This window comes from Trichomycterus rosablanca, chromosome 1 (genome assembly GCF_030014385.1).
Source record: "Trichomycterus rosablanca isolate fTriRos1 chromosome 1, fTriRos1.hap1, whole genome shotgun sequence".
In the NCBI taxonomy this organism is placed as follows: Eukaryota; Metazoa; Chordata; class Actinopteri; order Siluriformes; family Trichomycteridae; genus Trichomycterus; species Trichomycterus rosablanca.
The window spans coordinates 54,554,828-54,626,916 of record NC_085988.1 but is presented as its reverse complement, the minus strand read 5'-3'; the positions used below and the strand labels follow the sequence as shown (position 1 = coordinate 54,626,916).

The 72,089-nt window shown below is 38.5% G+C and overlaps 2 protein-coding genes across 7 annotated transcripts in view; one reads left to right on the top strand and one right to left on the bottom strand.

Moving 5' to 3' along the window:
* Nucleotides 1–10,177, top strand: part of prrt4b (proline rich transmembrane protein 4b) — a 23,772-nt gene extending 13,595 nt beyond the window's left edge. Inside the window, exons 3-4 of one of the 2 annotated variants that reach the window (XM_063004282.1) lie at nucleotides 8,067–8,156; nucleotides 8,913–10,177. In XM_063004282.1, the coding sequence (XP_062860352.1) occupies nucleotides 8,067–8,156; nucleotides 8,913–10,078 (1,256 nt within the window). In that variant the 3' untranslated portion in view covers nucleotides 10,079–10,177. Of the gene's footprint in view, nucleotides 1–8,066; nucleotides 8,193–8,912 lie in introns of both variants that reach the window. The other variant, XM_063004274.1, reaches the window with a different exon arrangement.
* Nucleotides 10,178–20,487: 10,310 nt separating this feature from the next.
* On the bottom strand, nucleotides 20,488–62,062 carry impdh1b (IMP (inosine 5'-monophosphate) dehydrogenase 1b). Of its 5 annotated transcripts, none has more exons than XM_062994651.1 (16): nucleotides 61,979–62,062; nucleotides 53,250–53,348; nucleotides 53,093–53,170; nucleotides 40,023–40,071; nucleotides 31,336–31,437; nucleotides 31,173–31,247; nucleotides 30,066–30,272; nucleotides 29,666–29,753; nucleotides 27,030–27,229; nucleotides 26,679–26,769; nucleotides 26,503–26,598; nucleotides 26,043–26,186; nucleotides 24,446–24,590; nucleotides 22,843–22,986; nucleotides 22,441–22,524; nucleotides 20,488–21,643 (listed from the first exon to the last, which is right to left on the bottom strand). In XM_062994651.1, the coding sequence occupies exons 2-16, from the start codon at nucleotides 53,345–53,347 to the stop codon at nucleotides 21,622–21,624; spliced, it is 1,623 nt and encodes a 540-aa protein (XP_062850721.1). In that variant the 5' UTR covers nucleotide 53,348; nucleotides 61,979–62,062; the 3' UTR covers nucleotides 20,488–21,621. The 5 variants fall into 5 exon arrangements, with proteins under 5 accessions (XP_062850721.1, XP_062850720.1, XP_062850722.1 ...); XM_062994650.1 differs by lacking the exon at nucleotides 61,979–62,062 and adding an exon at nucleotides 61,820–61,844; XM_062994652.1 differs by lacking the exon at nucleotides 61,979–62,062 and adding an exon at nucleotides 61,820–61,844 and having other exon boundaries at nucleotides 53,093–53,167.
* Between the last annotated feature and the right edge of the window lie 10,027 nt (nucleotides 62,063–72,089).

The following is a 72,089-nucleotide window of genomic DNA, read 5'->3' as shown; positions in this document are numbered from 1 at the left end:
TTATTCTATATTTTATTCTATTTTATTTTCTTCATGTCACACACACCGAGACCTGGGAAACTGTATTTTGTTCTATCATGTACGTGGTTGAATGACAATAAAGCTGAGTCTGAGTCTGAGTCATTAGTAAGGTCAAGCAGTGATTTTGGCATTGTTCAAAAGGTTGCCAACATATTGGGAAAGATTATTTAAACGTCATTGTATGCTGTAGCATTAAAACTCTATTTACTTGGCCAAATTGACCCAGCTCAAAACATCAAAACTAGCCCAAGATTATAATTTTAAAGCCACGACTATCCATATCCAAATGTCATGGCATGATTCAACACTGAAAAGAAATAGTCTACTGCTCCAGAGTCCACAAGTGGTTTGCTTTACACAATCCAGCTCATGATTGACATTGTATATGGACATCCTTTGTTTGTTTGCAGCTTTTTAATCATGAAAACCATTACTTTATAATTAAGTTATTGCCTTTACAGAATATATTTTACCATAAAATAACTTTCAATAAGACAGAAATTTGAATAAGCACCTTGTTGAAAAAGTCTCGACATATTTTAATTCATGTTGTGTAAGGCTTATAGTTCAAAGATTTGTATACTAGTAAACACTGATCTTGGTACATGAGATGTATACAGAAATAATATTTTATAATTTACTCTCCTTTGTGGTCCTCTTAGAAAAAAAAAACTTACCTTAAAACCATACATCCAGCAAATTTGGGACATTTTGTAAAATGCAATAAAAACAATAATATATAATTTCACTATCTTTACTGACCATCTTAATCATAGCTTGTAATTATAAAAGATACATAATAATATTATATATCTGATGCTTGCAACACACTCAAAGAAACTGGGCCTGGCAAAATAAGAGTAAAATGTTTATAGAATATTCAAGGGACACATAACCAGTTGAACTGGTTACAGGACAAGGGTATTAGGATTGGTAAAAAGACAAGGTTGTGATTCATCACTTTGTGCCAAACACCATAAAACAACTGTCAGTCACAACCGTTTTGCAGTCTGGGTTTATATATTTTTTCATAAATTTATATTACTGCAATTATTAAAAAGTCACAACAAAAAACATTTTCATGAACTATTTCACATTTGTTTATAACAACACTTAACTCTGCTTAAACAATTTGTAAAAGTACACTGTGACCTCATGTATGCATACAACATAAAACACCTACAGAGTTTTGAACCAATGTGAGTAGAAAACGCCTTAAATCCAAGTGATAATATTAGAAACATGAAGCAATATCAAGAACTGAGTACAATATACTATTATTATTACTCCTTCTCTCATCCCCAATGACTCTGAGGTCACCACTCATTCCCTTGCCACCTATTCACCACTACACAGCGTATAAGTTTATTTTGGCCAGGTGAGAAGAGCTGAAAACACTTCGCACAGCCAGTGCTGTTGGGACTGATGGAATGTCCCATGGTACTAAAGAAACATGAGTCTATTCTACCATATTCTCTTTTTGAAATGTGTCAGAAATTGTGGTCAGCAGCACTTGAGCACCCCATGGAAATGTACAGTTCACTTTCTTTTCCTTCAGACTCCAAGTACAGCACTAACTCCAGTACAACAATAATGCCTGCATTAGCTCTCTGACAATGCTATGGGGTGCATGCACAAAGGAGTCAGAGTATAGCTGGTGGAGAAATTTGTTTCATAGTGCAGGGAGAAAAGCCTGCAGCTTAACATTGGCAAGACAAATGAGCTGGTGGTGGATTTCCGGTGTACCATGAAGCCTCTAGGGCTAGTGTCTATTTATGCAGAAGGGGTTGAGATGGTGCAATCCTATAAGTACCTAGGGATGCATTTGAATTACAGACTGAAATAGACATTGGACATTACCAATGTACTGTACAGAAACTGACCTAAGCAGACTTTTCTTTTTAATGAAGCTTAGGTGCTTAGCTTAGCTTAATGTGTGCAACATTGTTTTCTAAATCTGTAACCAGTCCACTGTGGCCAATGTCTTCTTCAATGCAGTGGTCTGTTGGTAGAGCAGCGCCACACCAGGAGATGCTAAGCGCCTAAATAATCTTATCAAAAAGGCCAGCTTCATCACATGACTGACACTAAACTCTCTGAAGACAGTAAATGAAAAGAGGATATTAGCAAAATTAGTGGATTTTGTGAACAATTCTGTGTATCCTCCTCATGGAGCTTTATCCAAAAGCACACTTTCAACCACAGCCTCATTACTTCAATGGTCAGGACCCCTACAGGACCACTACAGAGTAGGTATTATTTGGGTGGTGGATCATTCTCAGCACTGCAGTGACACTGACATGGTGGTGGTGTGTTAGTGTGTGTTGTGCTGGTATGAGTGGATAAGACACAGCAGCACTGATGGAGTTTTTAAACACCTCACTGTCACTGCTGGACTGAGAATAGTACACCAACCAAAAATATCCAGCCAACAGCACCCTGTGGGCAGCGTGGGAAGGTCTAGAAGATGACCAACTCAAACAGCAGCAATAGATGAGCGATCGTCTCTGACTTTACATCTACAAAGAGAAGCAACTAGGTAAGAGTGTCTAATAGAGTGGACAGTGAGTGGACACAATATTTAAAAACTACAGCAGCGCTGCTGTGTCTGATCCACTCATACCAGCACAACACACACTAACACACCACCACCATGTCATTGTCACTTTAGTGCTGAGAATGATCCACCACCCAAATAATACCTGCTCTGTGGGGGTCCTGACCATTGAAGAACAGCATGAAAGGGGGCTAACAAAGCATGCAGAGAAATAGATGGACTACAGTCAGTAATTGTAGAACTAAAAAGTGCTTCTATATGGTAAGTGGAGCTGATAAAATGGACAGTGAGTGTAGAAACAAGGAGGTGGTTTTAATGTTATGGCTGATCAGTGTATACCTTTGTAAGGTAAAAATAGACCCAAGTTTGTAGTGTAAATGGCAACATAGGACATACACTTACTCACTTTTATCCAGTGAACTAAGATTTGTTCATGCAATTTTAAGTTAAATATTTTTATGTGAATAAAGTGAGGATGATGAAGTGGGCCAGTGATAGCTCAGTGGTAAAGGTACTGGACTAGTAAACAGAAGGTTGCCGGTTCAAGCCCCGCCACCACCAAGTTGCCACTGTTGGGTCCCTGAGCAAGGCCCTTAACCCTCAATTGCTCATTGTGTTCCGCTCACTGTGTAAGTCGCTTTGGATAAAAGCGTCTGCTAAATGCTGTAAATGTAAGTGAATTACAGAGCTACACAGCCAACAATTGTATCTTTTTATACATTACAGTGCAAAGCCTATAGAATCTCTGTGCTGGGTTGAGGACAACTTCTCATTTAGTTTCCTGTCCACTCCCTCACAATATCCAGTCAACACTGGAACTGCAAAGTCATCTAATAATATTGGTAGAGGAAAAGAAAACATGGTTAAGCCCTGATAATAGTTCATATGATACTGACTATGACCTAATGGTACTTCTAAAATGTTCTAGTAATTCTAGTAATACAGATGTTTTTTTTTCACATGTATTGTAATATGTTTAAACTGGCTGCTAACCAGACCATACTAATAAGCACATGGTAATAATATTTAATAACAAGTCACAACATTTGGTCTCAGCCCAGAAGCTGGTAATGTTTTCCACATGGATGAGATGAGATCACAACAATCCCTCTTATCAGTGCCAGACCTCTTTGCCACCCACAGCCTGACAGTGCCTGATTTACAATCTCTAACCTCACACATGGTGCCCCAGGGTTATGTATTCCAGTCATTTAAAAAGTGTTAAGTAATTACTATCTAAACCTTTGAACAAGGCAGTTTTATACACAACCAGTATCTGGCAGAGGAACTACAGTATGGAACTGGTGGTCACTAAATTGGTGAGAATAGAGGAAAATTCTTATTTATTAATATTATGCTGTATTGTACACCGATCAACCATAACATTAAAACATTAGCCCCCTTTCACCCTGTTCTTCAATGGTCAGGACTCTCCCAGGACCACTACAGAGCAGGTATTATTTGGGTGGTGGGTCATTCTCAGCACTACAGTGACACTGACATGGTGGTGGTGTGTTAGTGTGTGTTGTGCTGGTATGAGTGGATTAGACAAAGCAGCGCTGCTGGAGTTTTTAAACACCTCACTGTCACTGCTGAACTGAGAATAGTCCATCAACCAAAAATATATCCAGCCAACAGTGCCCCGTGGGCAGCGTCCTGTGACCACTGATGAAGGTCTAGAAGATGACCAACTCAAACAGCAGCAATAGATGAGCAATCGTCTCTGACTTTACATCTACAAGGTGGACCAACTAGGTAGGAGTGTCTTATAGAGAGGACAGTGAGTGGACACGGTATTTAAAAACTCCAGCAGCGCTGCTGTGTCTGATCCACTCATACCAGCACAACACACACTAACACACCACCACCATGTCATTGTCACTGCAGTGCTAAGAATGATCCACCACCCAAATAATACCTGCTCTGTGGGGGTCCTGACCATTGAAGAACAGCATGAAAGGGAGCTAACAAAACATGCAGAGAAACAGATGGACTACACTCAGTAATTGTAGAACTACAAAGTGCTTCTATATGGTAAGTGGAGCTGATAAAATGGACAGTGAGTGTAGAAACTAGGAGGTGGTTTTAATGTTATGGCTGATTGGTGTATGTAATTATTCAGTATGTTGTGTGACTGCCCACATGACATTTACATGCCTTATAGGATGAACAGGTGATTTCCCCCTAAATACAGTACACTGAATATCCATGTGAAAACATGTTACTTTCAATTTATGGAAGTTTAAATGTACTTAGACCAGGGGTGGCCAATCTTGTCCAATCTGATTTCACCTACACATTATTTGTTCCTCAAAAAGTTATTTGTATTAAGTAAAGATAATGCTTGTTGGAAATTGGCCCAAGTTTTAAAAGGAGATGCAATGTATTTAGATCTTTTATTAGACCTTTGAGATCTAATAAAACCCCGCTCTGTACCACGCAACCTCTAAGCCACAGGTCTTGCTCGACTTCACCCTCCACCCAGAACTCAAGGAAGACACGCATCAAGGCTCTTCTCTGTACTTGCACCCAAGTGGTCTCTCACTGTCTTCAAAAGATGAAAAACCCACCTCTTTACTAAGCACTTAAGCTGACATGTAATTACTTACGTGCGTATTCATTTCTTGCACAAAAAAAAAACCCACTTTGGTTCTAACAGCGTTTTAACAGATTCATTCTTGGACTGTTGTCTACTTAAACTAGAGTAAGCTAAGTGCTATGGAAGCACTTCTTGTAAATTTGTTTCTAATTTGAAGTGTGTTTTTTTATTTGTTAAGGCAAATAAAATTCAGCAGTAAGTCAATAAAAAACAATAACACACTTATCCACAACATACAGCACTGCACTTCTGGAAAGACATATAGCTTAATCAAGCGTCAGAGTTTATCTAGTGGAGTTGAACAGAAATAATTGACTGTGAGATTAACTAGTGATAACAAGGACAACAGACAAGTATGCTGGTGTGGTGACCTCTGGTGGTAAACTGAGGAATACTCCTGCATTTGTAACAGTATACAGCACCAAAATATTTATTTATCTTCAGTGAAGCTGGCCACTCTAGCCCTGAAGTGTATCTGAGGTGTATTTTTGTTGCCCTGCATTGGATTGGTGTCCAGTTCAAGGAGTTTTCCCACCTTTTGCCCAGGGTTTGTGAGAGTCTCTCATTCCACAGCAACTTTTTAGTCCACACTAGCACATTATCAGATAGATCACACTAAAGAAGAACAGGTTAGTGAAGATGAACCCCTTTATCTTGTCATGATCAAGGTGGGTCATAGCCAATACCAAGAACAGTGTGCAGGAATAAATTTGAAAAGTGCTCTAAAACATTGCAGAGAATTACACATTTAAACTTTCACATTCACCAAAAGCAATTAGAGAGACTAATCCATCTACCGGCACTCCCACAAACTTGGCATTAATCATATAAAATGGCCAACTTGATTATCCCTCCTTTCCCCTTCGAACATGGTACATGATTTTCTTGGAGCAAATTACATTCCATGCAAACCACATGGATGCCACAGTACACCACTGACTGGGCACACTGTGTATTTAAGGAAAGTAGTGGTCATTAGCAAGGGAGTGTTTCATTTTTTTAAATGTCATAAACAAAACAATCCATGTAGCTTTGGGTGAGGCAGGAAGACCACTAATAGATGTATAAAAAGCACAAAAAAAACAGCTTTTAATGAGAAGTTGTCTCACCAATGCACAAAAACTCCAGGCATGATGTATTTACCATTTATGAATGTCTTTACCATTCATTATGGCATGCTGTGTTTTTTAAATGCTGGTCTGATTTTCCTCTTATTAAAGTATGTTTTTTATTATTATTATGGCTGTTCATTAGAGCGGAATAGCAGTGCAAAGTGAGCATGAGTGGATCTTCTCCAAATGTAGTAATTGTGGTCAACAAATGAAAATTATTAGCTTCATTATGTTATAGTTATTCTTAGGTATTTATTATATTCCATATAAATAGCTGTTTAGCCTGTTAGCCAGTGTGGCCAGTGTGGTCTGTATGCCAACCAAATAGGAGCTGCACCTATTATGACAAATTAGTAGTTAAAAAAATAAACCTGGAGCCACACTGACTCTTTGTGGTTAAGACTGGTCCAGATGAAAGGACTTAATACTAAGATACAGAAGTCTCATGTGAGCCTTACTACATGTGACACTCCTCAGTGACTGTGCCAAAACCAGTCACTTTTTAATTTTTTTTTTTAAATCTATTTTACTTTTTTTCTCGCAACTCTGTAACAGATATGATCAAAATGAGGTTTATATGGAAAGAGCAGATGTTATGCCTTCTTTCCTTATTCTGAGTTCATGTGGTTTTCTACCCACAGACTTGCACTTGTCTGTTTGCTGCTGGCCCTTCTCACAAAATATTTAAAAAGCGTTTGACTGAAAGCAGATGTACAAGATTTTACATTAAATTACACTCAGTTTTACATTTTTGAAAATCTTACATTATATAGAAAGACATAGTAACATCATAATTATACACTGATCATCCGTATTATTAAAACCACCTCCTTGTTTCTACACTCACTGTTCATTTTATCAGCTACACTTATCATATAGGAGCACTTTGTAGTTCTACAATTACTGACTGTAGTCTATCTGTTTCTCTACATATCTTTTTAGCCTGCATTCACCCTGTTCTTTAATGGTCAGGACCCCCACAGAGCAGGTATTATTTAGTGGTGGATCGTTCTCAGCACTGCAGTGACAATGACATGGTGGTGGTGTGTTAGTGTGTGTTGTGCTGGTCTGAGTGGATCAGACACAGCAGCGCTGCTGGAGTTTTTAAATACCGTGTCCACTCACTGTCCTCTCTATTAGACACTCCTACCTAGTTGGTCCACCTTGTAGATGTAAAGTCAGAGACGATCGCTCATCGATTGCTGCTGTTTGAGTTGGTCATCTTCTAGACCTTCATCAGTGGTCACAGGATGCTGCCCACAGGGCACCGTTGACTGGATATTTTTGGTTGGTGGACTATTCTCAGTCCAGCAGTATCAGTGAGGTGTTTAAAAACTCCATTAGCGCTGCTGTGTCTGATCCACTCATACCAGCACAACACACACTAACACACCACCACCATGTCAGTGTTACTGCAGTGCTGAGAATGATCCACCACCCAAATAATACCTACTCTGTGGTGGTCCTGTGGGGGTCCTGACCTTTGAAGAACCGGGTGAAAGTAGGCTAACAAAGCATGAAGTGAAACAGATGGACTAAAGTCAGTAATTGTAGAACTATAAAGTGCTTCTATATGGTAAGTGGAGTTAATAACATGGACAGTGAGTGTAGAAACAAGGAGGTGGTCATAATGTTATGCCTCATTGGTGTGTGTATATATACCTGTATATATATATATATATATATATGTGTGTGTGTGTGTGTGTGTGTGTGTGTGTGTGTGTGTGTGTGGTCAATGTTCAAAATGTTTATGTAACAGTATCTTTTTTTATTCTAGGCATGCCTACAACAGAGGACTGGCCAGATATGACTCAAGAATCTCCTCTGCCAGACTGCAATGCAGAATATTCTGAAGTCTGCAACTCCAGTGGGTTATGGGATCCTGCTTACCCAAGAGAGAACAGTAACAATTACACAATAGCCACCACCTCCAGCAACCAATCACAGACCCCAGTCTTTTTTCCATTCCCACCCATGTTTGTAACACTGTATTCAGATTGGAACAGTGCCATGGCAACATGGGGTTTGGCATGGGATGCACATGTTTATGGTCTAGGTACTGTGTTCTGCCTGATCTCTCTGGCCTCCACCCTTAACCTTTTCTGTTTGCCTCTGTGCTGCCCTTCAGGATGTGGCTACTTTGCTTTGGTCAGCCTCTTCCTGCTGGCTGCTGGATGCACCAGAGCCTTTGCCTTGCTTTATGATGCTTATGGATACCAAGACCGTATGTTGTCCACCAAAGCAATGCTACTTCTGTATGAGGCCCCGTTTCCATGCATGACTGCAGCCTTTGGTCTGGTTTTCCTCCTCCTTTCCATGCGCTCCCGCATGCAATTATCATACTCTGCCTTCCAGAGGCCCTGCTTCCTTGCCTGTCTTGTTCTGCTTCACTTTGCTGCCTCCTTTGGTCTAGTTTCAGTACTTCGGATTGATCAGCAGGGGACTCCACTCTGTCTGTTCCTTTCATTGATTTCCAGAGGTGCCTTTGTGGCTTTGGCAACATTCTTATCTATTGCTTACTTTGTGTTTTTTTGCTATGTGCGTGCTGACTCCAAACATATATACCATTTGAACAACACTTCACCAACACCGGCTGAACGCTATAACCGCTGCCCCTTTGCAGAGAGTCAAGACTGGGAACGAGCAGCAGCTGCAGTGTTCCTTGCTGCCATCTTTTCTCTAGCCTGTGGTGGACTCCAGCTATTTGCCATGCTGCATGCAGTGGGGCTCGCAGGGAGACCTGAGGTCTTTCAGCCCTGGCCATGGTGGGCTTTCCAGCTAAGTTGCAGAGTGTGTGAGGCTATTGTTTGCCTTACACTGGCTTTGGTGGTGTCCCAACCGATTTACTGCTCTGATCACCTGCCACTACCCAGTAGCTGTTGGATGGAACTCTTAGCTACCAAATCACCTATCATTCCTGGAAGCTACCAATGGACTCTGAACCAGCAGGAGAAATTGGCTATCTGTGACCCAGTTGGCCATGGTGAAACAGAATGTCTGCCCCTGTACACACTGGTGGATGACCGTATGGGCAGCCTGAATGGACTGGACCTCTTGTATCACAGTAATCGAGCCCTTGCATACCGGGATCTGGACCTGCATCTGCCTGAAATTCTGCCAAACACCAGTGCTCTATCAGTGGGATCCTCCTGCCCCAGTGACTCCACAGCAGACCTGCAGCCCCCATCACCAATCAACTTAAGTAGAAGCATTGATGAGGCACTTTTCAGTGAATCACTGTTTCCAGTAAGCCTTTTCAGTCCAATAAGGCCCTTGACGTCTAGTGAGCACTCCCTGGATGGCAAAGACAAGGCTTTAGGCAGTGCACAAACTCTGAAAGACACTCACCCATCAGATCCTGGCTTGTATCGGACATCTTCTTGTGTTGAGATGCCACCCCAAGCCTCTCTCACTGCTCTAGATCAGAAAAATGCAACTTTTTCTCCGTGTCCCTCAATGACATCCTCCTGTTGCTCATCTCCAGAACACTGGAGAGGCAGTTCCAGCTCTTGCTCCCTCTACAGGCCATCCGTAGCAGGTTCATCTCTACTGCTGTGCTCTAGCCCGGAGGAACACAACCCACTACCTTCTACAACAAGTGCAATCTCTGTGAGCACTGATGCAACTGGGGCCGATAGTGTCAACCAGCAAAGACATTCCAGGACTCAGAGCACTCAGGAAAGTCTGGAGCTGCCGCCTGTACTTGATCAGTCAGTGCAGGAAGAGTTTCTGAGTGTGTGCAGACAGATAGATACTGTCAGTATTTGTAGTGAGACTATTGACCTGTAATAAAAGCCTTTTTGGTCAGCAATGAATGAATAACAAAATATATTAGGTTTGAGTGAGCACTTGGATGTTTTTAAAAACTGTCCAGTAAAATGTGCCAAATGTTGGACATGTAATAACTGATAGATAAGCTACCTTTATAAAACTGTTTCAATCTGACAATGAAGTGCCAACTGCCAGTTGCTATGAGAAGTTTTGTAAAATAATTTAAGATTATTGGTCATGAAAATGTTCAATTTAAAAGTGCCGTTTCTACAGATTTGTACAATAACCTTTTTTAATGCTGCTGTGAGTAAAAATACTACTGATTATCCTAATGTAATATGTTATTTAAACAATATTAGCACTATTAAAAAGAACATTAACAGTTAAATATGTATTTTACTGTTGCCAGGGTGGCTTTAGGTCTTGACTTGTAAAGTTTACGTATAGTTCTGAAGCAAATTCCTGTTACCTATTTTGGTTTAGGCTTCAGCCGGAGAGCATTAGATACACCAGACACCACGTTAGTTAATTTAGTTCCCCCTGCTGGTGGCTTTAGCTGAAACTCATTTTCAGCTTTTCTGTAGCACTGATTTGACCATTTTTACTTGTATAACTGTCATTTATTTATCTGAACATAATAAAATTATTAAAATTTTATTACATTTTAATAGAATATTTCTGTTGTGTTAAAACAATAATGTGTTTTGAAAATAAAGGCAAATAATTTTTTGTACATTTTTAGTGCAAATGTTTGTTAATACTAAGGGGATAAAAAATAAAAAGGGAGACCATAAAATGCACTTTACTTTATTTTATTCTATTCTCTCAAACCATTCTCAAAAAATCTAAGTATGTATCATCTTTCTGGAATAAATGAACATAAAAGAAGTGTGCAGCGTGCATAAAAGTGGGTGCATAGGTTTGTAGGTTATTCAACCTTGCCTATAATGTTTAGGCAATTGGATCCAATCCTTAAGCTTGAGAGCACAGACTGATGACTGAACATCAGTCTTTAGAGGAGCAGAATTTATGGTTTTAATAACAATGTCAAATCCCCCAGACCTAAAGCAGCAAAATGTCAACACATTAGCACACAATATTTTACAGTTGGTTATTTGTAACAAATCAGACTTTCTGTCAATTTATTTATTAGGATTTTAACATCATGTTGTACACACTTTGATTACATTCATGACATGACAGCTATTTACTGTTTACACAAGATTTATCAGTTCACAAGTTTAATGTCAAACACAGTCATGAACAATTTTGTATCTCCAATTCACCTCATTTGCACGTCCTTGGACTGTGGGAGAAAACCAGAGCTCCCTGAGGAAACCCACGCAGACACAGGAAGAACATGGGACCGCTCCAGCTGGAGCCCCAGGACCTTCTTGCTGTGTGTTGACAGTGTTACACACCGAGCCACCTGAATTTGTGTCAATTAATTGTGACTGGTTGAATAATAAATCAAAGAGGCTAATGTCTAAAGTCTAAAGAATACCACCCAACACCAGTTGGTGCAGGATCATTTATTTCTTTTAAAAACAAAAACAATGAATGTGGTTTAGTAATTTAGTACAATATAAAACTATTACTATTATTATTAGAAAATTGGGGCAAAATTGTAAAAATAAAAACAACTTTTTACAGCCATGAAAACCTTTAAAAAGAACTTGTCTTTTACATTGCTTAAGTGCCTAATTTTCTGTGACTCTTACTACGACTTTTAATAATTAACCAATTGACCTACATGTGACAGAATGTAATTGTTTTATCAATGCTGTTGATTTAAAAGGGTCTTTAAATTTATTTTCTATAGCAAACTGCTGATTTTTAAATCAAGCACAGAGCTGTGGATGCCCACATAAACAGACTTTATGTGTAATGAATTTAAAATATACGACAGATTACCCTTTGGAATAAAATTATGAACAAAAACAAACTTTTTTGAGGTGCACTTGTAGTTTTTAGATTCAGATCTTTAGTAGATGTGCCATTAATAAATGTGCTGCTAGCTACCAACTATTCTGTTGAACATCCTAAAGGCTAAAACATGTCTATACACACACACACACACACACACACAGTTTAAGTCATAACTTTACATACACTTAAGTCTTTGAAACTCATTTTAACCTCTCCACAGACTCCATGTTAACAAATCTTTTCTAAAGTGTTTAGGCTATTTTGTACATGACAAGCAATATTTTCAACATTTGTTCACAAACAGCTCACCATATCGAAATTCCAGTGCATCAGAAGTTTACGTACACCAAGTTGACTGTGCCTTTAAATAGCTTGGAAAATTCCAGAAAACAATACCATGGCTTTAGAAGCTTCTGATAGGCTAATTGACATTATTTGAGTTCATTGGAGGTGTACCTGTGGCAGTATTTAAGGCCTACCCTCAAGGGCCTACTTGCTTCTTTGTTTGACATCATGGGAAAATCAAAATAAATCAGCCAAGACAGCAGGAAAAGAACTGTTTAGCTCAACAACTCTGGTACATCCTTGGGAGCAATTTCGAAACACCTGAAGGTAGCATGTTCATCTGTTCAAACAATTATATGCAAAGTTAACACCATGAGACCACACGGTCATCATACCGTTCAGAAAGGCGACACATTTCTTCTCCTAGAGATGAACATACTTTGGTAAGAAAAATAAAATGTAAAATGTAAAGATGCTGGACAAAATCTAACTGTTTAGCCATATCGACCATTATTTTGTATGGTCGAAAAAGGGTCAGCTTGCAAGCCAAAGGACACTATCCCAACCGTGAAGCACAGGGGTGGCAGATTCATGTTGTGAGGGTGTTTTGCTGTAGGAGGAACTGGTGGTTTCATTCAGCAGTAGCCAGTTGCATTTTTCCTTTTGTAACCTACACTGTTTGTGAAGATGAGTGTGCAACCAAGCACACAGAAACCAAAAACGTTTCTATTCGGGCAGGACCACTGCAAAGATAGCAGTTTCGTTCATATGTGGAAGAAGCTGACAGAGAGATTTTTAACCCTACAATCTGACATTCATATGAAGTCAAGGGCCTCTGCTGGACAATTTTGGAACTTGCTGGCTGAGGTAAATATCCAAACATATAAAAATGTGCCACATATTTGACTTTTTGAATAACCTACTTGTGAGAGTCAGCCTTTTCCCACATAAAATTAAGTCTAAATATCGGTCCACCCTTACTGATGAACACTTAAAAAAACTGCTTGAGAATTGGCATCAGCAGCTATTTTCCAGACTGAAACCATTCAGTGCAAATCATCAGAATAAGGTTAGTGTGGTTTTTCAGTTGCTTGCCATGTAAAGCTGAATATCAATATAGGCAACTGAAGTGCATTTTAAAAAGCTACAAAGCTTCTTTGATAAATGATGAGGCCAACCTTAAAAAGTACATTGCAATGACTTGTCGACTGAAATAGTAGATCTCAAGCCACGAAAGTGTGGGCACCCCTGTTTTAGATTGTGCCCAATATTGCTCCTAAATTGGTATGTTCCTCTCAACATTGATGGTGTCCTTAACGGTGTAACCCTGTAACTCACACCAACACTCCACACACCATGACAGACGCTGGCTTTAAAGCTTTGCAGTGATAAATATCAGAAGTCATTTTACTTTCTAAGCTGGAGAATATGACATCCATATTTTTAAAAGGTGGACTCGTCATCACATGTTTCCACTTAGATTCAATCCATCTTAGATTAGCTTAACCCCAAAGAAAACATTGGTGTGTCTGGATATTGCTGATATACGACTTTTGCTTTGCATTTGCTGCAACTAAATGTGTTTACTTTAAAGTATTCCTCAGCCTATATGATTAAATTCAATACAGAAGTTTGCTGTATTTTATGCAGTGCCATTTGAGGCATAAAAGATCACAAGCCAATATTATTTTTTGCCTTTTGACCACCTTCCTCATATTGTGTTGGTCCCCCTTTTGCTGCCAAAACAGCCCTGCAACTGTGATGCACTGTGTATTCTGACACCTTTCTATCAGAACCAGCATTAACTTCTTCAGCAATTTGAGCTACAGTCTGTTGGATCGGACCACACGGGCCAGCCTTCGCACCCCCCATGCATCAATGAGCCTTGGCCGCCCATGATCCTGTTGCCAGTTTACCACTGCTCCTTCCTTGGACCACTCTTGATAGATACTGACCACTGCAGATCGGGAACACCCAGTCATCTAACCATCACAATTTGGGCCTTGTCAAACTCGCTCAAATCCTTAAGCTTGCCCATTTTTCCTGCTTCTAACACATCAACGTTGAGGATACAACGTTCACTTGCTGCCTAATATATCCCACCCACTAACAGGTGCCATGATGAAGAGATATTTACTTGTCACTTCACCTGTTAGTGGTCATAATGTTATGCCTAGTTGATGTATATGTTATGAACTGTAGATGGTAAAATTCATGAATCTATTCCAAACATGCACTGAGAAACTTTGTACTTAACCTCCTGTACTATTTGCTTACTCGTTTTCCCCACAAAGTGTAAAATATGACTCATTCTTGCTTTCAGACAACAGCTTTCACATCCAGTAATGAAAACATCACCCGTTTTAAATGTTTAGTTTTACATTTACATTTGTGGCATTTAGCAGACGCTTTTATTCAAAGCGACTTACAATTGACTGAATACAATTTGAGCAATTGAGGGTTAAGGGCCTTACTCTGGGGCCCAACAGTGGCAACTTGGCTGTGGTGGGGCATGAACCCACTACCTTCGGATTACTCTTCCAGTACCTAAACCGCTGAGCTACAACTGCTTTCAACTGATTTTATTTTGGCTCATCCAAACTGTTTGAGTGTGTTGCAGGCATTAAATTAGAAATCATCATACAGTATGTTTGCAAAATACAATTTCTGTGCTGTTACAGACAGTTAAAAAATACTGCTGTTTTTGTTTGTTAGTTTATTAGGATTTTAACGTCATGTTTTACACTTTGGTTACATTCATGACAGGAACGGTAGTTACTCATTACACAAGATTCATCAGTTCACAAGGTTATATCAAACACAGTCTTGGACAATTTAGTGTCTCCAGTTCACCTCACTTGCATGTCTTTGGACTGTGGAAGGAAACCGGAGCACCACGAGGAAACCCACGCAGACACGGGGAGAACATGCAAACTCCACACAGAAAGAACCCAGACCACCCCACCTGGGGATCGAACCCAGGACCGAACCCAGGACCTTCTTGCTGTGAGGCAACAGTGCTAACTCTGGGGAGCTTAAGAAGGGGCAGAACACCAGACAAAGAGACACACAACTGTTCCTCAACCATCCAGATGTGCTGAGTTGAAGCTTATCATCGCCTGTTTCATCCGGAATTAAAGCCGTTCTTCTGTGACTACCAGCAGAAGCGCCGGTGAATCCAACATAAACATCATCTTGTAAAGCTAAGTACATTTCTCTGTTATTATGGCCCCAGCAGGAGCATTATATCCATGTTCCGAGTGTAACATGTTCAGTTATTCCTTCTCCGTGTTTAGTGATAACTTTACATGTGATAAGTGTAGATTAGTTGTTAGTCTGACGGAGAAGATCTCAGTGTTAGAAGGGCGCATTCGGGCGTTAGAACAGACTACTACTAGTGAGGGCTTAGTTTCAGCTGTAGCAGTCCCGAATGCCAGCAGTTCAGGTATAGAACCCCAGACTCCGGCATTAGAGCCCTCACAGCGGGGCGACTGGGTGACGTCTCGGCGACATAGTCGTAGGGCAAAGCACCGACCATCTCAGTTGCACGTGTCCAACAGGTTTTCCCCACTCAGTGAGCCACCCGCTGAGCAGCCTGTTAATGTAAGTGCTCTGGTTATAGGAGATTCTCAGCTCCGACACGTGCGTATTGCAACCCCCATAGAGACACCAGCAACCATAGTCACTTGTATTCCGGGGGCCAGGGCGCCTGACATCAGAGCAAACCTGAAAGTGCTGGCTAATGCTAATCGTAGATTTTCGAAGATTGTTATCCACGTCGGCACTAATGATGTTCGTTTACGGCAGTCTGAGGTTACTAAGAGTAATGTTAAAGAGGTGTGTGAGTTAGCTAGGTCGATGTCTGAGGCAGTAGTGTGCTCTGGCCCCTTACCGATTTGACCCAGTGGCGAAACCTACAGCAGGTTGTTGTCGCTGAACCGCTGGATGTCTAAATGGTGCTCAGAAAACTGCATTGATTTTGTAGATAATTGGTCCACCTTTGAGGGAAGGCCTGGTCTTTTGAAGCGGGATGGTGTCCACCCCACGTGGGAGGGTGCTGCTCGCATTTCTTGCAGCATAGGTGACAGGCTTTACCACCGCGTTAGTGTAGCGGCAGATAGTGTTAAATGACTATCCAGAGCCAAGACCAGGCAGCAGACTAACAGGCCTAACCAACTGTCTGCGAGTCGCCATCGGACGTCACCCGGAATCCTTAGGTCACAAACCATTGAGACTGTGTCTGTTTACCGTGGCAGGTGTAAGCCAAAACAAAATCAAAAAGTATGTCATAATAACTTAATTAAAATTCATCTAAATGAGCATCATGAAAACCATAGTAAAGCTAAACTAAAGTTAGGACTTCTAAACATCAGGTCACTTGCATGCAAAACAGTAATTGTAAATGAAATAATTACAGATAATTGTCTTAGTGCACTTTGTTTAACTGAGACCTGGGCTAGACCTGATGAGTATCTAGGTTTAAATGAAGCATCTCCTCCGGGTTACAGTTATGAACATAAGCCACGTCTTAGTGGTCGTGGTGGAGGAATAGCCGCAATTTATGACAAGGACATACAGTAGGTCTCACTGTAAAATCAACTCCCATAACAAACTCGTTTGAAGTTCTTATCTCTGACATAACCAATAAATGTTCATCTGATAAAACTAGTATGTTTAAGCTGGTTACTGTTTATCGACCCCCTGGTCCTTACTCAGAATTTCTTAACGAATTTGCCGATTTTCTTTCTAAATTAGTTTTATCAACTAAGAAAGCTTTAATTGTTGGTGACTTTAATATCCATTATGAGGATAAATGTAATCCACTCAAAACTGCGTTTGACTCTATTTTAGAATCTTTAGGCATCACCCAAAATGTAACAGGACCCACTCACCGCTGTAAACATACCTTAGATTTAATACTTACTTATGGTATAAACATAGACAACCTGGAAATTGTACCACAGAATGACTTAATCTCTGATCACTCTCTACTAATTTATGAAGTGTCCCTGTCCAATAAGGTACAGCAACCAAATCGTTTTAAATGCACTATTACATCTGCAACTGCAGCAGCGTTCATAAACTGCCTACCAGAATTACCAAATATACCAGCATCAGAACCTAAAGAACTAGATCAGGCAACTCAAAACCTAGAGACTGTATTGCGCACAACCTTAGATAACGTAGCCCCACTCAAAACTAAACTGATTAGGGAGAAAAAACTTGCTCCTTGGTACAATGACCACACATGCGCACTTAAACAAGCAGCACGGAAATTAGAACGCAAGTGGCGTCACACTACACTGGAAGTGTATAAGATTGCTTGGAAAGATGCTCTAACTGAGTATAAACATGCACTTATAAAAGCTAAATCTTTATATTATTCGTCCCTAATAGAGAAAAATAAAAACAATCCCAGATTCCTTTTTGAGACAGTGTCCAAATTAACTAAAAACGTCAATGAAACTGAATCTAATATACCGCCTGACTGTACCAGCGATGATTTTTTAAAATTCTTTAATGACAAGATAGAAAAAATACGACTTCAGAGTCAGTGTGTCACCTGCCAATGTTAAGTATGGACTCACTCTGAGCAGCATTGGTGAGAACAGTGATGATAACAGTAACGAGTTAATCCAACTAAATTCCTTTAATCCAATCTCCCAAAATGAACTAACTGTGTTGATTAAATCATCGAAGTCATCATCGTGTATACTCGATCCTGTTCCAACTCGTCTACTTAAAGATTTACTCCCAGCTATTGTAGAGCCCCTGCTTACATTAATCAATGCATCCCTTAGCCTTGGATATGTACCTAAATTGTTTAAAAGTGCTGTTATTAAACCCCTGATTAAAAAACCTAATCTTGATCCACATGTACTAGCTAATTATAGGCCAATTTCAAACCTTCCTTTTGTCTCAAAGATATTAGAAAAAGTCGTTTCCAAACAGCTATGTTCTTATTTGAATGAAAATTGTATTCATGAAAAATTTCAATCAGGATTTAGACCCAACCATAGTACCGAAACCGCATTAATTAGAGTAGTTAACAAGTTGTTAATGTCTTCTGATAATGGATGTGTCTCTTTTCTTGTTCTATTAGATCTTAGCGCAGCGTTTGATACGGTCGATCATAACATTTTACTGGAGAGGCTAGAAAATACAGTAGGTGTTAAAGGACTCGCACTCTCTTGGTTTAAATCATATCTGACTGACCGCTCTCAATTCGTTTATGTAAATAATAAATGCTCGGAAACTACAAAAGTAAAGTATGGTGTTCCACAGGGGTCGGTACTGGGACCGCTATTATTTACACTCTATATGCTTCCACTAGGTGAAATTATTCATAAACATGGCATAAACTTTCACTGCTATGCAGATGACACACAGCTGTATATATCAGCCAAACCAAATGATACTGACACAATCAGTAAGATAGAAGATTGTGTAAACGACATAAAAAACTGGATGTCGTGTAATTTTCTTTTACTTAATTCAGATAAAACTGAGGTTTTACTTGTTGGCTCTAAAGCTGCAAGAGACAAGTTGTCTAACCTGGTGCTAAACTTAAACACGTTCTCTGTTACTCCCAGCCCAGATGTAAAAAACTTAGGTGTCACAATAGATTCAGATCTCTCATTTGATACACACGTTAATAATATTACTAGAGTTGCTTTCTATCATTTGCGTAACATTTCTAAAATAAGAAATATACTATCTGTTAATGACGCCGAAAAACTGATCCATGCGTTTATAACTTCTCGGTTAGATTATTGTAATGCTCTTCTAACTGGATGCTCTGGTAGATCCTTAAACAAACTCCAATTAGTTCAAAATGCAGCAGCTCGAGTGCTAACTAGAACTAAAAAATTTGACCATATTACTCCTGTTCTATCATCTCTACACTGGCTGCCAGTTAAATTTCGCATTGATTACAAAATACTTTTACTAACTTATAAAGCGCTACATGGTCTGGCTCCACAGTATCTGAGTGAACTTATTAATCACTACAGCCCAGCGCGTCCACTTCGTTCACAAGATGCAGGGTTACTTATAGTTCCTAAAATTAAAAAGATCACGGCTGGTGGAAGAGCGTTTTCTTACAAAGCTCCACAACTCTGGAATAATCTTCCTGCCTCTATTTGGGATTCGGACACAGTCTCAATGTTTAAGTCTAGACTGAAAACATATTTATTTTCTCAGGCTTTTGATTAGTATAGACAAAGGCGCAGAGCTTGGGGGTTCTTGGTCATAGAAACTTGTGGTGATCAGGGATGTTGGGTTGCTGTCGTTCTGCCTCTCTTGTCCGATCACTCCGGTTTGATGACGGTGGGGAGATGGGCGCTGATGTCCTGTGAAAGTCTTCATGACCTTGTTACCTGCTTGCTCTCCCTTTTAGTTATGCTGTAATAATTAGGGCTGCCGGAGTCTAAAACTCTCTGTAAAACTGTTTGTCAACTAGCGTTGTACATTATTAACTACATTCTCTGTTGTTTTACCCCGAGGGCATTCTGATGGAAACCTGTTTACCCGCCGAGGTTAAGGATTAAAGTCGAGACTGCCGGGACAACGATGCTGCTCCTGTCAGATGTGACGGGTCTGGAGTAATTGCAACGACAAGAAATCACTAGACTTTATTGAAGACTAGAGTGGATAACAACTCTATTATTATTTAATTGTTTATTTATCTATTTATTACCAGTTATGACTTTTAGATCATTTAATTCTGTGTTTGTATGATTTGTGTAAATCGTGTATTTATTTAAAGTATCCTCCAGGCCACCCAAGAAGGATGGGCCCTGCTGAGTCTGGTTCCTCTCAAGGTTTCTTCCTGTAATTTTCAGGGAGTTTTTCCTTGCCACAGTCGCCCTCGGCTTGCTCAACAGGGGTTTTTGTATCTGTTGGTCCTGGATTTTGTAAAGTTGCTTTGAGACAATGTATATTGTAAAAAGCGCTATATAAATAAAGTTGACTTGACTACCCACTTAGCCACCGTGCTGCCCACTGCTGTTTTTATTTGCATTTTACTCACTGTCCTAACTTTATTTGGAATTGGGTTTGTATAGACTGTTAATTGCTAATAAACTCACTTTAAAGAGAAAACTGTTTAATTGGGGTTTTATTGTGGTCAATTCGATGTTTGTGGTGTTTTCGTCCAGCCATGTAAACCTCAATGGTTTAAATCCAAGCACAAAAAAACAGAACACTTTGTTTATTACTAATCATTACAATTTATTTCAGTGATGATATATTCTTTGATGAATAGCAATTAAGATGCACAGCAAAGCAGACTTGAGCTGTAAATGCTCCAACAGTGGGCAAGAGATTAGACACTATGTAGCAACATTGTTTAACCCAAAAATGCAGATTATCTTTGCACATCGAACATGTCTAATGACTTGTTTGGTTGCGTACAAAACTGATTGTAGCTTACAGTAAAGCATATGAAAAACAAGTGACCATACAGTATATTGCTAACACAAAGAACAAAAAAGTATGCCAGGCCCATGGTGCTGATTTATAAAGCCTTCTTACAATTTTCTTCAGCTTCATATTCATTTTACTGGGTTTCCTGACAGCCCAAGATTGCCATAAACCCCTAACGGTTTGGCTTTAGTAAACCGATACCATCAAAACCCAAATCACTTGGCAGAATGTAGAGTAAAAAGTGTAGTATAAATACAGCCAAATTACAGCTTAAAAAAAGGATACAAATCTTAAATCCTTTATGTAACTTCAGCACATATATTTGCACTTGCAATCTGCACAAATAAATCATGTTATTTTGAATTCAAGTCAAAATACACCAGATTGACCGAAACTTAAATGACCGTATTACTTCAATTCCAGTTTTGGTCAAAATTATGTTGAAGTAAAATGCAAACCGAAAATAGTAATATATACAATACTAAGTTAAAGCTGGCAGTTGAGACACCCACACAAGTGAGACATCATTTACAGATCTGGATTTGGAGTACTCACTGGTGGAGAAAGACAACCAGTACATTTTCAATATGTATTTTACAATAATAAAACTACTACACAAAATATTGGCTTTAATTCTATAGATATAGTCAGATATAGATCAGATATAGATCTTTAGCTTAGGGTTATTAAAATTACTACAGCCACATATTAGTCAGTAACGTGTTGCTAATAACTTCATGTGAGTACAGCCATCATGTCCTGCTTTTAGGACCAGGTACTTCCACTTCCCCTTCTTTCTCATATCTACTAGGGTGGGGCAGCATAAGGTGGCAGAACAGTTAGGCATCAGTTTAGGGTTGTCAGTAAGGTCTGAAGTGTTTGGTCACTGTTGAACTCCGCCTCAACATCAACATTTTTCTTCAATAAAGCCGCTTCTCATAACTATAAAAAAACAAACATAACAATTAATGTGCATTATTGATAAATTTATGTAGCTAGTCACAAAAGAAGGATCATTAGTATGTACTTTGCTGTAAAACAGTATTTGCCCCCTTCCAAACTCCTATTTTGTATATTTGTCATACTTACGTTTCAGACCACCAAACTACTTTTATTTTAGACAAATATAACCCAAATAAGCCACTCAGGTGGCACAGCGGTAAAAACACATGCTAGCGAACCAGAGCTGGGATTTCGAATACATCGTATCGAATCTCAGCTCTGCCATCCGGCTGGGCTGAGCGGCCACATGAACAATGATTGGCCTGTTGTTCATATAGGGGTGGGGTATTAAGCCGGATAGGGACTCCCCGTAACCGATGCACTACAACCTCTGCTGGCTGATTGATGGCGCCTGCACAGAGGCAGGGAAAGAGTGCAGATCAAGGTGTGATTCGCATATATGCAAAGCATGGAAAATGCAAATACTAAAAAAGTGTTTCTTACATTTACTTTGACTTTTATTTCATTACAGACAGGATGAACCTGAGATTTCATGTTTTGTTTGCTCAACTTCATTTCATTTGTTAATATACCTTCATTCCTGCATTTTTTGGAATGTGCTGAAGGCCTGAAATGCAGGAATGGATGTTTATTAATAAATTAAATGAAAGTGGTTCTGTTACCCTGGGTAATATCATATCCAGTTATGACCAAGTTTTCAGTTAATCCTTCAAAGTCAGCCAGTAATATTAACCACTAAATGACATGTGGCAAGAAGTTACGTTTGTTTTACTTACGAATGAAGACCATGTACTCCTCCCTCCACTTGTGCAGATATGGTCCTCTTCTCAAATTTTAGCTCTCCAGAGTACATCATCGAGCTAAAAAAAAAATAAAAAAAAAAAAAAAAAATAAAATAAATAAATTAATTAATTTACAATACAGACAAAACAAAATGTTTACTTGCTACACAAAGATTTGTACTGGCAGTCATCCTAAGTTTCTTTGGCTATTTCCCGTTTTCTTAAAACATACCACTTCAAGTTCATTTTAAGACTTCAAATGTTCAATCTTGGTCTTATATGACCATAAAACCTGGCATTAGAATCTTACAAGAATCTTCCAAACACCCGTCCTGTCTCCCCAATCAGTCATATTACCATGTAATCTGAACATTTTTAAATGCTGGTAACACTTACCGTAGCATAGAAAGGCTCTTAGCACCAATATCCTGACAGCCATGTTGGATTCCAGCAATAAGGTAAGGCACAAATTTATGAATGGAGCCTTTGTCCTGTATCGAGCCGGACACTCCCTGAGCCACCTTCACTTTATCACCCTCACTGTCAAGCAGCCAATCAGAGCAGACACAGCAATCAAATTCAGACATAAAGACCCATTCATACACATTGATTTGATTATTGAATTTTCCAATACATGCAATTCAAGCTTAAAAGAGAAGATTTAAATATAAATGGTTGAAGTAGTATTTAAAGAGCAAGGGTCATAATTTGTCCTAATAAATGAACTATATGACCAAAATAATGTCAACACCTAATTTTTGAGTTCAGGTATTTAAGCCACAACGGTTGCTATTGGGTGTATTAAAACTACTGTAATTTTGTTTGTGCTAAAACTGTTTTAAAACTTTGTTCAGCATATATGTGCCTCACATTACATGATTTGATGATTTTTGATGTACAGAAATTCAAGTGGTCTGCATAGAGCCCAGACCTAAATTCCTCTGTAACCCTACTCACCAGGCTATGTGACTATAATGATGATGATGTTCTATTTTTATTTTTTTATTTAGGCATTTATCTCCCATTTTCTCCCAATTTTATGTAGTCAATTTGTCTTTCGCTGCTGGGTTTGTCCCTGATTGCAGTCAAGGTGGGTATATTGCTCCTCACGCCTCCTCCAACCCACGTGCAACCCTTAGCAGAACCCCTTTTCACCTACGCACTCTGCACAGGCGCCTCTCTATCTGCCAATCAGGGTCCTTACACAGCGTTTGAAGACCACAGCCACGTAGTCCGGTCATCCCGCCCTAGCAGAAACATGTCTGCTGCAGGCACTGCCAATTATGCCTGCTAGATGGCGCAGCCGACCAGTGGATAATGTTCCATTATCATTCTAACTAGATAGTGCCTGTCCTCACAACTGCTCTTTTAGCTGAGGTACAACTTACTATAGATGTTCCTTACAATCTTGTAAAAACCTTCTGAGAAGTGTGAAGGCCATATTTATGCAGGTAATTTTGGAATGGTACATCCAACCAGCTTATGGTCATGTGTACACATACTTTTGGTCATATGTTATACTGTCATTTACATTTATCAATGACAGCATGTTTATAGAAACACATTATAGAGAGGTTAAGTTGGCAACTCATTATTAACAAATTAAGTTTTTACTTTATAAAAGATAAAAACTGTTTTATTGCAAAATTACTTACTCAGCAAAACAGTCAATGTGTCAGTACAATACTATTATGCATTGGTATTGTTGTAAGCTGGCAACAAATCAATAAGAAAAACATGGTGTCTTGAAACTGTCTGGTTCTAAGTTTGGTTCTGAAGGCACCAAAATCAGCATAAAATAATTGAGTACACATGCTTTGGACTAAAGTGCCTAACTGGTAAGGCTGACATTCTTTTTCTTTTTTTCTTTTGTAATAGCTTGTAAAGATGCCAAAACCAGCTGTGTGTTGCAAAACAGAGACTTTCATGCTGTATGAAGCTTATGTTGAAAATTACCAGTACTTTAGCTATTAATCAACCGTATAACACACACACGCACCTGAAGTAGCGCTTTTGGCTGCTGGTACTCTTTTCCATTGCATCCAAAGAGCCCATTCCTCTGTACTTTTTAAGCCTTACACCATCAGAGAAGAAATACTCGCCCGGCGCCTCTGTAGTTGCTGCGAGCAATGATCCCATCATGACTGTGGGAGGAGAATTGTAAAATGTCAAAAGGTCATGTTAAATTACATGGGATAAGAAATTCTAAACAAAATACAAAACAGAGATTTCAGCCACAATGGTTGCTATCAGATGTATTACAATTACAAATAAAGACATTATTCAGTAGCTGTCAACCAATAAAAAAGTCAATGTTCAATTAATGCTGTCGGTTGAAATGGTAATTTCAATTTCAATTTAAAGTGGAGCTGAAGTAAAATGTAATTTACATTGTGTTCAACTCTTTACTCTGCCTTCAGATGTACACATTAAAACCATGAACAGAAAAACTTTTAACTGGGAGCTCAGTTGACGCAGCGGTGAAACACGCTAGCACACCAGAGCTGACATATCTTTGCTACTAGCAAACCAGACACATATACTGACAATAATCTCATCTGAAATGTGGAAATGCCAGCTGGGATTCCTCACAACTGCTGCTGTTATGACCTCTGCAAGCTGGTTGATGGTGACCAATAATAGTTCACATGAATGTGTCAAGAGAACTAGATGTTTTATTTAAACTTAAAACTGTTAACTTATGTTATTAAAATTGCTTGTATGTTTCAATAAATATTCTCTCTTTACTGACATTTCTTGTTTTGCTGTAAACATGAATTTGCCTCGGACCTGGAGCATTTCTTGACGAACTCCAAAATAAGTGGAAAATCAGGGGTAAAATCGTGTAGCGTAAACTTGGCATAACTTGGGATAAGTTATAAAACTTGTAAAAGTTCATTGTATTTTTCTTAATGATTTATACAACCATATTTGAATACCTCTTTAAGGTAAATCAGGGTACAAAGATATAGATTTTTTTTGTTTATGCATTTTCTCCCTTTTTTTTCCCTTTTAGCACGTCCAATTGCCCGATTGCATCACGCTTCCTCTCCACCAATGCCGACCCCCACTCTGATTAAAGAGAACAAAGCTAACCCACGCCCCCTCCGACACGTGGGAAGCATGTTGTATGCATCTCGTCACCTACACTTTGACAAGTGCAATACGGATTCAGCACTGTATACGGAGAGACACACCCTGACAGCACTCTTTTCCCATCTCTGTGCAGGCGCAATCAATCAGCCAGCAGAAGTCGTAATTGCATTAGTTATGAGAGAGACCCTATACAGCTTTTTAATATCCCACCCCTATCTAAACAACAGGTCAATCGCTGTTCATGTGGTTGCTCAGCCCAGCCGGCAGGCAGAGCCGAGACTCAATACGATGTATTCAAGATCCCAGCTCTGGTGTTCCAGCGTGTATTTTTACCGCTGCGCCACCTAAGCAGCACCACAAAGGTAAAGATTTGGTGGTTGCTACAATTAGTGTAAAGTCAAGAAGATAATTATTCATGTGATTACTTAAGGCTTTACACAACTTTTGTTACTTACACAATTCTCAGACTTTAAGAATGTATGCATTAACAAACCACAAACCTGTGGACGCTCCCAGTGACAGAGCTTTCACTACGTGGCCCACTGTCTGAATGCCACCATCTGCAATGACTGGCACTCCAAACCTACGGGCATACTCTGCTACCTTATACACTGCAGTACCCTGCGGCCTTCCACATGCCATGACTGCAAATACAAAAAAGGGGGGGAAACACATAGAAAGATTTAGACTTTGTAACTGGTAAGTAATCCTGTTAAGTAATCATACATTGCCTGTATATAAAAATGGCTTTTCTTTTATTAATAAATGGTATATACATTTAAACATCAATAACTTAAAGTTGCAGGCATAAACTTCATATAAACATCAGGGTTAGATTTACTCACTGGAAAAACACATGAATTTACATAGTAACTGGTTGCGTTGTCACTAGCTAGTGTAAATATAGGTTAAAAATAACATTAAAGCATATCATAATTAATAAAATAATTTACACTTCACCTTCCTGAGTAATGCAGATGGAGCCACAGCCCATTCCCACCCGAAGAGCATCCACTCCAGCATCGATCAGGTTCTTCGCCTGTGCTGCAGTCACCACTGTGCATTTACAGACACAATAAATACCAATTCCAATAGCAGGGCTTATGTGAACAGCTGTAGCAGGAGGAGTAACTTACCATTTCCTCCCACTACCTGTAGCTCAGGGTGTTTCTGTTTGATATAGTTAATCATGTTGATCTGATATACAGAGTTGCCTTGTGAGGAGTCCTAAAACATGAACCACAGCATAGGAGAGATCAGTAAAATAAATATTATTACATGAAGTTTATAACTTTGGCATACCATTTTATCAGCTGTATTTAAAGACAAAACAAAGACAAATTTCACATTTAAATCACTAAGATAATTATTTGCTTCTAAATAGAAACCAATTCACAGCATGTCATCTTATAATGCCAGTCAGTTCTAATACAAACATTATTTCAGCCTCCATTTAGTCAAAAGGGGCAATAAATTATTCATATTACCAAAACCACAACATCCACGCCAGCCTGTGTGAGGAGGTCCAGTCTGTACTTGTCATCGTCACGTGTCCCTATGGCAGCACCGCACAGCAACTGCTTACGTGAGTCTTTGGAGGCCAAAGGGTAGTCTCGATTCTTCTTAAGGTCAGTGCGGGCAATTATAGCCACCAGCTCATCATTATCATTTACTATGGGGAGTTTACCTGGAACAAACACAATCACACACATGATTACAGATGCATAATTATATCAGAATCATATCAGTTTCAGCTGAAATTGCCAGTATAGAAACTCGAGAGTTGGACAGATTTTGACAATAATTTAAATACTTCAAATAGAGCCATTATCAGATTCTTTTATTTCATTAACCTCTTTATCATGGTCAGGGTTGCACTGGGTCTCATTTCACCAGTAAACGCTGGGCACAAGGCAGAAATACACTGCACAGGGTGCCAATCCATCATAGGGCTTCAGCCAACTGCATTAGACATAGCCAATCACATATTAGGATTTTGAGTTTTACACTCATGAAATGACAGGTAGTTACAGGTTACACTTCATTTATCAGTTTAATACCTTTAATTCACCCAACCTGCATGTCTTTGGACTGAGGAAGAAAACATTTAGTGTGTGGCATATTGCTAAACTGTGATATGAAAGACTTTTTAGGGCAAGAGAAAAATAAAAAATCAATTTTCCGAACATCTGTAAAACTTGTGTAACTTACTTTCTACCAAAAAGGCATAAGCAGAATTGAGCAGTGTCACTGAGTAACACTTATTTTATATGTTTAAAATACATTTTTAAATCTTAAAGTGTAACACTATAAAAGCACAAACTGACAGTTGGGAAAAAAAATACATTTCTTAAACTGGTACAAAAGCAGTGTGCAGCTAGACAAGTGCATTAACAGTGATGAACAAGGACATGTGCATTCCAAGTCATTTTAAATAAAACTAAATCCCTTTTCCCCTCAAATGTAATGATTTATAATGTGTTTTTTTTTTAAATATATATTTTACTTTGAAACAAATATGTATACATATGATTGTGCTCTCTATAAAGGCATGCATTTATTAACTATACATTTCACTTTGGAGCACCTATGTATGTGTATGATTGTGCTTTCTATAAATGCATGCATTTATTTCACTGTTGCTGTGGGTCCTGCAGCAAAACTAGTACCCACAACTCTAGTAGAAATGAAAACACTGGAATTACATGAACTTGCTGTTTAGGTATTTGTTTACATTAACAGGTATAAAGCCCCTTAATGTCTCATGTGACAAGGCAGTGATGCTCACCTTTGTAATGAAAAACCTCTCTTAGCTCAAAAACAGCCCACAGGATGTTTTTTTTTTTTTTTTTTTTTTTTTTTTTTTTTTTTTTTTAGCATATCACCTGCTTTAATCTTACTTTAACTGTGTGATGGATAGATGAATGGATGGATGAACAGATAGATGTTTAAATATATTTTATTAATTTAATACATCTGTATGTCATTCAAACAAGAGAAGCAGGTCATTTGAACGACATATGTTCATGGCGAGTGCCATAGATCAACACAGCCGTGATGTAACAAGGTAGTTTCACAACTAATTTGTTGTTGCCATGCAACGGTAACACTTTCCTAGGCTGCCTTAACACAACAGGCTACAAAAGGCATCACTACACTGTAACGATAGTTTGAAACACAAAGTGCAAATAAGCGCTGATGAAAGGAAAAAAAAATTTAATTCATTAAGAATTATAAGATAGAATTGTTATTTATTAGGGTTTTTGCATTAACTGTACATGTTAATCTGTACAATATAAATCTGTTTGCATTCTGTTCATTTCTAGCCAATTTCAGTGTGTTCAGTTGCTCTGCCGTCACTGCAGTTTACCTAACACTTTTCATGGTATTGGCAGATTCAGAATTTGGTGTTCACCTAGTCACATTCTTTTTCAGAGTCTGGTCAAACATGGCATAATTTCTATTCAATTTTTTTATATAATCACAAATACAAAACAACCAAGGTTTGTGTGCATAAAGCTTGCAGTTACTTAGCAATACATCACTCACTACTTGGCAGCATCACTTGTTACTTGGTAGTGAGTCAGCAGAAAAGGCAATAAGAGCAGCAATGATTTTCATTTTTAGATTTTGCACATAACTATTTATAAAGTAAAATTTTATTGAAATCAACTGTGCCATCATACTAAAACATGAGCCTTTTGCATGCCAACGTGTATTTTAAACATGGGTTACTTCTGATCTCACAACCTGACTGCTGAAGCTTTGCCAAGTTATGCAAGTAATCTCAACCAGAGTGATAGTTTTGGTTAGGAAAAGTCAGCAGTACACTACCATACAGTATTAAATCATGTCAATTTGTGGCTAATGCTGATTGACAAATGTAACTTTTCCCCATATGATGACAAAATACAGGGAAACATTTAAGTAAACCGTGTTTTTGTTTCTATTTCTATTGCAATTATAATTATTATTTTACTTCTACACTTCAATTTCCCATTACATGTATAGCATATACACATTTCATATGTTTACCCCAGTACTCAGAATTCCTTATTGCACTATTATTTTTGTTGTCCCCAGTTACTCCAAGCTGCATTTTAATTGTGTAAAGGTTTCTCACCTTTCTTGCTGCGCTGCAGAATGTCGTTGGCCTCTTTGAGTGTGACTCCAGCTGGTGCAATTACCAAATCTTTTCTAGGAGTCATAGCCTGCAGGACACACAAGAACTTAGTATTTCTTTTCTCAGAAGAATGCATGATTCAATGAGATCCACTGACATACAGTTTTCTTAATTTAACATATGAGATTGTCAAATAGTTATACAATTTTCAACTTCAAAATATTCCCATTTAGCAGACAGGCAATTTGGCTAGCAGTCATATCAGTTGGTAAGCAAACTGTATACTGACGTATAAATCAAGAGATTCCTGAATGCAACGTCTGTTTCATACATAAGAAGTACATAGGCATTGCATCCTTATTGTTGTAGTAAGGAAGCACTTATAAAATGAAACACACACCTGCTCCAGAGGTTTGCTGTGATCTTTTTCCGACAGGAAGTCGATGTCTCGGGAGGTGACGATGCCCACCAGTTTGCTTCCCATCTTGCCAGTCTCAGTGACCGGTATTCCAGAGAAACCATGACGTACCTTGGCTTCAAATACATCTCCCACTGTGTGTTGTGGACTCATGACCACTGGGTCGGTGATAAAGCCCTGCTCAAACCTCTACACAACACCACACACACACACACACACACGTTTACAAGTAACTACAAGGTCCACTGCATTCTCAATGTCCATGTGTAAGACTATATGTATATTCATATGAAGCAATATTACTGTATGTAGCAGTTCTTTGCTAGAACATTAAAACTAAAATTAATATTTGGGAATAAGCTGGCAATGGATCCACTTTGTCTTATTATGGGTGTCCCAAACCCAGATATTAAAGGGATAAATTAACAGAAGCTTTTGTGTTTACTGACTATGCTGCACGTAAAGTTATTCTGTTGAGGTGGATCTCTGACAAACCCCCAACACTTTCTGACTGGCATAGAGTAATTTTTTATTTCTTGCCAAATGAAATATTTAACATACTGGGCTAAAGATAACCTCAGACAATGGTATAATATCTGGACTGTTTTTTGGACTATACTGGTGATAGAATCTCAAGAATATTCTTTTTAAAGAATAATAAAGAGGAGCTAGGAACTTTTACCCTCTGATCACCAATTATCATACTGCATTATCACACTGGAGATGCAGCCAAGTTTGCATTACAAAGACTTAAGTTAGGAGCTGGTATATTTGTATTTACTTTTTGTTTATTCATTTTTGGCTGCATTAATGTATGTAAAAACAAAAATTAAATACAGTGTGAAGGACTGTTTGGATATTGTATATGTAAATAATGTGTAGTGGTCACTGTTTGTGTGTAAGTTAAAGTTTAACAGTGTGTTAACAAATAATAATACTAAAAATTTAGAGTTAATAATAAAAATAAGGACCAGTTTTAGTTTTTATTTGGATATTGCAGTCAACAGTGTGTAGCCACAATGTAAGGATCCTGACATAGCACAGAGCAGTATATCAATAACATTAAATCAAGTTTCTCTGCCACCTTACCTTTACTTTGCGAACCTCATTAGCTTGAAACTCTGGGGTGCAGTTATGGTGAATAATGCCAATCCCACCCATAAGCTTGAAAACAAAAGAACAGTATTTATAGTAGATGATTTTTAAATTAGTTTAATTACTTGAAGTATTTTTTAGATAAGCTGAAACTTACAGCCATGGCTATAGCCATTGAGGACTCTGTGACTGTGTCCATGGGTGAAGAGATGAGTGGCGTCTTTAGTGTAATCTTCCTGGTCAGGGCTGAGGTCAAGTCCTGTAGAAACAAAGCGTCAAAGTAATTGTGATAAATTAATTAATCGTAGGTATACACAAGACTACTTATAGAAAACAATACGGTTTTTAAAAGCTCCACAACATCTAAAAGGAGTTTAGCTATGGTGTTTGGGCAGCCAGATGCCTATACAGATGTTTTTGGCTTTGTCTGTTGGGAGGGATTCCTCATTACTGCTGCATGTGTGGCCTCTGCTTGCTTGTCAAAATATCTGCACAGAGATGGTAAATCATGGAGAACGTTTGTTTGAACCAGTCTCTGGCACATTAAAAGCAGTGGTTGGCAAACACACACGTCAAAATGAGCATGTGTTGGGTACAGCAGTCCTCGGTCAGGGTAAGGGCAGAAAACAGCAGTAGAGGAAATAAACATTAAGATGGGGAGAAAAGAGGGGGGAATGCAGAAATAGTGGAGGTTTAGTTACCACAAGAGGGCAGAACTGAATAAAAATGTCTAACAATATTACAAACACTTTAAAACTGTAGCATTAAAACCAAATGGTACTGTATTAAATATTAGCTAATACTCATGTGTTGCTAGAATGAATGTTGCAGAATTGTCAAATAGTTCCATCTGGAACCATTCCATTTATTCCATTTAGCAATAGTTAAACTGCTACACCATCTACATAAAAACATCTGAGACTGTACAGAAACATACAGAAACTAAAGTTCACATATTACTAAATGTGTTAAATTAGTTCAATAGTTACAATAAATAATTATGTGCTAAAAATGTTTTAGAATAAATTATTGGAATAAACTGTCTATAGCAAATTGGCTATTATAATAAACAAAGTAGCCAAACATCAGCAACTATTTACACACCCTTTTAAGGGCAGCTTTGTACTAATAATGTGATTTATTTATAAGCACCAGAATCAGTTATGTTGAGATTTGTAGTGGTAGTAGTTTCTGCACTTTTATATTTTCATGGAAGCAGTGAGGGCGAGAGGAGTAGTAATCGGTTGTGTCCAAGAGACTGTTTGTTAATTAGGATTTTAACGTCATGTTTTACACTCTGGTTACATTCATGACAGGAACGGTAGTTACTCATTAGACAAGGTTCATCACTTCACAAGGTTATATCGAACACTGTCATGGACAATTTTGTATCTCCAATTCACCTCACTTGCATGTCTTTGGACTGTGGGAGGAAACCGGAGCACCCGGACTAAACCCACACGGACACGGGGAGAACATGCAAACCACACAGAAAGGACCCAGACCGCCCAACCCAGAACCTTTTTGCTGTGAGGCGACAGTGCTACCCACTTAGCCACCGTGCCGCCCCTCCAAGAGACTGAAAGAGAGGATTTAGCGCCATCTGATTTCCACCTTTTTGGACCACTCAAAGAAGCTTTAAGGGGAAGAAGATTTTAATGTGGTGATGTGAATGCAGCGCTGCATCAGTGGCTACGCACTCAACCAAAAACATTTTTTGGCATTAAAAAGTTAGTAGGCTGTGGGAAAATGCATCGCAGAGAAAGGTGACTGTAGAAAAGTGATGTGATTTGCGGAAACTTGTTGAGGCCACTCAGGTGGCGCAGCGGTAAAAAGACACACTGCAACCAGAGCTGGATTCTGAGTACCTTGTATCGAATCCAGCTCTGCCTCCCCGGTTCGAGACCGAGTGGCTGTATGAGCAACGATTGGCCGGTTGCTCAGTTGGGGGGTGGGACAAAGAACCGAATGTGGGTCTCTGTCAGAATGCGATTACGACCTCTGCCGGCTGATTAGAGGCACCTGTACAGAGATGAGGAAGAGTGCCCTTAGGGTGTGTCTCTCCGCATGCAACGCTAGGTGGCGCCAAACTCGTCAATGTGCGGGTGGCAAAAATGCATCCGGCTGCTGCGCATGTTTGAGGGGATATGGGTTAGCTTCGATCTCCTCGGTCAGGGCAGAGTTCGGCATAGACAGAGAGGAAGCACAATGCAAATTGAACAATTGGATGCGCTAAAGGGGGAGAAAAGAGGGAAAAATTTTTTTTGAAGAACCCTCATTACATAGATATAAACAAAGCCCATTAATAAAAAAAAAAGACCTGCCACCAAAAATTATCTTGACTCAGAGACAGAAGTAGGCAAAGGCTTCACGTTTGTCAGATACAGTGCCTAGCAAAAGTATTCGGCCCCCTTGAACTTTTCAACCTTTTGCCACATTTCAGGCTTCAAACATAACGATATGAAATTGTAATTTTTTGTGAAGAATCAACAACAAGTGGGCCACAATCGTGAAGTGGAACGAAATTTATTGGATATTTTAAACTTTTTTTAGAAATAAAAAACTGAAAAGTGGGGCGTGCAATATTATTCGGCCCCCTTGCGTTAATACTTTGTAGCGCCACCTTTTGCTGCGATTACAGCTGCAAGTCGCTTGGGGTATGTCTCTATCAGTTTTGCACATCGAGAGACTGAAATTTTTGCCCATTCTTCCTTGCAAAACAGCTCGAGCTCAGTGAGGTTGGATGGAGAGCGTTTGTGAACAGCAGTTTTCAGCTCTTTCCACAGATTCTCGATGGGATTCAGGTCTGGACTTTGACTTGGCCATTCTAACACCTGGATACGTTTATTTGTGAACCATTCCATTGTAGATTTTGCTTTATGTTTTGGATCATTGTCTTGTTGGACGATAAATCTCCGTCCCAGTCTCAGGTCTTTTGCAGACTCCAACAGGTTTTCTTCCAGAATGGTCCTGTATTTGGCTCCATCCATCTTCCCATCAATTTTAACCATCTTCCCTGTCCCTGCTGAAGAAAAGCAGGCCCAAACCATGATGCTGCCACCACCATGTTTGACAGTGGGGATGGTGTGTTCAGGGTGATGAGCTGTGTTGCTTTTACGCCAAACATAACGTTTTGCATTGTGGCCAAAAAGTTCGATTTTGGTTTCATCTGACCAGAGCACCTTCTTCCACATGTTTGGTGTGTCTCCCAGGTGGCTTGTGGCAAACTTTAAACGAGACTTTTTATGGATATCTTTGAGAAATGGCTTTCTTCTTGCCACTCTTCCATAAAGGCCAGATTTGTGCAGTGTACGACTGATTGTTGTCCTATGGACAGATTCTCCCACCTCAGCTGTAGATCTCTGCAGTTCATTCAGAGTGATCATGGGCCTCTTGGCTGCATCTCTGATCAGTCTTCTCCTTATTTGAGCTGAAAGTTTAGAGGGACGGCCGGGTCTTGGTAGATTTGCAGTGGTCTGATACTCCTTCCATTTCAATATGATCGCTTGCACAGTGCTCCTTGAGATGTTTAAAGCTTGGGAAATCTTTTTGTATCCAAATCCGGCTTTAAACTTCTCCACAACAGTATCTCGGACCTGCCTGGTGTGTTCCTTGGTCTTCATGATGCTCTCTGCGCTTTAAACAGAACTCTGAGACTATCACAGAGCAGGTGCATTTATACAGAGACTTGATTACACACAGGTGGATTCTATTTATCACCATCAGTCATTTAGGTCAACATTGGATCATTCAGAGATCCTCACTGAACTTCTGGAGTGAGTTTGCTGCACTGAAAGTAAAGGGGCCGAATAATATTGCACGCCCCACTTTTCAGTTTTTTATTTCTAATAAATTTCGTTCCACTTCACGATTGTGTTGCACTTGTTGTTGATTCTTCACAAAAAATTACAATTTCATATCTTTATGTTTGAAGCCTGAAATGTGGCAAAAGGTTGAAAAGTTCAAGGGGGCCGAATACTTTTGCTAGGCCCTGTATATTATTCATAATGCCTTCTGCAACATTTTACCCAAAATGCTTCTTTCCTTTTTTCCTTTTAGCAGAAGGACATACACAGATGAAAAATATTGCTTTAGTAAATATTAACAATAATTAGAAATATCCCACCTAGTTTTTATTATTGTTTAGGGGTCAAAACACAACCTCAATCAACTAGTCTGACCTAGTTCTGTTATCACTAAGAGATCTGACTTGAAATCAAACAACAGTTCTTATGGCTTTTACAACAGGCACATTAAAGCAACAAGTAGGAAACAGTGAAACAATGCACAAAGCAGAGTCAGTATAAGCAATTATTTGCTTATAGACAAAGGGTATCCATTAAAACCAGAGGCTCTAAAAAAAGCAACAGAACAACTTTACTGGCAGCATGTCATGAATATTACAGTCTCTGCATATTGCTGAAAGAATCTAAAATAACCCAGAGATTCACTGGCTTCTTATAAGTCGAGTTCCAGAATAACCTGAATGCATTAAGCATTTGCATTTAAAACAGCAGATGGCACTGGGGCCTTAATGCCTTCTCTACACCTTGTTAGGCAAATCCTTAACCTCAGCTGAACAAATAACAAAGCACTTATTTGCAGATGAACCTCTCAATGTTTTATGTTCACAGAGCTGCTGAAACAAAAGTCTGGACTACTAAAGTCTGAATAGCATTTAATACAAACTTAACTGATTTGGACTAAAATAAATGTTTACACCAGCACTTAAGACAGAGAAACTGCCTGTGGAAATATAAATAAATATATAAATAAATAAATAATAGCCTGTATGGCTTGTTATATCTATGACAGAAAAGAACCATGTGACCACGTGGAAATAAACTATGGAAATTGCCAAAGTTTGAATACCACTAATTACATTATTAAAAAAAAAAAAAAAAAAAAAAAAAGGGGAAACCTTCACATTTAAATGCAGACATCCAGATGCAACCAAAATAAATGATTCACTGCTGACCTTCACAGCATGTTCTGTGGCTTTGAGAATAGTTCCTCTCGCTCAGATAAGCTCTGAAACACTCAACATCCCCCTCATGTGCACCTGCCATGTTCAGCTAGATTTCTCAAAACACAAGTTCCACTAGCACAGATGGTAAAGAGCAAAGCAAGCAATACTTAAAACGGGATACAACTGAAAATACAACAATGCATATAATTTAATAACTTAAACTCCTTGATTGGGAGAGACTTAAAGATGAAGTGACGACTGTATAGAAAAGCTTTGTAAATTTCCAAATCTAATGCAATTTCAAGCAGAAATGGGCACGAGTACTTGAGCACCTAAGTACTTGTACTAGTAAAGGATCAATCATGTAAGAGCAGACATTTAGATTTTGCAGACTTTACTGTGACTGAAAACAAAGCAAGCAATTAAGGCTTAAAAGTCTTGCTTAACAGGCTTGAACCAGGGACCTTCTGAATTAACACTTTCCTGACAATGTTCTACACCTCCTAGCTCATGTGTTTAAACACACTTATTGCTACCATGTGTATAAAATCAACTATATGCTTCAGAAATTAAAGTTACACATAACTATTTACAGCATTTAGTACCAAAGTCCCCTTTATGTCAGTTTTGTAAACATTAATTAGATGTTTTACAACCCCAAATCAGAAAAAGTTGGGACACATTACATTTACTTTGACTTTTATTTGATTGCAGACAGTTTGAACCCAACAATATTTCATATTTTGTCTGGTCTAAATCAATTCACTTCTTAATATACACTATATTGCCAAAAGTATTCGCTCATCTGCCTTCACACGCATATGAACTTGAGTGACATCCCATTCTTAATCCATAGGGTTTAATATGATGTCGGCACACCCTTTGCAGCTATAACAGCTTCAACTCTTCTGGTAAGGCTTTCCACAAGGTTTAGAAGTGCGTTTATGGGAATTTTTGACCATTCTTCCAGAAGCACATTTGTGAGGTCAGACACCAGGTCAGATGTTGGACGAGAAGGCCTGGCTTGCAGACTCCGCTCTAATTCATCCCAAAGGTGTTTTATCGGGTTTAGGTCAGGACTCTGTGCAGGCCAGTCAAGTTCTTCCACACCAGATCCGCTCATCCATGTCTTTATGGACCTTGCTTTGTGCACTTGTGCGCAGTCATGTTGGAACAGGAAGGGGCCATCCCCAAACTGTTCCCACAAAGTTGGGAGCATGAAATTGTCCAAACTCTCTTGGTATGCTGAAGCATTAGGAGTTCCTTCCACTTGAACTAAGGGGCCGAGCCCAACTCCTGAAAAACAGCCCCACAACCCAGACTCATCTATCGGATTGCCAGACGGAGAAGTGTGATTCGTCACTCCAGAGAACACGTCTCTACTGCTCTAGAGTCCAGTGGCGGCGTGCTTTACACCACCGCATCCAACGCTTTGCATTGCACTTGATGTAAGGCTTGGATGCAGCTGCTTGGCCATGGAAAACCATTCCATGAAGCTCTCTACGCACTGTTCTTGAGCTAATCTGAAGGTCACATGAAGTTTGGAGGTCTGTAGCAATTAACTCTGCAGAAAGTTGGCGACCTCTGCGCACTATGCGCCTCAGCTTCGTGGCCGAGTTGCTGTTGTTCCCAGTCGCTTCCACTTTGTTATAATACCACTGACAGTTGACTGTGGAATATTTAGTAGCGAGGAAATTTCATGACTGGACTTGTTGCACAGGTGGCATCCTATCACGGTACCACGCTGGAATTCACTGAGCTCCTGAGAGCGACCCATTCTTTCACAAATGTTTGTAGAAGCAGTCTGCATGCCTAGGTGCTTGATTTTATACACCTGTGGCCATGGAAGTGATTGGAACACCTGAATTCAATTATCTGGATAGGTGAGTGAATACTTTTGGCAATATAGTGTACCTCCATTCCTGCATTTCAGGCCTACAACACATTCCAAAAACGGGTGGCACGGTGGCTAAGTGGGTAGCACTGTCGCCTCACAGCAAGAAGGTCCTGGGTTCGATCCCCAGGTGGGGCGGTCCGGGTCCTTTCTGTGTGGAGTTTGCATGTTCTCCCCGTGTCTGCATGGGTTTACTCTGGGTGCTCTGGTTTCCTCCCACAGTCCAAAGACATGCAAGTGAGGTCAATTGAAGACACTAAATTGTCCATGACTGTGTTTGATATAACCTTGTGAACTGATGAACCTTGTGTAATGAGTAACTACCGTTTCTGTCATGAATGTAACCAAAGTGTAAAACATGACATTTAAATCCCAATAAACAAACAAACATTCCAAAAACAGTTGGGATGGGGGCAATTTAGAGCTAGTAATGAGGTGAAAAAACTAAATAATGATGTGAACCACTCACTCATGTTAAATAGTAGACAGTACACACCTGTCACCTAAGCATACCACCACATCACCTAAGAATGCCTTTACCAGAAAGTGATCAAAGTTTTGGAGTGGCCTAGCCAAGCCCCAGACCTAAATCCAGTTTTAAAAAGGATGTAGAATGACCTTATAAGGGCTGTACACAGATGCTCTCATAACCAAACAGATCTAACACTTCTGAAAGGAAGTGTGGGCAAGGCTTGCCAAATTAAGATGTGTCATGATAAACGCCTACCCAAAAAGACTGCATGTTAAAGCATTGTTTGATTTTATGACAGCATAGTAGAAGTTTAAAGGTCTGCATATTTATGCAACCACAATATTGAACGTTTATTTACAATTAAATTGTACAGATAGGTGACATCTTAGTAGGGCTGGGCGATGCGACAAAAAAAAATAGGTATCTCGATATGCTTTTGAGAAGTGGCGATATATGACACAATGGCGATATATGTACAATAGCAGGCCACTGCCTGTATTTTATTATGTATGTAATTCTGTCTAATTACAGTGTTTATATTTTGTATTATTACAAGGCTGTATTTGTATTAATATTGACAATATTTATATCAAACAAACCAGCAAAATTTCACAATAAAATTTATGCGGTCCGTTTTACTTAAAATAAATGAGCATCAAAATAAATCCTGAAAAAGTTCAATATTTGATCATTTTCTGATATCACTGCAAAATGAAAGTGCATGGTAAACAGCAGCACCGTGACCCAGCTCAACCTCACAGAAGCATAAAATCATAACCGCTGCTTACCTAAGCTTTTCTTCTTCAAATTGAAACCAAATCTATATCCATGTGTTGTTCCATTAGGGATATAATCTACTTGTTTTTCTTCTTGGAGGCCATCTTGTTTGTTTCCAGAATATTTCCAGAAACCATATTTTTCCCAGTAAAAAGCTGAAATTGGTAATTCGTTAACTAAACTATCACTTATGCATCTACAACCAGTAAAGAGAGAGATTGAAATTCTGCCCAAAATCTGAATTCGTAGGCTCTGATTGGTTTATACAGCTGTTTATCAAGGCTTGGACCACGACTGAATCTTTTTAACAAATAAACCGATTCATGGAGGAGAGTGCGCACGACACCATAATGAAAGAGAGTGAGCATAACGAATGAATCTTTACCACAAATAAGAGCACAGCTCCCTGATTCAATTCCAATGAGTAATTCATTTGAAAAGAGTCATTTTGGACAGTGATTCAGTGTGAGCTCTGTTAAACGTTCTCAAATGGTAACCTGTATATCCTAGGCATACTCAATATATCAAATATGGACATTTTCAACATCGTAATATCAAATATATCGACATTTGCGATATACCGCCCAGCCCTACATCTTAGTCCAATCTTTTACATCACAAAAATCTGACATTGTAACAGGGGTTGTGAATACTTTTTATAGCTACTGTAAATATATGGGGTGGTAACACAAATCTGAAAACACAAAGTGCCTGAATGAGAGATAAACTTACAACTTCATCTGAGGTAAAGTCAATGAAGCCAGGCAGAATCAGGAAATCACTGTAACACAGAGAAAAATAGCATTACATTGCTGCCATTACTATTCAGTTATGCAGATACATTGATCCATAGTGGCATAAATACACACACATTTGTTTTTGTCAGAGGTTAACCCAAAGCAACTGACAAGAGAATAATTCTGGTTTTATTTTAAGTGCCAATGTTTACTCTTCACCAATCACAAGATTATAGCTTAGGCTTTTAATCAGTAGCTTAAACCCCAACACAGAATTTTTCTGTTTTGACCAGTCATCAGATTTTAAAGGCTCTAAACAAACCTAAGTAGAAAAAGAGAATCCACCAAGAGCTTAGTTTTTGCAAGCAAGGATAGATCATGGTTCATAATTTTGTCTTCAAATTGCAAAAGATTGAAAATAACTTAGGTTTCACCATGTACAGTTCATAATATCAGAAAAGGATTCAGGAAGTCATGGAAAATGTTGGTGTGAAGGCCGAGGACAGAAACCGCTGCTAAACGTTTGTGACCATCGAGCACTTAGGCTGTAGTGTTAGATAAACAGTCATGCTACCGTTATGGACATAGCCACAGGCTCAGGAGTACTTTGGAAAATTGCATAACACAGTTTCAGGGAGTATTTCTTGATACATCGACATACTGTTTTAAGTGACAAAGAGCAAGCCAGCAAGTTCTCTGAACCCAAGGTAATCTAAGATGGACCAAAAAACTGTCAAAACGTGTTGTGGTCAAACAAGTTTTTTTTAACAGACATTAGATTCTGTGTGTCAAACATGTTAAAGACCATCCAGACTGTTACCAATTAAAAACTTTTCAAAACCAGCATTGTGATAGCAAGGGTGAGCTGCATCAATGTGAAGGTACCATGTGAAGGTATATTGGTATTTTGGAGAGATATACGTCAGGACAATGTAATGTATTCCAGGAGAACAATGCCAAGCCTTATTGTGCACAAGTTACTGTAACGTGGCTTTGTAGACATAGCGTGTGCACTTGACTGGCCTGCCTGCAGTCCAAATCGGCCTTCTATTACAAATGTATGGCACATCGTGAAGAAGAGAATCAGAAAACAGTGACCACTGCAAAAATTAGTATCTTAACTTCCCAAACGATTTAAAAATATAATTTAAAAAAGCGATGTGACCCAGTGGTGAACATGCCACTGCCCCAGCTTCGAGTGTGTTGCAGGCATCAATTTCTAAATATTTTTATATTTAACAAATATATTCAGGTTCACTATAAAAAAAAAAAAAAAAAAAAAAAAAATTTAATTCCTTTGTTCTTATGTCTGTTAATTACAGTAAATTGAAGTACAGATTTCAGGGTTTTTTTTCCTTTTTAGGAAATGTCCCAACAAACTGGTTACACTCAAAATAAAACAGACCTTTCCATTATATCACACAGGTTCTGGAACTAAAGACACTAACTGTTAGTTATTATTGCTCATTCTTGAGCTGAACAATGATCAGTCAACAACCAGTCTGTGATCACCACTGTCTGATTCTCCTCCTCATAAAGCTCCATACATCTTAATAAGAGATCTAGACTGCAGGCAGGCCAGTTAAGGACACATACTCTGAATCTATGAAACCATAATGTTATGCATGCAGAATGAGGTCTGGCACTGTCTCACCGAAATAAGCATGAACCGGGAAAAGACATTGTCTTAATAGACGTTGTCTCTCTAAAATCCCAAAATATCACTTCAGATCAATGGTACCTGCACACATCTGCAAGTCACCCATGCCCTTAACACTGATTCACCCTCAAACCATGACAGATGTGGACTTGGTTTCTGAAACCAAGGTAAAATATGTACTCCACCATTTCTTGGTGGACTGAGAAGTTACAATGTGGCCTTATTTATTGCAGTAGCATGACAGTTTCTCGTGCAATGCTGCCTGAGTGCTCAAAAGTAATGCACATTCACCAGTGGTTTCTTACCTTTCCCTACATGATTGTTCCAGATTGCCTAAATCTTTTCACAACATTATGTGTGGTTACTTGCAATATTCTGTGGTGACATGTTCTTTTTAAACTGACTGACAATTCTCCCGTGATTTTTGGTAAAAGGTGGTGAGCCACAACCCATTATTGCTTACACAGGCTGAGCCTTTGGTGGATCCTCATTTTACACCCAATCATGATTCCATCAGCTGTTAACAATTCACCTGCTTAGTGTGCAATGATTTAAAACACTAACATTAATATTCCATAAACGTTTCAGTTTTATTTTGCCTCTGATCCAACTTTTGGAGTGTGTTAAAGGCATAAAATTATAAATGTTTATATTTACATACTACAATGATCAGTGAACACAGTGGAAATCTTTTCGTTCTACTTTTATTAGTCAAATAAATACTTATTGTAAGATAATTAATCACATATTTTTGTTCAACTTTGTCACAACTTTTCAGGAAAGAGTTCATGCAACATGCAGTCTTACACAAAAATTAAACATTGTTTTAGTTTATTATCTAAGTGTATATACACTAATCAGTCATAACATTAAAACCACCTCCTTGTTTCTACACTCACTGTCCATTTTATCAGCTCCACTTACCATATAGAAGCACTTTGTAGTTCTACATTTACTGACTAGTCCAGCTGTTTCTTTGCATGCTTATTAGCCCCCTTTCATGCTGTTCTTCAATGGTCAGGACTCTTGCAGGACCACTACAGAGTAGTGGATCCGACACAGCAGCGACACCTCACTGTCACTGCTGGACTGAGAACAGTCCACCAACCAAAAATACATCGAGCCAACAGCGCCCCATGAGCATCGTCCTGTGACCACTGATGAAGGTCTAGAAGATGACCAACTCAAACAGCAATTGATGAGCGATCGTCTAACTTTGCATCTACAAGGTGGACCAACTAGGTAGGAGTGTCTAATAGAGTAGACAGTGAGTGGACACGATATATATATAAAAAATAAAAAATAAACTCCAGCACAACACACACTAACACACCACCACCATGTCACTGTCACTGCAGTGCTGAGAATGATCCACCACCTAAATAATACCTGCTCTGTGGTGGTCCTGTGGGGGTGCTGACCATTGAAGAACAGGGTGATACCGAATAAAAAAAAAAGTATGCAGAGAAATAGATGGACTACAGTCAGTAATTGTAGAACTTGAAAGTGCTTCTACATGGTAAGTGGAGCTGATAAAATGGACAGTGAGTGTAGAAACAAGGAGGTGGTTTTAATATTATGGCTGATCGGTGTACATACATACATACATACATACATAACATATATGTCAACACACCACATTCTTTGCACATTTGACATGACAATATATTATAATAAACAATAATGTACATAATAAGGCTCACTATATCTCCTTTTCAGTTCAGTTGGCACTTCCTAAATTCACTTCAGTAAAGTGTGCTCGAAATGGCATCAAACCACTAAGCACAATCGTAACAGGAAGGCTGCCAGTCAGCTGAGAGGCAACAGTAATAATATGCAACATAACTGCCTTGTGCCAAAATAAATGTGCATTGCCCTGATGATAGCCTTCTTTACTAATTAAACAATTTAATGACCCCTTGAGACATGTGGGTGAAGATATTACATACATCAGAACATAAATAGTGATCAGACAGAGTAACTGTTTTGATTTAGTGATTTGGCCAATCAGATGTTTAGAGGCTGCCACTGTCACCCAGCCATAATTGTTTCACTTCTGAATTGTATCCAAACCACAGATCGTGTTCACCATTAAAATCCACTATTGTACCTGCAGGCAAGTACAATGCCCCCAAAAGGATGGAATAACTGCATGAAAAGTTTTTTTATTTTTACTTTTGGATGACTTTTTGAACACTATTTATAGAGTCATCACAATCAACAGATTCAGAAGACAGTCAATATGTGATTTTGTCCACAAATCTTTATAAAAAAAAATAAAATAAAAATAAAAATAAAAAAAAAATAAAAAAAAAACCAGAAGTGGCAACTGGCTCTTTGCACTGATTGAACTGACCTTGGTCCCACTGAGGAGCAGAACACTTAATCATGGCCACTTTACACAAACATTCTCGTGGTACATATTATTACAAGAGCACCAAAACAGTGATGTGCTCACACGTACACTGATCAGCCATAACATTAAAACCACCTTCTTGTTTCTACACTCACTGTCCATTTTATCAGCTTACCATATAGAAGCACTTTGTAGTTCTGCAGTTACTGACTGTAGTCCATCCGTTTCTCTACATACTTTTTTAGCCTGCTTTCACCCTGAGTGGATCAGACAGCAGCAGCACTGCTGGAGTTTTTAAATATCGTGTCCACTCACTGTCCACTCGCTGGATATTTTTGGTGGTTAAAAGGTGATTTAAAAACTCCAGCAGCGCTGCTGTGTCTGATCCACTCATACCAGCACAACACACACTAACACCACCTAAATAAGTGGTCCCCAACCACCGGACCATTTATTACCGGGCCGCACAGAAACAATAAATAATTAGAGATCGCTACATCAGCAATGAAAACACTGCTTCCATTTCCAACACACGGGTGTTTATCATCTCACATCACCCCCAGGTGGAAGCAGCGTCTCGTTGCAGCGATAAAAAGCTCATTTGTGAGCAGTATAGTTATTCTATTTTAAATCCCTCCCCACCGCCAGTCCGTAAAATTTTATTTTATATGAAATCGGTCAGTGGTGCAAAAAAGGTTGGGGAGCACTGACCTAAATAATACCTACTCTGTAGTGGTGCTGTGGGGGTCCTGACCATTGAAGAACAGGGTGAAAGCAGGCTAAAAAAGTATGTAGAGAAACAGATGGACAACAGTCAGTAATTGCAGTACTACAAAGTGCTTCTATATGGTAAGTGGCACTGATAAAATGGGACAGTGAGTGTAGAAACAAGGAGGTGGTCATAATGTTATGCCTCATCGGTGTATATAGCCAATGTGGCTCTCCTCATTGTCAAACCAACTTTTACAAGTATTCAAAACCCACAGAAATGCACAGCAGAGCTTAGCAGGCAGGCAGGAAACACAATGCTAGCCAGTAGCAAGGAAGGGACTGAAAAGTAAAAAAACGTAACTATTTCTTAACCAGTATGTGGTTTGGCAAAAAGAAAGGGCAGAATAAGTGTGCTTTTGTTCCACATGACAGACCGAGAGAGAGGACAAACTATATTTGCCAAACACACAAACACAGCAGTGATGTTTCTCTTTTTCTGCTTGTGACGAGCAGACTTAATTTGAAGTCTGCATTCCCACAGTGAAACGGGGAGGGAAATGTCTGGAAAAACCACCTGGTGGTATTTAACACTGTCTGAATCCCTTAAACCCTCCAAAATAGCACAAGGCTAAAGAGTAAACAGCAGAGTTGGATAACTGAGTTTGTTTAAACGCCACAATATTAGTTAAATCGGTAATGCTAGTGTCTGTGCGGTCTTTATTGTTTTATTAAAAGTAAATCTCAACAAATTGTGATTTTTAAATCAGAATCAAGTTTCCTTTTTATTTATTTAATTTTTTCATATATACTTCTCTGATTGCTTCATCTATTGCAAACATTACCTTAAAATAAAGTCCAACAGTTGCATGCTTCATTTTATGTGCACTTACCTGCTCAAGTTATTTATGAGAATACATACAAGGACCACATGTTTTTAACAATAATATGTTGTGTGCTCAAGTCATATTGCGAGTTTAAGCGCTCTTGAACTAACATAAATATATTTAAATATGCATTTAAATGGTTAAAACCCCCTGCACAGCCTTGTAATAATTTGCCATAATCAACATTAAAAACACATTTATGTAGTAATTAATAGTTCTTTTTGGTTTCCTGCCCTTGCTACTCTTTGAAGCTTTACCAAAGTATGGATATACACACAAATTTTCCATGTGCATAGTTCATTATATACATTAGACCCATTAGTTTATAACACAGCAAGCTACTATTGCAGGAAACTAATATAAAAAACATTTGGTACAGTGCACAACAGTCTCACTACAGCCCTAAGTAGGCAGAACTGTCGCCTCACAGCAAGAAGGTCCTGGGTTCGATCCCCAGGTGGGGCGGTCCTTTCTGAGTTTGCATGTTCTCTCCATGTCTGCGTGGGTTTCCCCCGGGTGCTCTGGTTTCCTCCCACAGTCCAAAGACATGCAAGTGAGGAAACTTGGAGATACAAAATGTAATTGATGAATCTTGTGTAACCAGAGACCAAATAAAATGTGTTTATTTTAGCCTCTATAGTGCAATAAAATACCAGCCATTAAGCAAGAGAGTTGTTCTGTGTTTTGTGTTTGTGCAGTAAATATCAGGGGGAAAAAAAAGCTTCATTAGTCTACACTTTTAATAAGACTAGCAGGAGGAATGTAAACAAGCCAGTCTGGTTGTTGTCAGTTGCTATTGAAGTTTAACAATCATTTTATTGTTGATTTTTTTTTTATTAAAATAAAACTGAACAATAAAATTCATACTGTGCCCTAGGGCAGGGTGATATGGATCAAAAATAATATCTTGATATTTTTTAGCTGAATGGCGATATATGATATATATCTCGATATTTTTTCATCCCATAAGGTAATAACAAAAAGACACTTCTGAGACAAAGCTACATGTTCCAAATTTTTTACAGGTACTTTTATTAATATTCATGCTGGGGAAGCTTCACACAAGAACTATTCTAAGAAAAAGTTTGTTGTTTTCTAACGTCTCACGTGTTTGTAATGTGAATTACAAATATATTGTCTGGCTCTTTAAGAATGTTAAGTGCACTATAGGGCGCAGGGAGCAAGTGTGTAGGGAAGAGATCAGAATTGATCGTTTCCGGCTGTGCTCATGTTCTTCTGTTGTTTTGCACTGAGCTTGTATGACATTAAAAGTAACACCCCCCCCCCTCCCCCCCTCCCCCCTTACCTGTTTGGACTTTATACATTGTTTTACATCAGTCGCCACAACATTGACATTTGCATTATTTTATTTATTTTTTTACCGTATAGAACTCAGTTCTGCAAAACAGGTATAACTAATCGTTCATGTTACTGTGTAACTATTACAACATTTAATGCATTTTATTCAGTGTTCTGCTTAATGCACTTTATTATTATTTAACAGATTTATTTGTTGTTTAATTGCTGTTTGCTCCTTGTTTACTGCAGAGTTAGTTTATGCAATTTTATTAATTTTTGGTTGTTTATTGGCTGACAAAAAGAAACACTATAATACAAGATGAATAAATAAATGACATGTCGGACGTCGGGCAATCGTCCAGTATAAACTAACATGATCACGTACAACATCCAGTACAGAAATCCCCATAATGTTTGTTTTTTACAGATAGAGCAAATATATGTACGTCACATATACAAACGCACAGGTCAGAACAACAGGAGACGCGTCGTTCCGTTATTATTACTTTTTCAACACTTGCATGATTTACACTTTTACATATGAAGTAAATACGTGCATGTTTATTTCTGCTTTCCAATATTGGTTTTTGAAACGAATAACGACTCGGTTTCTTGTTTTTCAACTTTGGGATTTGAGTGAAAAACGAATGACCAAAGGTACACGGACCTCAAACTTTTGTCTGGACTTGTTTTCGGCATTCTCTACAGCAGGGGTCACCAACCTTTTCGAGACCGAGAGCTACTTTAAGGCTACTGAATAATGCGAAGGGCTACTTGGTGATACAAACTTCCTGAATAACATAGTTACACGGTTCACCTTTAATGATTATATTATTATTATTATTATTATTATTATTATTATTATTATCAATATTCATATATATGAAGAGACTGTCTGATCATATGTTAATATTAATGATCCCTCAGAATAATTATTAACAACGATTTACCATGTTAGGAAACAAACATTTCAACATGTAACATTATTTATCTCTATTAACCTAAATCTGTCAGAGCGATCACATCTTTGATATTTTTGTAAATATCTGTCTTGACAGTTTTGTATGAATGAGCACATATGTAGCATTTTGATCAAAATTTGATCAAAAAATGATTTTTTTTTTTTTACAAATGATCACACTTATTATGGATTTACTGATCTTTATGATATTTTAATATAAAATAAAAATAAAAGTATTTGTTTAAAAACAAGGTTTGTAAGAGGTAAGGGATGGTAATTTTGTATATAAAAAATAGTTTGACATTAATTCATGAAATTATACAAGATTTTAATAGATTTATTTATTTGCACAATAAAATTATTATAAAATATATATAAAAAGTAATTTAAAAACAAGGTTTGTAGTAGGTGAGGAAAATTGATTGTATATAAAAATGCTAAAAAAAATTATTTAGATCTTTATAGATTTATTCATCTCCATTATACATTGACAAATGTTTTCATACTTTATTGATACTTTAAAATTAATGGAAAATAAATACAAACGTTATTTTGAAAAAAATATGGTTTGTAGTATTTAATGTGTTTGTATAAAAATAGTTTGACATTAATCCATCAAATCATTACAAGACTTCATTGGATTTATTTGTCTGTAATAAGTGCAGAGTAAATGTCTACTACGTTTTTCTGTTAGTTTGATGACGGTCCCTAACGCGTTAGATGAAGTGGGAGCTTGATAAACGGTTTCATTATAACCTTTCTGTAAATAAATACATGTAATCCTAAAATTACCATAAAATGGTTTTTGTAGTATGTTGCCTACTTTTATTTGTGTAAGAAATCATAAATAAAGTGAGTGTTAGGTGTTTTTTCAACCATTTATAAAGATCGAAATGATCGAATGTCAAACGAATGTTGAATATTAAACTTTACCGCAGTAAATACTGTCCTGTTTGTACTTATCACTACCTTTTTAGAACAAATCATGTTTATTATTAGTTATGTACGATTAAAAAAAAATCTGCGATGTACAGGGAAGTTTTTGTAACACGTACTGAAGTGTCTCTCCACATTCCTCCCAATCATTGTGAAAAAAGTACGTTTTTTTTCGCTTTTCGTGTTTTTTTATTATAATTTTTTCATGGTAAAACTCGCATCTCACCCCGTATCATAGCTGCGCATGCGTAGCTCGCTTGTCGTTATGCGCACGTGTTAAAACTCCGCACCCAGGCCATATCAGAGCTCAAATAAACATCCAACATTATTGTTTTTTTAAATGTTATATTCAGTATTTTGTCATTTTCAAATCTACATCAATGCAAGTGTTATTGATTCAAAAAGAACATCAACACAAATACAATTTTTAGACGGAGCTCCATAGTCACTAATGCTATTTTGGAACATGCCCTGCGGGCGACTCACGTGGTCCCTGCGGGCGACCAGGTGCCCATGGGCACCGTGTTGGTGACCCCTGCTCTACAGAATACATTATTCTGCTGCTCATCTGACACTTCTCCACCACTGAATCCGAACCATCTCCAAATAACAGCCATTATTATTCTTTTTACTACCCAGCTCCTCAACAGTCTCCATGCTATCATGGGAGTTAAACTTACAGAAATGTCTTCTGAGGGCAGAAAGAATTGGCGGTGGGGAGGGGTGAGTTGTGTTCAGTGACGGAGAGAGGCGGGGCAGATGAACATGTGCAGAGACTAACTGGGAGAAGAGAAAGACGAACTGTCGGATCTAATTGGAAGGCAACATCTACAGTATATTGATATATTCTTTACCACAGTGATGAAACGTATTAAAAGATGAACTAATTCAACTCTCATTCAAATGGAAGAAGCCACTTTAAGTAACGAAACGGATCTCCACATCAGACTTTGTGTCCAGATGAACTGATTCAACTTTGTGGGACTGTGTACCTGGGTTATTGAACATGCATCTAGACATTTATTTTATCATTTACATTTAGGGCTGGACGATATGGCTAAAATTTATATCACGATATAACTCCTTATTTCGGTCGATACGATATAATTCCGATATCGATATGAATAATACAAATGTCAGAAAAACACCAAAATTGGATGGCTATACCTGCAAACCTCTTTTCTGGTTTCTGGCAAGAAATACAAGCTGAATACACCACTGAATTAGTCCTTCCTCTCTTATCAGCCATTTCGTCTGCTTCTTTTTCAACTGTGGACAGTGGCGGAGCCAGACAATTTTCATAGGGGTGGCCAGACTGAGACCATTGCTCACACAGGGGTGGCACAGAAACTGTCTGATACCATTTTTTTTTTATGTGGCAAGTTGCTGTGGATCTAGTAGTGTTTTGGTCCCTCACTCATTTACCTATACAGGCAGTGAGTGATTACATCAAGCCTAGCATAATAAGCTTTTTATTTTTTCTCATTTTCCCCGACAAGTAAAAAACTAAAATATAGCAACCTTAACATTATGAGGAAGAATTTCAAAGATATTCCTCATTTGACTGCAAACTTGTGTACTGATGAGACTCATCTGAACCCCAGAACATGCTAGCGTGAATGCATGGAAAACAAATTTTAATTTTCTTTCAAGAATATGACACAGACTGACCAACACTATTAAGCCAAATCAGCATTGACAATTGACTTTACTTTTAATAGCCTTCTACAACACTGGGGCTTCTTAAAACTGAATTTTTTTAGATATAGAAGTGTTATTTAACTGCTATTAAATTGTTTTTTTGTTGTTTTTTTAAAACGTCCAATTTAGACGAAAACCGCCCAATCTGGCAACACTGGAACGCGCAGAGCCCGTTGGTGCCTTTACTCGTAGCCTGACACAACTACTAAGCAGTATTAGTACTCAGTAGTAGTACTTCTTCTGTAATTGTGTTGGTGGTTGACATTTATGTTGAGTGTATTACTGCACTGTTTTGGTGGAGAACTACTTGCTTGAGGTGCGCTGTTGAATTGCGTCCCTGTGGGAACACCTGCGTGCAAAAATGCTTCTGCAAAAAAGTAACGCCGGCAAAGCGGTGGTGGGGGATTCATTTATGGTGGCCTTGGCCACCACTGGCCACTCCCTGGTTCCGCCCCTGACTGTGGATGCTCGTTCACTCACAGCTGTTGAACTCACTTTGCCGCTAATATCCACCGTGTTGTAGCGGAGTGTAATCAGAGCGGTAACGCTGAGCACTGGCTTCGTGCCTGTGGCGTACGTCATCACGCACTGATGCAATGTATATTGCTCGAATATGTTTAAAAATCATATCACCGTTATTGAAACATTTTCTATCGCGATATATATCGATATTGAATTATTGTCCAGCACTATTTACATTAAACTGTTACTTTGTTCAAAATCAACCATGGAGTGGAGAATTTAACCACTAAATAGCTTTTTGACTGTGAATGGAACTATACAATTGATTATCGTTTTTACTTTTGCAGTACACTGAAATAATTACCAACACCTTTCACCACCACAAAAGACACCGAAATAGTTTTCACCTGTAACAAAGTCACCTCAACAAGGCAAATGCACCAGATAAAAGTGTGAAATTTATATAAACTGGAACAATGCGCCAAAAAAAAAAAAAAAAAAAAAAAAAAAAAAAAAAAAAAAAAAGACACCTGCATAAGTCATGTAGCACAATTGCGATGCCATAAGAAACAAATACTGTTACATGGACACAAATATGTCAAACAAGTGTGCACTTCACTGAGTATACATGCGTAGGCATACGCGCACACACCCTACTTACTTAAGCCAGCTAGAAAGTCATGAGGCAAACCTCCCTGCATGCAGTTCATTATGAATCACACACATCAGCCCCTGCCTTCAGTTCCCAATTAACTAGGATAATGTATACTAACCGCCTTATATTATTTCAGATTCTGGATTAGCCCACTATTCCCTAACTAACGTATTCCTACTCCAAACTTTTATTCCGCCATTACCACCTGATCATTATTACTATAGAATAAATCTAATTTATGATCTAACTAAAACCAGAATTACACTGTGCAATTTTAGTGGTCTTATAAGATTACCTGCATGACTATGAGATTATTTGAATAGATCCCATCCAATTAATGACATTTTATATCATCAAACAAAACATAGAATATTATGCAATATTATGCCTACATAATAAACAATTTAAAATGCAAAGAAGAAAAATTTGGAGCATTCATGGCTGAGTAAAAGAGGAGAACATGATGCCCATTCTTTGAAATAGAACACGTCATGTGTAACAGTGGTCAGACAGTTAGATTGTTGAGACTACTAGTGAATGGAAAGTTTTTGTTTCTGTAAACGTTTTTTGTCTGTGGCTGGTAACTCATGTGAGAAATGTCTAGTTCCTCATGATCACTGTACAGTACAGACTTGGTGAATGCTGTTTTGTGATTAATACAGACATAATTAATACAGAAGTGGATTTAGCTAATCTTAATGTGTTCAACAGCCAAAATAAACTTCTTTAATTTGGCTAAGTATTAAGATCACGCAAATAAGTAAATTAAAACCACAAAATCACAATTTACCATCAGAGATTGAGCTAGTTTTTCATATGCTTTAATTAGTTCCAGTATTGGGGAGCTCCATGGTATTGGCACCCCACCCTGCATCCACAGAATTAGATGAGAGTTTTCCAAACTTAGTTACCTGAGCAGTGTTTTAGACTTCGACATATTGAACATTTTGACTAACTAATTACTAGTATAACAGACTTTTCTGTGGTGTAGCGTGCTGACAATGTGTAATGTATGTGAGTGTTTACATATTGATTGCATTTTGTCCCTTTTGGGGATTTCATAATCAATAGAAAAGTGTGCTTCTCTACACATGATCATCTCTCTATAGTTTGTGCTGTGCCTCAAAAGAACAAGCCAGTAAAGTATTATGCTCCCGATAGTTTGTCTATGTACAGTTTATTTTTTACTTTATAAACTCAGCAAACTCTGAAGACGCTTGGTTACACTAGGACCGCCTTATAGTGCAAATTAACCAGTAAACGTAAGGCACTTGAATGCCTTAAATTACAGCAAATTGCATATTACACAGGAAAAGGCTCATTTCACAGTCCGTGACACGCTTTAGCGACCGTGAATTGGGTAGGGCCTTACTTATATTGTTTTTCCATGTACGACAGAGACGATTTTACTTGTGGTGACGTATATGAAGTTTTACTCACTTGTATGTCATACCATCGGCTTTAGAGCACAGCTCTTCTGCTGTGAGTCCATCTCGGACAGACTGCATGTCTGATCTGCTGGAAATGCAACGTGGCAGCCCATTATGCACGCCAACGCAGAGCAAAACATCACTATACACATACAAAGCTAACTTACTTGTAGGTGAGTCCATCTCCAATGGAAAAAAGCTGCTGGGCGGACATGCCATCCTCTGGAACATAGCCTGTTCCTCCACTTATCAGGTAATCTGCCATGCTGGGGGAGGCAGAATTGTAAAACTTTAAATATTGTTTTAGAAACAAATAAACATGTAAAAACATTGTGGGTGGAATTTAGATCACTGAAATTTAGATCAGGTAATTCCTGTATGCTGAACTTACAACTGTCTGTAACATTTGACAAACATCAACCAGACTCCCAGCAAGACAGGAGTTTTGTGTTTAAAAAGTCACTCAGGTCAATCAAACCAACAATTATATTTTTCCCATAAGAAATTATGTAAATAGAATTAATCCGTGCCAGACCTCCCAAACCACCCCCTTACCTAACCTCTCTAATGTCTTAAATTGTCTTTGTTATAAATACAGTACATTTTCCCTTAAATCTTAAATTATAGAATAGATAACTGTAATAAACAATAATAAACAACAATACACAAAAGTACTGTACACAAAACATCACATTTCAGTACAGTACAGTACGTGTGCTTTACTATACACCATAATACATTTCCTTCTTTTTTTATAAAATGTATCTACTTCCTATCTATCTATCTCATATATCTATCTATCTATCTATCTATCTATCTATCTATCTATCTATCTATCTATCTATCTATCTATCTATCTATATATTAGGGCTGTCATACGCTGCTAACTGGATATCAGAATACGTTTTTATTAGGGCTGTCGAAGTTAACGTGATAATAATAATAATGAGTTCCAGTGTTGCCAGATTGGGCGGTTATCCGCCAAATTGGGCGGATTTTGTTGAAAAACTATTTAATAGCATTTAAATAACACTTCTGTTTATAAGAAAATATTCAGTTTTAAGAAGCACCAGCATTGTAGAAGGTTATTAAAAGTAAAGTCAATTTTCAATGCTGATTTGGCTTAATAGTGTTGGTCAGTCTGTATCATATTCTTGAAATGATAAAGTATTGCAAAGGAATATCTTTGAAATTCTTCCTCATAATGTTAAGGTTGCTATATTTTGGTTTTTCACTTGTCAGGGAAAATTAAGAGAGAAAAAAGCTTATTATTATCATGCATGTCATATATATAATTTACGTGATCTGCGTATCACGTTACCACTGCGTGTTGTACGTCACTGAGCTGATATGTGTATCAGGTGACCAGCGGGTAACGGCGTGTTATGTTTAAGTGTGATGCTCCAAGTTGTGGATTAAGCAATAAAGACAAACACGTCTCCACATAACTAGTGTCATTTGTATTTCGTGGTTAAGTACAAAACATAACAATGTAGGTCTTCGTGATGTAATTCTACATGGCACTCACTGCCTGTATAGGTACATTTTTCCTGTATAGAATTTGCGTTAACGACACTATTTTTTAAAATCGCGTTAAATTGAGATCGCGTTAATGCGTTATTATCGCATTAACTTCGACAGCCCTAATATATATATATATATATATATATATATATATATATATATATATATATATATATATATATATATATATATATACACAGGGGTTGGACAAAATAACTGAAACACCTGTCATTTTAGTGTGGGAGGTTTCATGGCTAAATTGGACCAGTCTGGTGGCCAATCTTCATTAATTGCACATTGCACCAGTAAGAGCAGAGTGTGAAGGTTCAATTAGCAGGGTAAGAGCACAGTTTTGCTCAAAATATTGCAATGCACACAACATTATGGGTGACATACCAGAGTTCAAAAGAGGACAAATTGTTGGTGCACGTCTTGCTGGCGCATCTGTGACCAAGACAGCAAGTCTTTGTGATGTATCAAGAGCCACGGTATCCAGGGTAATGTCAGCATACCACCAAGAAGGACAAACCACATCCAACAGGATTAACTGTGGACGCAAGAGGAAGCTGTCTGAAAGGGATGTTCGGGTGCTAACCCGGATTGTATCCAAAAAACATAAAACCACGGCTGCCCAAATCACGGCAGAATTAAATGTGCACCTCAACTCTCCTGTTTCCACCAGAACTGTCCGTCGGGAGCTCCACAGGGTGAATATACACGGCCGGGCTGCTATAGCCAAACCTTTGGTCACTCGTGCCAATGCCAAACGTCGGTTTCAATGGTGCAAGGAGCGCAAATCTTGGGCTGTGGACAATGTGAAACATGTATTGTTCTCTGATGAGTCCACCTTTACTGTTTTCCCCACATCCGGGAGAGTTACGGTGTGGAGAAGCCCCAAAGAAGCGTACCACCCAGACTGTTGCATGCCCAGAGTGAAGCATGGGGGTGGATCAGTGATGGTTTGGGCTGCCATATCATGGCATTCCCTTGGCCCAATACTTGTGCTAGATGGGCGCGTCACTGCCAAGGACTACCGAACCATTCTGGAGGACCATGTGCATCCAATGGCGGTGCCGTGTATCAGGATGACAATGCACCAATACACACAGCAAGACTGGTGAAAGATTGGTTTGATGAACATGAAAGTGAAGTTGAACATCTCCCATGGCCTGCACAGTCACCAGATCTAAATATTATTGAGCCACTTTGGGGTGTTTTGGAGAAGCGAGTCAGGAAACGTTTTCCTCCACCAGCATCACGTAGTGACCTGGCCACTATCCTGCAAGAAGAATGGCTTAAAATCCCTCTGACCCCTGTGCAGGACTTGTATATGTCATTTCCAAGACGAATTGACGCTGTATTGGCTGCAAAAGGAGGCCCTACACCAGACCTGGGCATTGTACGGCCCGCGGGCCACATCCGGCCCGCATGAGGTTCGTGGCAATTAAAAATTAGACGTAAATAAATGTACAGTACATCATGCAATACATGCAATATAACAGGATTGTTTTTGACGGGAGCGCTGGGTCTTTAAATATCCGCAAGTTTCGTTTTCGTGTGCGAGAGTATCAGCTTCACCGTAATGCAAAGTTGCGAACAGAACTGAGTGTGACTGACGGTCGAGTTTTTAACAAGACGTGAACTTCTGAAGTATTTATTTACTGAAGTCAGATGTAAAGCTGGTTAACGATCACAATTTAGGCTTTAAATTGCTGTTATGGTACTAAACTGAGAAATACATGAACATGAACGATGCAGAGCGTCACACCTGAAGCTTCACTAACTAAACTGCAAGCAACAAGGACTTTTTATAAAGTTTAACACAAACAGAACTGAAGCAGTCAGGACCAGCTTTGTGATTTTAATAAGAATATGCAACAATAAAAAGGACTGAAAAACAAATGATGTAATTAGACTCAAAACAAAAGTGTAAAGTTTAAAAACCTGCACATTTTGTTCACTTTTTTTTGTTTTTGTTTTTTTTTGTTTAAATAGTAAAATAATGTTGATATTTTTACTCTGCCTACTTCTAATTGTCTGATTGTAACATCTAAACATTAACAGCTTATTAGAACTGTACAATTTACTGCTTTTAATAAAGAGTGAGCAGTTGTAGCCTAGTGCTTAAGGTACTGGACTAGTAACCAGAAGGTCGCTGGTTCAAGCCCCATCACCACCAGGTTGCTGCTGGCCCTTAACTAATATTGAGCAGAATTAAGTTCACCTTATTGGTCCAGCCCTCCACAACAGTCCCAGTTTCTTATGTGGCCCTTTCGAAAATTTAATTGCCCACCCCTGCCCTACACCATACTAATAAATTATTGTGGTCTAAAACCAGGTGTTTCAGTTATTTTGTCCAACCCCTGTGTGTGTGTGTGTGTGTGTGTGTGTGTGTGTGTGTGTGTGTGTGTGTGTGTGTGTGTGTGTGTGTGTGTGTGTGTGTGTGTGTGTATATATATACAGGTCCTTCTCAAAAAATTAGCATATTGTGATAAAGTTCATTATTTTCCATAATGTAATGATAAAAATTAAACTTTCATATATTTTAGATTCATTGCACACCAACTGAAATATTTCATGTCTTTTATTGTTTTAATACTGATGATTTTGGCATACAGCTCATGAAAACCCAAAATTCCTATCTCAAAAAATTAGCATATCATGAAAAGGTTCTCTAAACGAGCTATTAACCTAATCATCTGAATCAACGAATTAACTCTAAACACCTGCAAAAGATTCCTGAGGCTTTTAAAAACTCCCAGCCTAGTTCATTACTCAAAACTGCAATCATGGGTAAGACTGCCGACCTGACTGCTGTCCAGAAGGCCATCATTGACACCCTCAAGCAAGAGGGTAAGACACAGAAAGAAATTTCTAAACGAATAGGCTGTTCCCAGAGTGCTGTATCAAGGCACCTCAGTGGGAAGTCTGTGGGAAGGAAAAAGTGTGGCAGAAAACGCTGCACAACGAGAAGAGGTGACCGGACCCTGAGGAAGATTGTGGAGAAGGGCCGATTCCAGACCTTGGGGGACCTGCGGAAGCAGTGGACTGAGTCTGGAGTAGAAACATCCAGAGCCACCGTGCACAGGCGTGTGCAGGAAATGGGCTACAGGTGCCGCATTCCCCAGGTCAAGCCACTTTTGAACCAGAAACAGCAGCACTGGACTGTTGCTCAGTGGTCCAAAGTACTGTTTTCGGATGAAAGCAAATTTTGCATGTCATTCGGAAATCAAGGTGCCAGAGTCTGGAGGAAGACTGGGGAGAAGGAAATGCCAAAATGCCTGAAGTCCAGTGTCAAGTACCCACAGTCAGTGATGGTCTGGGGTGCCATGTCAGCTGCTGGTGTTGGTCCACTGTGTTTTATCAAGGGCAGGGTCAATGCAGCTAGCTATCAGGAGATTTTGGAGCACTTCATGCTTCCATCTGCTGAAAAGCTTTATGGAGATGAAGATTTCATTTTTCAGCACGACCTGGCACCTGCTTACAGTGCCAAAACCACTGGTGAATGGTTTACTGACCATGGTATTACTGTGCTCAATTGGCCTGCCAACTCTCCTGACTTGAACCCCATAGAGAATCTGTGGGATATTGTGAAGAGAAAGTTGAGAGACACAAGACCCAACACTCTGGATGAGCTTAAGGCCGCTATCGAAGCATCCTGGGCCTCCATAACACCTCAGCAGTGCCACAGGCTGATTGCCTCCATGCCACGCCGCATTGAAGCAGTCATTTCTGCAAAAGGATTCCCGACCAAGTATTGAGTGCATAACTGAACATAATTATTTGAAGGTTGACTTTTTTTGTATTAAAAACACTTTTCTTTTATTGGTCGGATGAAATATGCTAATTTTTTGAGATAGGAATTTTGGGTTTTCATGAGCTGTATGCCAAAATCATCAGTATTAAAACAATAAAAGACCTGAAATATTTCAGTTGGTGTGCAATGAATCTAAAATATATGAAAGTTTAATTTTTATCATTACATTATGGAAAATAATGAACTTTATCACAATATGCTAATTTTTTGAGAAGGACCTGTATATATATATATATATATATATATATATATATATATATATATATATATATATATATATATACATATATACATATATATATATACACACACACACACACACACACACACACACACACACACACACACACACACACACACACACACACAGTGGGGGAAATAAGTATTTGATCCCCTGCTGATTTTGTAAGTTTACCCCCTTACAAAGACTTAAACAGTCTATAATTTTTATGAAAGGTTTATTTTAACAGAGAGAGACAGAATATCAACAAAAAATCCAGAAAAAAAACATTAAATAAAAGTTATAATTAATTTGTATTTCATTAAGGGAAATAAGTATTTGATCCCCTACCAACCAGCAAGAATTCTGACCCCCACAGACCGGTTATGTGCCCATGAGGCACACAAATTAGTCCTGTCCCTGTATAAAAGACTCCTGTCACAGAATCAGTTTCTTCCGTTCAAATCTCTCGACCACCATGGGCAAGACCAAAGAGCTATCAAAGGACGTCAGGGACAAGATTGTAGACCTGCACAAGGCTGGAATGGGCTACAAGACCATCAGCAAGAAGCTTGGTGAGAAAGAGACCACTGTTGGTGCGATAATTCGAAAATGGAAGAAATACAAGATCACAGTCAATCGCCCTCACTCTGGAGCTCCATGCAAGATCTCACCTGGTGGGGTCAGAATGATTCTGAGAAAGGTGAGGTCAGTCCAGAATTACACGGGAGGAGCTGGTCAATGATCTCAAGGAAGTTGGGAGCAGAGAAATGCTGGATATGACCCCAAGAACACCATCCCCACCGGGCATTTCTTTGCCTCCAAACACGGCGAGTGGAGTTGATGCCAAAGAGCTCAATTTTGGTCTCATCTGACCATATCACATTCTCCCAAGCTTTCTCTGAATCATTCAGGTGTTCACTGGCAAACTTCAGACGGGCCTGTACATGAGCCTTCTTGAGCAGAGGCACTTTGCAGGCACTGCAGGATCTCAATCCATTACGGCGAAGTGTGTTACTAATGGTTTTCTTGGTGACTGTGCTCCCAGCTCCCTTGAGGTCATTGACAAGCTCCTCCCGTGTAATAATGGACTGACCTCACCTTTCTTAGAATCATTCTTACCCCACCAGGTGAGATCTTGCATGGAGCTCCAGAGTGAGGGTGATTGACTGTGATCTTGTATTTCTTCCATTTTCGAATGATCGCACCAACAGTGGTCTCTTTCTCACCAAGCTTCTTGCTGATGGTCTTGTAGCCCATTCCAGCCTTGTGCAGGTCTACAATCTTGTCCCTGACATCCTTTGATAGCTCTTTGGTCTTGCCCATGGTGGTCGAGAGATTTGAACGGAAGAAACTGATTCTGTGACAGGAGTCTTTTATACAGGGACAGGACTAATTTGTGTGCCTCATGGGCACATAACCGGTCTGTGGGGGTCAGAATACTTGCTGGTTGGTAGGGGATCAAATACTTATTTCCCTTAATTAAATACAAATTAATTTATAACTTTTATATAATGTTTTTTTTCTGGATTTTTTTTTTTATATTCTGTCTCTCTCTGTTAAAGTAAACCTTCCATAAAAATTATAGACTGTTCAAGTCTTTGTAAGGGGGTAAACTTACAAAATCAGCAGGGGATCAAATACTTATTTCCCCCACTGTATATAGATAGAGAGAGAGAGATGGTTGGGCTCAACGTTGTTCGTGACGTCACGTGTTTCGCGAATTTCGGTTCGTAAACCGAAATTTGTTCGTACGTTAAGTTGAAAAAGATCATTCATACCCAAAATGTCCGTATAGTAACCCGTTCGTAACCCAAGGGTCCACTGTATACACAAACGACTTTGCTGGAACTTGTAAAGTTGTTCATTATTTTGACATCACTACATTTATTGACTCATAAGGAGTCAGTACACATTATGACACCCACCTCATCTTGAACAGTGACACTTCCAATCCAAAGATGGACAGATTACATTTTTAATACAATTTCAGGCTACTATTTACTTGTTCTATCTATGGGGATAGACCAATTAGGCCAAAACTGTAAGCAAAATCTATGTATCAGGTTATGTACATAGCCTAGTAGATAACTTCTCCTGCTTCGGGTAATGCACTATGTATTTTGAAGCAGTTGGGGAAAACATATGCACAAAAACAACATTAAAAGAAGATCTATTTGGCGATTTTTATTCATAGAAATAGAAAAATGCCATAAGGAATTCAACCCCAATGGCAATGTGTTAATTAAACCTGATAAAAGCTCAAGTCCAGTTTTTTTATAGATAAATAATGGACCTCTTGGTTTTAGCCACATGAATTCTTAGGTGTCAAGTAAGAGACTGTTCACCTCCTGCGTGTTACAAACAACAGATTGAGGTTTTATTCGATTTTAAAAAATCAGCCTCAAACATTAAACATGTTGGTTATATGGTCTTTTAAACTAAATAACTAAAAAAGTGTTTGAATGCCTGTTTCTCCTCACTGTATTGAGCAGCATGGATGTGAATTCAAAAAACACACAGTAAACAGCAACGAGTTAGATTCTGACGTTTTATCTTACTGTTTGACCAACACGTTAAACACTAATTAAACCAGGGTGTATTTGTTGTTGGCAAATACTGACCACATTGTTAAAACTGAAAAAGAAATTCAGTATTTGAGTGCTGACGCACTTCCTCTCTGTATGGGCTGCTGACCCACATTTTAGCAACATACACTCAGCGGGAAATGCACACATGTAGTTACATTGCTGGATCTATCTAACAGATCGTCATCTTACATGTCCATGGTTTAGATGAGGCTTCGAGGTTTTGTCTTTCACTCTACGATATGATGAAATACCAAATAAATAGCATCATTTGTGGAGATTAAACCAACTCATACAGCATGAGCAGGGTAACTAGTTATCTGGTCAGTTATTCTTGCACCAAAGCCTTCATATAACTTAGTTTAGTTCCACTGTGCATAAAATAATCAGTAACCTGCACCTATTTATCTTTATAAATAAACGCGTAAATTCGCCCGCAGATGAGATTTGCAGATCAATTCAACATTAAGCGACGCCACACTAGACAGAAAAACATGTGCTTCTCTAAACACACTATGCTTTACTAATCCTAGTAAATTCACATTTACTCTATCCTAACGTTTATGCTCCAGCCCACACGTGGCTCACCCAAGCTCCAAAACCACTTCAAACTGAATCTACATCTGAACTCGGGATCCAAGACAGCACCAAGTGGTCCATGCGTCTCGTCTCTGAGCCAGATCTGACTGTTAACCAGCGCTAGATAGATTAGCTTAACTCGGCTACCACTGCACAAGCGTTTCTCACCCGGTCTTTATATGATCCTGGTCGCCTCTTTGTTCCTGAGGTTCAGGATCTCGCTTGTGAAATCCCTCGCACGCCGTTTTAGCTCCACTGTTTAGGCTTTATGTAGACTGACGCGTCACATCCTTCGACCGCGTGGTAGGATCGCAGTATTCACGTGGTGACTGGGCGCATTAACCCTTCCTCAACTAGACTGCGACTTATTAAGCAGATTCTAAACCGCTTTAACTAAAAAAAAGCTTAAAGTGGCTTAATGTACTAAAACTATGTAGCGTTTTAGTCTCCGATTTTTAACGTGATGGCTACTTTATGTTCTACTGTGATTGGTAGAATGCCTTAAAGAAGCGCAGCAATACTAATGTGCTAAATATATTTTGTAACATAGTAACATCATAAAATGCATAACGTATTCAGAATACATTTTAAATACAGTGTATCCAGCACTAAAATTGCATTTCAGATAATCACGTTTTAAATAAACTCATTTTCACAATGTATTTATTTATTAGGATTTTAACGTCATGTTTTACACACTTTGGTTACATCCATGACAGAAACTGTAGTTACTCGTTACACAAGTTTAATGGCAAACACAGTTACAAACAATTTTCTATCTCCAGTTCACCTCACTTGCATGTCTATGGAGCACCCGGAGGAAACCCATGCAGACACGGGGAGAACATGCAAACTCCACACAGAAAGGACCCAGACTGCCCCACCTGGGGATCAAACCCTGGACCACTGAGCCACCGTGCCACCCAATTTTTCACAACTAGTCTATTTCATTGGTGTAAAGCTGCCCACACTGCTGGATCTGCATGCCTCCAGAACCAGGAAGCGTGCAGAGAAAATCATCACTGACCTGTCTCATCCTGGCCATCACCTGTTTCGGCGCCTTCCATCAGGCCGACGCTTCAGCCACATGAAGACCCGAACGACCAGGCTACAAATAAGCTTTTTTCCAAATTCCATTATGCTCATGAACAATTGAACACTACTGTACTGTTAATGCTTGGGACACTTGCACATCAAAAACTACCTTAATTTATGTAATAGCATACACAGGATTTTCACATTCACTTCCATTTCTTATTTATATATTTTTCTATAGTTTTTATATTGCACAAAACTGCACCTTTTTAAACCCACAATGTGAATTGTACATTCCAATGTTTACAATGTTTTCTGTGTTTACAGGTATGAATGTGTATGTTAAGAAGAGAGTGAGCTGTGTGAATAAGATTGTCTGTATTGTATTTTTCGCGCACTGCAAGCATCTGTGTAACTAAAAACAAATTCCTTGTATGTGTGAGCATACTTGGCCAATTAAGCCTGATTCTGATTCTGATTAATCCTTATGTAAAATGTTAAAAATGCCGAAAGGCTTTCAACAGTTTACTAAAAATAGTACGATTTATAGAGTTCAGTTTGTGTAGTTTATATTTCAATGTGCACTTAAGTTGATAAATTATAAGTTTATAAATCATTGGTGAAGGCCCAAAACCCTAGAAAGAAAATGAAAAATTTATTTATATTATAAACTTTGCTGAGATATAGTTCAAAGTGTCATATTTAGACATTGCCTTAACTGCAGCATGTTCCTCTAAAATGGTAACTGCAGATATAAGCAAAGTACAGATTCTTGTCTTTATTGTGTTTTACAAAATGACCCAACTTTCTTGGAAATTAGATTAGAAGTAAATGTGATTTGCATGAAGAGCCAGTGCCCATCTTTAAACTAGTGTTTTTGTTTAAGCACTATACAGGGCAACTCTGATCAAGATGAAGTGGTTACAAAATATGTTAAATAATAAATCACAATTTTTTAAAATTGTTATTAAACACTTTAAAACTACAGCCATCACATTTAAACAGTAGTTCCTGGTAACAGAGCTGTTCTTTGAAACTGATTCGCCTTTAAAAAATCTAGTAAAATGTTACACTTTCACGATACAGTTCTTATTTCTTTAAACTCACACAACTTTAATGGTCAAATGTAAACCTTTAAATTCTTTCCTTTAAAAAGGAATGTTTTAATGTACATTAATTTATATTTTAAAAAAAGAATTTACTGTGTTTTGCATAAACACTTGTAGACTTTCTCAACAGGTGCCTTTAAACTTCCAATTCAAATAACCTTAAAGTAATAGGTTTTCCCTTATTTGTTCATTAAAGAAAGTGTAATTTTTTTGTCCATAAATCAAGGTTTCACATATAACCCTATTTTTAATAGTTTACAATTGTATTGCAGAGCACATAACCATGGGTCTGGACCCTATTCTGGTTACACTGGAAACAAGGCAGTAACACAAGACATGTCTAATGCAGAGCATTAAACACTCAATCACACAGTTATAGCTTGCTGTAACATTACCTGCTGCACCACTGTTCGGGCATCTATATTCTATATTGCAAAAACATTATACTGTATATTAGGCCTAATAGCCTTACTGCTAGTTTGCTCAATTGCTTTTCTGGCACAAAAAATGCATTACCCCCTTCCTATCCTACATTTTTACATTTACATTTTTGGCATTTGGCAGACACTTTTAACCAAAGCAACTTACAATACTGTGACAGTATATTGTCTAAGCAATTGAGGGTTAAGGGTCTTGCTCAAGGGCCCAACAGTGGCAACCTGGCAGTGGTGGGGCTCTTTGGATTACTAGTCCAGTACCTTAAACACTAGGCTAGAACTACCACCCTTCAGATTCATTATTTTATTTTATTATTTTAGTTTTACCTTATATTATTTATTTGTTCTGAAAAAAAAATACAATTTGTCAAGTACAACAAATTCACATTAGTCATTAAAATGTTAAAATATCTGTAAAATAGCCATATGGATTAAAAATAGTCCTAAATATAAAACATGATATATTGATATTAATACATGCCTCTTCTACATCCAGTTATGATCATTCTTTTAAAGCTAGATCATTAGCGAAGTAATGGTTTTTGTGTATAATTAAAGATAAATGAGTGTTTATTACATAGCCGTGCCAAAATATTATTTTCTAATAATAAATATAGAATAACATTCATTGATTTTGCTTTGTATTCATTTAATTAATACAATTAATAAAAGTTATAAAAACTAATGAAATCCTAAATCACCAGTGACAACAATTTCACATATCAGCTATTTATGTAATGATAGGCTCTAACAGAAGGCCATCTAAAGACATAATATTTCAAATGAATGTTATTGCTAGACAGAAAAGAAAGAGTTTCAGCTAGATGGTTGCTTGAGTAGTCTTAGTGATCCAGAACTACTAGAAAAGAACTTACTTTTTCTGTCCTCTATTTTCCAGAGTGCTCTATCATCATTACAAGTTGACCCAGTAAATGCTGGTCGTTTATGCTTCTCTTGATGTGGGTCAGTAAATATATGTGGGTTTGAGATTCCCCTTGCACAGTGGGCTATTTTTGACTCATATAGACTCGCCTGCCTAAGCTTGTTTGCTTTGTTCGCTTCTTTCTCAAAAACCAGTCGAGGAAGGTGTGATCTGCACCAGGAGAACATCCAAGTCTGTTCTATCTAAGATCTAAGCCACTCAGTTATACATTGCCTGTGATATGAAGCTATAACAACACTATGTTCCTAGACTAGCATTTACAATCACTAGTGATTGCAGTGTCTCCAACTGACATTACAAGATAATTTAGCTTCGAAAACAAACATCCATGCAACTAGGGATGCACCAATCACATTTTAAGAAATTGTTGATATCACAGCTCTTGAGTTTCAGATAATATCAGATGCTTACCCGACACTGACTGTGTCTAAGCTCACTTAGCAAGTCTCTGTTGTTCACACCATGAAATACACCAGAGTAACATGTCAGTACGTATAATCCAATAATGAAATTAAAGACTTTAAAAGGCTTTAGAACATGAACACTTTGGTGATCTTTGAGGCTTACTGAGTAATTCTGAGTTTATTCTGTTAGCAATTACACTTTTTAAAAAAGGTTTCTGAGAGTATGCTGATTTTAAGCATGTTGCTTTTACACTTCTATACTTCTACAACACTTCTATAAGTCATTTTGAATAAGACTGTAAAATGCTGTAAATGTAATGCTAATGTAGTGCCTGCTTAAACTGTAATGTTATACATTTACAATGTTTTTTATTATTTATTCTTTTTGATGAGAATCACAGAGTCCAAAATCTTCCCACAAACACTAAACACAAGGCATAAATACACCTTGGACAGGACGACTAAAAAAGTAATTTAAAGTAAGAGAACATAAAAAACTCCTCACAGACAGTGTCCACGAACAATGTTTGAACTAAGGTCCCTCAGATCCTGGAGTTGTACAGCTCTCACACTACTTGCTGTGCCAGCTGGTATTATTGGTATCTACTGGTGTACTGTGTGTGTTTTGTTTTTAGTGTACGTTTGGTGTGTCCTGTTTTGTTAGATGCCTAGAATGTCCTGGCAAATGTTTTCACTATGGGGAGTAATAACATGATCCTTCTTTTTTGAACTGCTACAATCCTACCCTTTTAAAGAAGCAGCTAAATACAACTAAAGACCCCTAACTTATTATATTAGGTTGTAATATAGAGATGTTATTAATGCCTCTGCAACCATTCAGCCTGTGACGCACCTGTTAGGTGGAAATCCTGCCTGTATGCGTGTTGCTGTGTACCGCTGGGCCACAGTCTCATATCGTTGCCCATGCCAGCCCGCATAAGAAAGTCCACAGTTATTAGGTTCCAAAACAGGGGTGCAAGGTTGCTCTGTACTGTCCATTATATCGTGATGGCTGTTCTCCATGTCAGTCTTGTTTGACACTTTGAAGAGCTGCAGCCTTCTCAAAAACACGCCACCTCTCTATAACCAGTTTGCCTGAGCCGGACTGGTCTCAGGTTGAGGCCAATGCAAATTATGAAACTCTGTGAATCCTATTCAAATCAGCCCGGCAGTGAAATCAAAGCAGTCTTGTGTAGGGAAAACAATGATAAAAAGCAAGAAAAAAGTATCACAACATGCATAAAAACAAGGAAGATTGTAGCCTTGAAGTGTGGAGCAGTTCAGTATTTACTCATGACCCATTTGTTAGATTTGCTGAGGGAAGCAGGCAAAGGAAGCAAGTTCTCACACGAAGGTCTCGAAGGATCATCTGCTCACCCAGAGACGAAATAGTCGCTGCGAAGAAAGTCCCACCTCAGAGTCTCTTCAGTCATTGGGTGTTATGGGTGGATCGAGAATAGTAGGAAAGGAAGAAGGTAGCAACCACTGTGTAAATAAAAAAGCCTCGCAAGGGAGAGTAAAGTGTTTTGTCCTGCTGAGTGCTCTCTCTCTCTCCCAGGCTCAGCTGTGGTGTTGTCAGGAGCACACGTCACTCTTGCAAAGAGGATTGAAGATTTAATGTAAAGTGGGGAGAACCTTGAAAGGACGCACTACATACTGCACTACATACTGCCATTATGTGCATGTGTGCACTTGCTCAGGGCCTAATGGAGAGATAGGGAAATGATACAAAGCGTAAAAGCTCTTTCCGGTGAAATATTACTGAATTCAGGCGGTAGGAATTAAAAAAAAAAATGTTTATATATATACTGACCAAATGCTGCTAAGCTTAATGCCTGTTTCCTTTAAGTATACATTTTTATTTCAGACTTTAAAACAGACTCTCCTGAAGCTCATCTGCAGGTGACAGCACTGAAGAGTCCTAAGCACCACCACACCATGGAAAATCCTCTTAGCCTTTAATGGGGATTATTTCCAGGGTTCTACCTTTAATAAAACAAAACACATTCTACCAAACACAAATCCATTTCTTTAATAAAGTTATTTAACACTTGTGTTACCCTTGTGAAAAAGTACACAATCAGTGCTGGTCCCAGGCATAGATAAAATAAGAAGGGGTGCATCATTATGGGCATCTGGTGTAAAAATTTGACAAATCAGGTATGCAAACTAGAATGATTTGCTGTGACAACCCCTAAATACGGGAGGTCAATCAATTGCCTTTGATTGTACAGGTATATAACGCTGCAATTTCTGGGCATTGCTTAGCAAGTTGCAATCTCTAACACAGACCCAAATATTCACTTCTGCAGCCAACCTGCACAACTGGAAAATAAGTGCACTGCTTGTAGTGCAATTTGGTACTAATGGTGTGACATTATTGTTGAAAGGTATACTGTTTTCTTAACTATGTCAGCATCAAATGTACACTAAACTGTGATGCCGCTCAGGTGGCGTGGCGGTAAAACATGCTAGCACTCCAGAGCTGGGATTTTGAATACATTGTATCGAATCTCAGCTCTGCCATTTGGCTGGGCTGGGCGGCTACATAACAACGATTAACTGTTGTTCACAGGGTGGGTAAGCAGGACCAGGGTTCCTCATAACTGGTGCAATTACGACCTGATGGCACCTGTGCAAAGTTGAGGAATAATGCTGATCAGGGTGTGGCTCTCCGTGCACAAGGCTGATCCGCATATAAACTCGCCTCGTGCAGGTGAAGAGATGCAGTTAATACTGCACACGTGTCGGAGAGGGCGTTTTTCAGTTGCAAAGCTCCTCAGTCAGAAGTGAAGGGTTGTATCGGTCGAGGTGAAGCGTAACGCAATCAGGGTAATTAGATACGACTGGATTAGGGAGAAAATTGGGGGGGAAATTGGAGAAAAAGAAAAAAGTGCTGTAAAAAGTGATTTGCTCCTCACCTGATTTTGTGAAAAAGTAATTGCCTCTAAACTTAATAAATGATTGTAATGAGTCTTTTACATCACTCATTCTTTGCAAAGTTGTTTTAATTCAGCTACATTGAAAGGTTTTCAGGCGTCAACTGCATGTTTAACGTCTTGCCACTGAATCTCAAAGGAATTCAATTCAGGACTTTGACTCAGCCTCTCCAAAACCTTTTTCTTTAGAGCCTTTCAGAGGTTGACTTGCTTGTGTGCTTCTGGTCATTGTCCTGCTGCATAACCTAACTGCTCTTAAGCTTATGGTCACAAACTGATGGGTGGACATTCTCCTTCATTGTTTTCTGTTAAAGAGCATAATTTATGGTTCCATCAATTATAGACAAGCCTCATTGCACTACCACAACCATGTTCAACTGTTGGTATGATGTTCTCATGGTGGAATACAGGGTTAGCTTTGACTAATCAGTCCACAAAACAGTGGTTTGCGCCTTGCAACTCTCCCATGTATGCTATTTTTGCCCAGTGTATTTTTTATTGTGGAATCATGTACACTGACCTTAACTGAGGCAAGTAAGGCCTGTAGGCCTTTACATTTTCCTCTGGGTTCTTTTGTGACCTCCTGGATGAGTCATTGTTGCATTCTTGGTCAAATGTTGGTTGGCCAGACCTTCCTGGGAGAGTTGACCACTGTTTCTCTATTTGTAAATAGTGTCTCCAGTGGTTTACTGGAGTCCTAGGGCCTTAGCAATAGCTTTGTTATGCTTTTCAGACTGGTAGATTTCAATGCCTTTGTTTTGCATCTGTATTTGAATCTGTTTGCAATGTGGCATCATGTGCTGCTTTTTGAAAACTAGCCTGCTACACATTGCCAGACAGATTTTATTTAAGTGATGTTTACAATCAACAGGTCTGGCAGTAATCGTGCCTGGGTGTGGCTAGTGAAATTGAACCAAATTGTCAATTGAATTGAACTGTTTGTTTTAGTAGCTAATGGGTCAATTATTTTTTTAAAAAGGTTCAGCTAGGGCCGGACAACCTTTTTCCTTCAATAAAAGAAATCATCATTTTTTTTACTTTTATTATTGACTTTTATTAATGTCTGTATTGTTATACATTGTACTGTTAATTTGTCTATTTTTGTACTGAGTGCCTTGCTATTCTTTCACTGCTGCGAACACTGTGAATTTCTCCACTGTGGGACTAATAAAGGATTATCTTATCTTTAAAGAAACAGTGATTTTGTGTTTACTTAAGTTATCTTTGTCCTACTTAAGTTATCCTGTCCAATCATGGTCCGAGGTCGAAATTTATTTGGCTCGCGCCTTCTGTCTTAAAATTTATTATTTATGGCCAATTTATGGTCAAATAGAATAAATAAATCATACAAATTCAACATGCTATTCCTTTTTTTATGTTATGGTGGCAGCACTACTGTGTAACTGTCTGGTTGTATGACTTTTGCAGCAGTCATCGCGTCCTTTGCTGGGGAGTTTAACGACAGCTTTAGGGATTTTGCCTCAATTGAAAATAACATGTTGCTACTCTCCTGCAGCTGGAGCTGATTGAGCTAGTGTGACAGCAAATGGCGCAGCCGACACCAGCATCTCTCTCTCTCCCTCATGCATTTTTACTGGCAGCTGGATAAAGGCAGGTTTCCAAAAATAGGAACATTTGCAAAAAAAAAATGCTGAGCTCGTTTTGGTTCTACATATTTGTGTGAGCAGACCTTCTGAAATGTCACATAGGCAAGACTAAGTGAGTCTTGCCTATGTGACATTTCACGTATGTCAACCACTGCTCTCGAACCAAACCTGCCTTGTGTACTGAAATCCAGATCTCAGTATCACCTTTCACATTCATGTTTCTGAGTGTTTTAAATTTTGATTAGAAATTCGGGTAGCTTGCTCTGTATGTTCTGGTTCATCTGATTTCTTACATTTAGTTACTTTGTGGTTTACTGTGTGAAAATAAAATTGTTAAATATCTGTGTGTTTAAATGAATAATTTTTTGTTGAAAATAATGTCATTAGGGACTGTTGGCCCTCAGGCACTTTTACATTATCAAAAATGGCCCTCCTTGAAAAAAGTTTGGACACCCTTGCTCTATAGCATGTATAGCTGCAATCAAAATTATTTAACCACCATTGCAAATTAAGATTATTAGCAAATTTTAGCTGTTTGCAATAAACCAATTAGACAAGAACAATTTAAATAGCTCAACACAATTAATATACAGTATGTGGTTTCTCCAGATTCAACACAAAATGCCACTTTTAACGACAACTGAAGTCTCAGAATTATTCAATCCCCTTAATAGAATACCTAATAATAGCACATATTTGCAAATTAGGTGTTATCTCGGGCATACCTGATGCAACATATCAAGTACCTAGACTGGCTGAGGGTTTGTTGACCGTGACAATTGATTTCATGTTAGAAATATAGATACATTAAAAGAGGTGTCCAAAAAAAAGTTAAGAGATAATTGCTTTGCAAATGCAATGCTGAATGCTCCCAGTGATACAGTTGGAATCATAGTTTGCAAATTCAAAGTTCAAAGAAACACTGCCAACCAATTCAAATAAAAAATCTAGTTTACTGTCTCTTCTCCTAAAGTACTGCAAAAGTTAAGAAATATTAAAATGTTCAACATTCAGCAGACACTAAATGTTGCTACAGGGTTAAAGGCCTTGCCTAACAGTGACAACTTGGCAGTAGTGGGGCTTGAACCAGTGACCTTTTGTACAGTACATTAACTATTAGGCTACAACTGCACCTGTTGTTTCATTCTTTTTTCTCATACTCTTAAATTAGAGGGTTAATCTCATTGAATTACTATTGCTTGGCCCTCTGAAAATCTTTAGCTGAACCACCTCACCAACATTCTGTCCAGTAACAGCAGAAGCAGCTAAATTCTAACAGGCAGACAAGAAAACTTTTTTCTTTATAGAATATCTTAGGCCCTCTCTGAGGGTGTAAAGGGCCCTGACAGTTTCCATCTGCTGGCTACACTACCTGAATGTGGAAAGAGGAGGCTATCACCAGCTGGCACCTAATTCCAGGGGTTTTTAAACACCTGGAAGCTGGTGATCAAAAACTCTGAAGTGACTGCAAAAGATCTGCAGCAAGATTTGGTGGTAGCAAGCACTGAGGTTACAGCTTGCAAAATGATACAAAACTTCAGGCCTTGAAGAGAGCTGAATGTTGGGAAGAGAAAGAATGAATCAGACACTAAAATGAATAGTGATCCCAAGCACACCTTAAAGTCCACCAAGGCTTGGTTTCAGTCCTGGGAGATTCTGGAGTGGCTGTCACAATCGCCCAAAAATATTAGTGAACAGGAAGCCATTGCTGCCAGAAGCTAGTGCCTGGCAATGCATCACGCTTACAGCAGGTCATAACAGCAAAGGTGCTTGTCATAAAGAAATTAAATAATTCTGAAACTAGA

Bases quoted from the DNA above. Each gene is read 5' to 3' on its own strand.
- impdh1b (XM_062994651.1), bottom strand. From the start codon at position 53,347: ATGGCAGATTACCTGATAAGTGGAGGAACAGGCTATGTTCCAGAGGAT. The intron at 31,438-40,022 runs GTAAGTTTATCT...TTGTTTCTACAG, and splicing joins ACTTTACCTCAGATGAAGTT to GACTTGACCTCAGCCCTGAC. The intron at 26,187-26,502 runs GTGAAGTGTAAA...TTGTATTTGCAG, and splicing joins CATCTGCATTACTCAGGAAG to TCATGGCATGTGGAAGGCCG.